At 49.1% G+C, this 65808-nt stretch overlaps 1 protein-coding gene across 1 annotated transcript; it reads right to left on the bottom strand.

The window, feature by feature from the left end:
* Window positions 1-9997: 9997 nt before the first annotated feature.
* Window positions 9998-61998, bottom strand: LOC132381664 (zinc finger protein 585A-like). Its single transcript, XM_059951268.1, has 3 exons — window positions 61244-61998; window positions 23627-23641; window positions 9998-10955 (listed from the first exon to the last, which is right to left on the bottom strand). The coding sequence occupies exons 1-3, from the start codon at window positions 61987-61989 to the stop codon at window positions 10166-10168; spliced, it is 1551 nt and encodes a 516-aa protein (XP_059807251.1). The 5' UTR covers window positions 61990-61998; the 3' UTR covers window positions 9998-10165.
* Window positions 61999-65808: the final 3810 nt, after the last annotated feature.

The following is a 65808-nucleotide window of genomic DNA, read 5'->3' as shown; positions in this document are numbered from 1 at the left end:
AGGCTGGAGTGCCTCAGGGATCTGTTCTGGATCCCCTACTGTTTGTGATTTTTTATAAATGACCTGGATTTGGAGGTGGAGGGATGGGTTAGTAAATTTGCTGATGACACAAAGGTTGGAGGTATTGTGGATAGTGTGGAGGGCTGTCAGAGGTTACAACAGGACATTAATAGGATGCAAAACTGGGCTGAGAAGTGGCAGGTGGAGTTTAACCCAGATAAGTGTGAGGTGGTTCATTTTGGCAGGTCAAATATGATGGCAGAATATAGTATTAATGGTAAGACTCTTGGCAGTGCGGAGGATCAGAGGGAACTTGGGGTCCAAGTCCATAGGACACTCAAAGCTGCTGCGCAGGTTGACTCTGTGGTTAGGAAGGCATACGGTACATTGGCCTTCATCAATCATGGGATTGAGTTTAGGAGCCGAGAGGTAATGTGGCAGCTATATAGGATCCTGGTCAGACCCCACTTGGAGTACTGTGCTCAGTTCTGGTCGCCTCACTACAGGAAGGATGTGGAAACCATAGAAAGGGTGCAGAGGAGATTTACAAGGATGCTGCCTGGATTGGGGAGCATGCCTTATGAGAATAGGTTGAGTGAACTCAGCCTTTTCTTCTTGGAGCGACGGAGGATGAGAGGTGACCTGATAGAGGTATATAAGATGATGAGAGGCATTGATCATGTGGATAGTCAGAGGCTTTTCCCCAGGGCTGAAATGACTAGCATGAGAGGACACAGTTTTAAGGTGCTTGGAAGTAAGTACATGGGAGATGTCAGGGGTAAGTTTTTTACGCAGAGTAGTGAGTGTATGGAATGGACTGCCGGTTACAGTGGTGGAAGCGGAAACGATAGGGTCTTTTAAGAGACTGCTGGATGGCTACATGGAGCTTAGAAAAATAGAGGGCTATGGGTAAAGCCTAGTTAGTTCTGAGGTAGGGACATGTTCAGCATGGCTTTGTGGGCTGAAGGGCCTGTATCATGCTGTAGGTTTTCTATGTTTCTATGTGGCATGAATTAATGAATCCAGGTCCACACACAGCGAGTGGACGACCTCTCACTGCTGAATTTTATGATGTGTCTTCGGTTGGAAGACAAAATCAATCACTTCCGTCAGTCAGAACAGGTGAACTGTCTCACTGTGGTGTTAACTTGCTGAAGTACCTTCAGGCTGGATGGGTGAGTACATCCCCTCCCACACAGAGCAGCTGAATGGCCTCTCCCTGGTATGTCTCCTGGTTGGGCTGAGTGAGAGAGTTCCTTCCCACACTGAGAGCAGGTGAATGATATCTCCCCGCTATCAATTGTCTGACAATTCACCAAGTCCGATGTTAGTCAGAGTGAATCCCGTGTCAAATCAATGCAGATGAAGAACTGATCTCTGGTGAACAAATGCTGGTGTGTTCTCAGCACCCCAGTCCCAGTGGATTTCACCGAGTTAAAACAGAATGTTTCCTTTCAGACACAAAACACAGGTCCAGCTGGGATGAGACACATCTTCATCTCTGAGGGTTGACAACTGATCGATCGGTGCTACAAAGGAAATATCTGGTCTCTCCTTCAATAATTTGAAAAAAATATACAAAGTTGATTTCCAGATGGGTTCACCCAAATCTCACCCCGACACTGAACAGGTGTTCGGATTCTCCTTGCTGTGACTGCTGTGCTGTCTTCTCAAGCATCTCCTCCTCTACAGTCAGAAAACGACGACATTCAAGTGCCGGTGAACTGACAGACATCAGAACTGATGTGATGTTGTTTTCAAGATCCTGTACTGAAATTCTTTGCTGTTTCTAACCTGTAAAAAGATTTATAAAATACATAAATGGCTGAAGGTCAGCATTTCAGATTAACTAGTCAAACTCTCTATGGTGAGATCTGACATCACACCGTTACAGGGTGGTTCAACACGCGTTTGGGGGACAACGCCTGATCTTCAAACTTGGCTCAGTTCAGGCATCCGGACTGACCATTAAATTCCCTGCCTTTCTGTCAGTGTGAAGACGGCCCAGTTCTGCCTGCCATCCATCAGCGACTTGGCTCAGTTTGTCTCTGTCCATCAATATAATCTCATGTTCTGGTCATGTCCCAAAGAGCACAAGGCTGCTCCAGGAGACATTCTAATTACTGTAACACCTCTCCGCACCAATATGAATCCTACAGGCCACTTGCTACCGCAGACAAATATGCCTGACATCATTTTGCTCCCAGAGAGAATGGGAGAAGACATGCTCTCAGGAGTAGAAAGGTCTAAAAGTATAGTATGTGATTTTTGAAAGACACATATCTAATTCAGGTATTCTTTGTCTATGCAGCAACAGTGGAGGTTTTAAGGCTGCTTGGTAGACCCAAAAGCTTCTTTTAAGCCTCAGTCTCAACTGCGTACGTTATCTAGAAACATAGAAAATGGGTGCAGGAGTAGGCCATTCGGCCCCTCGCGCCTGCTCCGCCATTCAGTATGATCATGGCTGATCATCCAACTCAGAACCCTGTACCTGCTTTCTCTCCATACCCCCGATCCCTTTAGTCACAAGGGCCATATCTAACTTCCAAGAAGGTGCCCTGGAAGCTTGTCATCCCAGATTAACTCGAAACTATAATTTTGTTTCCGAGCTTCAAATCCTGGATTTAGACAGGTGAATCTCTGAGAGATCCACATCTGCTCCATTCCGTCTGCCTGCGCTTCCAAACAAAGTCTGTGGACTGCGAGTCAGCTCTGCCCATGCCGACTCCGGAACCTTTTGTCCAATGAGCGCATGCCCGGGTTTCGGAACAACCTGCGACTGTCTACGCACGCGCAAGCGATCGGCGGTCACCAACAGTGGCTTCTGCTGCGCGAAGATTTCTGGGTGACTAGCCTCCCATTCGTAGTGTCTGCAGGCACCGGTTACCTGTCACATGCCTCAATTCTTTCCAGTATTTTTACGTTGGTAATTTCAGCAGTAACTTTAACGCAGCAAGATCCTACAGGCGATATACTCACTATTCGCGTATCAAAACTCACTTAAAAATGCAGATGTAAAACTAAAACACAAGAGATTCGTGATGCTGAAGATAAAGAGCAACAAACACAAAATGCTAGAGAAACTCAACAGGTCAGGTAGCATCTATACAAAGGAATAAACTGTTGTAATTTCCGGCTGAAACCCTTCACTTGTCCTGAAATATCGACTATATATTCTGCTCCATGGATGCAGCCTGACCTGGTATATTCCTCCAGCACTTTGCAGGAATAAAGAACAAACCTTGCTGATCTTTTACTTGCACCACTTTCTACACCTTTTTTTCAAAAGGTGAAAATTTAAAGGCTCTGCGACTTTGGTTTCCGAACCTGGTCCATTGGAGAGTTATTTATCACTTTTCTCTCATACTTTGGAGGAGAGTGGTGAATTGCAACAACCCAGTTGTATGAGGCACGGCACTTTGAAAACAGTGGAAAGTATCCATAACGTTGATAAAAGCGGGGAAGTGGGAGTTTAAGAATCTATGATATTCTTCCACGGCCCAGAGTCCAGAGGAACAAGAAATATTTGAGCACACATTGCTCCATCTTGGGTACTAGTCTCTGTTGTATCCAAGACACCTTCAAGAGCGGTGCCTCAGAAAGGCAGTGTCCATTATTAAGGACCCCCATCCTCAGAATATGCCCTCTTCTCATTGTTACCATCAGGAAGGAGGCGCAGAAGCCTGAAGACACACACTCAGTGATTCAGGAACAGCTTCTTCCCCTCTGCCATCAGGAAGGAGGTACAGAAGCCTGAAGGCACACACTCAGTGATTCAGGAACAGCTTCTTCCCCTCTGACATCCAGTTCCTGAATGGATGTTGAACCCATGAACGCTACCTCACTTTTTTATATTATTTCTGTTTTGCACCATTTTAAATTTATTTAATATACATATATATATTCTTACTGTAATCAATTTACTTAATTATTTTTCCTGCTATATCATCGTGTATCGCATTGAACTGCTGCTGCTAAGTTAACAAATTTCACAACACATGCCAGTGATAATTAGTTTCGATATAATTATCGAGAAGGATAGGACTGGACCCCGGGTTGAGATTTTTGATTGGAGAAAGGCTAACTTTGAGGAGATGTGAAAGGATTTAGAAGGAGTGGATTGAGACAATTTGTTTTATGGGAAGGATGTAATAGAGAAATGGAGCTTATTTAAAGGTGAAATTTTGAGGGTACAGAATCTTTATGTTCCTGTTAGGTTGAAAGGAAAGGTTAAAAGTTTGAGAGAGCCATGGTTTTCAAGAGATATTGGAAACTTGGTTCGGAAAAAGAGAGAGATCCACAATAAATGTAGGTAGCATGGAGTAAATGAGGTGCTTGAGGAATATAAAGAATGTAAAAAGAATCTTAAGAAAGAAATTAGAAAAGCTAAAAGAAGATATGAGGTTGCTTTGGCGAGTGAGATGAAAATAAATCCAAAGGGTTTCTGCAGTTATATTAATAGCAAAATGATAGTGAAGGATAAAATTGGTCCCTTAGAGAATCGGAGTGGACAGCTACGTGTGGAGCCAAAAGAGATGGGGGAGATTTTGAACAATTTCTTTTCTTCGGTATTCACTAAGGAGAAGGATGTTGAATTGTGTAAGGTAAGGGAAACAAGTAGGGTAGTTATGGAAACTATGATGATTAAAGAAGAGGAAGTACTGGCACTTTTAAAGAATATAAAAGTGGATAAGTCTCCAGATCCTGACAGGATCATCCCTAGGACCTTGAAAGAAGTTAGTGTAGAAATAACAGGGGCTCTGACAAAAATATTTCAAATGTCATTAGAAACGGGGATGGTGCCAGAGCATTGGCATATTGCTCATGTGGTTCCATTGTTTAAAAAGGGTTCTAGGAGCAAACCTAGCAATTATCGGCCTGTACGTTTGATGTCAGTGCTGGGTAAATTTATGGAAAGTATTCTTAGAGATGGTATAATTATCTGGATAGACAGGGTCTGATTAGGAACAGTCAACATGGATTTGTGTGTGGAAGGTCATGTTTGACAAATCTTATTGAAGTTTTTGAAGAGGTTACTAGGAAAGTAGATGAGGGTAAAACAGTGGATGTTGTCTATATGGACTTCAGTAACGCTTTTGACAAGGTTCCACGCGGAAAGTTAGTTAGGAAGGTTAAATCGTTACGTATTAATATTGAAGTAGTAAAATGGATTCAACAGTGGCTGGATGGGAGATGCCAGAGAGTAGTGGTGGATAACTGTTTGTCAGGTTGGAGGGCAGTAACTAATGGTGTGCCCCAGGGATCTGTACTGGGTCCAATGTTGTTTGTCATATACATTAATGATCTGGATGATGGGGTGGTAAATTGGATTAGTAAGTATGCAGATGATACTAAGATAGGTGGCGTTGTGGATAATGAAGTAGGTTTCCAAAGCTTGCAGAGGTATTCAGGCCAATTAGAAGAGTGGGCTGAAAGATGGCAGATGGAGTTTAATGCTGATAAGTGTGAGGTGCTACATTTTGGTAGGACTAATCAAAATAGGACATACATGGTAAATGGTAGGGCATTGAGGAAAGCAGTAGAACAGAGTGATCTAGGAATAATGGTACATATTTCCCTGAAAGTGGAATCTCATGTGAATAGGGTGGTGAAGAAAGCTTTTGGTATGCTGGCCCTTATAAATCAGAGCATTGAGTATCAAAGTTGGGATGTAATGCTTAAATTGTACAAGGTATTGGTGAGGCCAAATTTGGAGTATTGTGTACAGTTCTAGTCACCGAATTATAGGAAAGATGTCAACAAAATAGAGAGAGTACAGAGGAGATTTACTAGAATGTTACCTGGGTTTCAACACCTAAGTTATAGAGAAAGGTTGAACAAGTTAGGTTTTTATTCTTTGGAGCGTAGAAGGTTGAGTGGGGACTTGATAGAGGTATTTAAAATTATGAGGGGGATAGACAGAGTTGACGTGGATTGGCTTTTTCCATTGAGAGTAGGGGAGATTCAAACAACAGGGTATGAGTTGAGAGTTAACGGGCAAAAGTTTAGGGGTAACACGAAGGTAAACTTCTTTACTCAGAGAGTGGTAGCTGTGCGGAATGAGCTTCCAGTAGAAGTGGTAGAGGCAGGTTCGATATTGCCATTTAAAGGAAAATTGGATAGGTATATGGACAGGAAAGGAATGGATGGTTATGGGCTGAGTGCAGGTCAGTGGGACTAGGTGAGATTAAGCGTTCGGCATGGACTAGAAGGGCTGAGTTGGCCTGTTTCTGTGTTGTAATTGTTATATGGTTATATAATAAACCTGATTCTGACATATTTTATAACTGCAGTTTGGATGACCGAGTGAATTCTCCCACAGTTGAAATAAATGAACTCCAGCATGAATATTCTGACGTATTCTCAGGCTGGACAACTGAATGAATCCTTTCCATAATCGGTAGAGGCGAACGGGTTATGTGCAGTGTGAATTTGCTGACGTACCTTCAGGCAAGTATATAACCTTCCACATACGGAGCAGGTGAACAGCCTCCCTCGGTGTGAACTTGTGGGTGTATTGCAGGTGCGATGACCGAGTGAATCCCTTCAAAAGCTGGTGAATGATATCTCACTGCTATCAACTCTCTGGCCATTTATCAGGTCAGATCACAGATGTAGTTAATACTAACCACAAGTAAAGCAGTTGAGCGTCTGATCTTTAGCAAAGATATGCTATAGTATTCTCAAGCCCTGGTCCAGCGGGGTTTCAATGACAGGCAAATGTTCAGGGGATATTTGCATGGGGTTCTGCATAGGTACATTTTAATGAGACAGGGAAAGGATGATAGGGTACAGGAACCGTGATGTACAAAGGCTGTTGTAAATCTGATCAAGAAGAAGAGCTTATGAAAGGTTCAAAAAACTAGGTAATGATAGAGATCTAGAAGATTATAAGGCTAGCAGAAAGAACCTTAAGAAAAAATTAGGAGAGCCCGAAGGGGCCAGGAGAAGGCTTTGGCAGACAGGATTAAGGAAAACCCCAAGGCATTCTACAAGTATGTGAAGAGCAAGAGGATAAAACATGAGAGAATAGGACCAATCAAGTGTGACAGTGGAAAAGTGTGTATGGAACTGGAGGAGTTAGCAGAGGTACTTAATGAGTACTTTGCTTCAGTATTCACTACGGAAAAGGACCTTGGCAATCGTAGGGATAACTTACAGGGGATGAAAAGCTTGTGCATGTAGATATTAATGAAGAGGATGTGCTTGAGCTTTTGGAAAGCATCGAGTTGGATAAGCCGCCGGGACCGGATGAGATGTACTCCAGGCTACTGTGGGAGGCGAGGGTGGGGATTGCTAAGCCTCTGGTGATGATCTTTGCATCATCAATGGGGCAGGAGACATTCCGGAGGATTGGATTTATTCAAGAAAAGGAGTAGAGATAGCCCAGGAAATTATAGACCAGTAAGTCTTACTTGAATGGTTGGTAAGTTGATGAAGAAGATCCTGAGAGACAGGATTTATGAACATTTGGAGAGGTGTAATATGATTAGGGATAGTCAGCATAGGTTTGTCAAAGGCAGGTCGTGCCTGACAAGCCTGATTGAATTTTTGAGGATGTTAAGGTAGAGCAGTAGATGTAGTGTATATGGATTTCAGCAAGGCGTTTTATAAGGTACCCCATGCAAGGCTTATTGAGAAAGTAAGGAGGCATGGGATCCAAGGGAAATTGCTCTGTGGATCCAGAACTTACTTGCTCACAGAAGGCAAGGAGTGGTTGTCGACAGTTCCTATTCTGCATGGAGGTCGGTGACCAGTGGGGTGCCTCAGGGATCTGTTCTGGGACCCCTACTCTTCGTGATTTTTATAAATGACCTGGATGAGGAAGTGGAGGGATGGGTTAGGAATTTTGCTGATGACATAAAGGTTGGAGGTATTGTGGATAGTATACAGGGCTGTCAGAGGTTACAGAGGGACATTGATAGGATGCAAAACTGGGCTAAGAAGTGGCAGATGGAGTCCAACCCAGATAAGTGTGTGGTGGTTCATTTTGGTAGGTCAAATATGATGGCAGAATATAGTATTAATGGTAAGACTCTTGGCAGTGTGGAGGATCAGAGGGATCTTGGGGTCTGAGTCCATAGGACACACAAAGCTGCTGCGCAGGTTGACTGTGTGGTTAAGAAGGCGTATGGTGTATTGGCCTTCATGAATCATGGGATTGAGTTTAGGAGCCAAGAGGTAATGTTACAGCTATATAGGATCCTGGTCAGACCCCACTTGGAGTACTGTGCTCAGTTCTGGTCACCTCATTACAGGAAGGATGTGGAAACCACAGAAAGGGTGCAGAGGAGATTTACAAGGATGTTGCCTGGATTGGGGAGCATGCCTTATGAGAATAGGTTGAGTGAACTCAGCCTTTTCTCCTTGGAGTGACGGAGGATGAGAGGTGACCTGATAAAGGTGTATAAGATGATGAGAGGCATTGATTGTGTGGATAGTCAGAGGCTTTTCCCCAGGGCTGTAATGACTAGCATGAGAGGGCACAGGTTTAAGGTGCTGGTGAGTAGGTACAGAGGAGATGTCAGGGGTAAGTTTTTTTACTCAGAGAGTGGCGAGTGTGTGGAATGGGCTGCCGGCAACAGTGGTGGAGGCGGATACGATAGGGTCTTTTAAGAGACTCCTGGATAGGTACATGGAGCTTAGAAAAATAGAGGGCTATGGGTAACCCTGGGTAATTTCTATGTTAAGGACATGTTCGATACAGCTTTGTGGGCTGAAGGGCCTGTATTGTGCTGTAGGTTTTCTGTTTCTATCACTGTCCCAGGGATAAGCAAGTGCCTGTGTAATTGACCCAGCACCATAGCTTACCATGGCCCTGCGCGAACCATCACCAGGGCTCGGGGCAATTGTCCCATTCAGGACGCGACTGCCAGTGAAGATGTACTCCCGCCTCACTTCCTGCCAACAGTCCGGAGCCTTTCGTCCACTGCGCAGGCTCACCTTTCCACTCCATCTTGTATCCGCTGAATCTTGATCTACTGGCGTCTGCGCACTCAATCCGCGGATCACCAAAGCTGAATTCTGAACCGCAGAGATCCCTACAGGTAAGAACGGCGCAACTGGAAGTTTTACAAGAACTGCTCCCTCTGCCAAAAGGCACCAAACAAGACAATATTTTTATGAGAAAACAGTATCCAGTTTAACATTGCAAGCTCCTCCCAGCAAAGTGGCCAATGTGAGCGGGCATTGTGTGCGTCTGCAGTCAAAGTGGATCTCAACGTCTCTTTGATCTTATTTAGAGATACAGGTCCTTCTACCCCACCAAGCCCAACGACAGGACAATTTACTCTGACCAATTAGCCAACTAAATGTATGGCTTTGGATTGTCGGAGGAAACACACACGCACACAGGAAGGATGTAGATCCTTCCTTACAGAGGACAACGGAACTGAATGAAGCTGTGAACTGTATTGCCGCCCCGCCCTAAGCCTGAAGTTTCCTGATGAACCTGACACAGTTTCTTTCTGTCAATGAGCTTCCAACTTCTGCTGGTCCGTCGCTCACTGCCTCACCCCCCCCTCCCCTCCCCTCCTACCCCCTACCACAGCCCAGAGCCCCACACCTGACCCCTCTCTCGTCTCTGGACCCGCTCCACTAATGGTCCCCCACCCTGCTATCGAGTTTGGAGGGCAGCGGTGTGTTGTAACAACCCTGTGAGAGACAGCCCTTCAGCAGTGAAAAAGACCCACAACATTGAAAAGAGCAGGGAATGCGCCAGTGCCACTCTTCCTCCGCCCAGAGATTTGAGGGATGAAGAACACGTCAGACATAACTGCAGTGAGCTTGTCTTCAGTCTACAGAAAATTCAAGAGAAACTTCTTCACCGACAGACTATTTGGAAGCCGTCACCACAGGGAGAGTGAGAGGTGAACAGCAGGAATGGATTTAAAATGACTACCCTGGAACAGAAACATTGGCAGAGACCAGGTCGGCTGAATTGATTCCCTGAGACAGAGCTTAAAATAGATCTGATTTATTTGTCATAGATCCAGAATGTTAAAACTCCAGTCAGAGGAAGAAACCCCCCCACCAGGCCCAGTGACCAGGGTACAGACTGGGTGTGATGAGCAGCAGGAACCATTGCAGAGTTCGACAACAGTCACTTTTGAACTTGCCTCTGGGTTCAGCAAATGTGAGGGTTAAATATCCAGCATGCAGCTATTTAAGCTTTATCCCCAGTGTGAACTCGGTAGTGCTTCACAAGGTGGGATGAGTGAGTGAATCCCTTCCCACACACGGAACAGGTGAATGGCCTCTCCCCTGTGTGGAGTCGCTGGTGGGTCTGCAGGCTGGACGACTGAGTGAATCCCTTCCCACAGTCTGAGCAGGTGAATGGCCTCTCCCCAGTGTGAACTCGCTGGTGTACCTTCAGTTGAGATGACTGAGTGAATCCCTTCCCACAGTCCGAGCAGGTGAACGGTCTCTCCCCAGTGTGAACTCGCTGGTGTGTCAGCAGATCTGACGACCGAGTGAATCCCTTCCCACACTCAGAGCAAGCGTACGGCCTCTCCCCGGTGTGAAATCGCTCGTGCGTCAACAGATCCGATGACCGAGTGAACCTCTTCCCACAAACGGAGCAGATAAACGGCCTCTCCCCAGTGTGAACTCGCTGGTGTGTCTGCAGGTGAGATGGGTGGGTAAATGCCTTCCCACACTCTGGGCAGGTGAACGGCCTCTCCCCAGTGTGAACTGACTGGTGTGTCTGTAGGTGGGACGACTGAGTGAATCCCTTCCCACATTCACAGCAGACGTACGGCCTCTCCCCAGTGTGAACTCTCTGATGTATCTTCAATTGAGGTGACCGAGTAAATCCCTTCCCACAATCTAAGCACGTGAAAAGCCTCACCCCAGTGTGAACTGACCGGTGTGTCTGCAAGTGGGATGACTGAGTGAATCCCTTCCCACATTCACAGCAGATGTACGGCCTCTCCCCGGTGTGAACTCGCTGGTGCCTCCGCAGTTCAGATGCCCGAATGAATGCCTTGCCACAGTCTGAGCAGGTGAACGGCCTCTCCTCGGGGTGAACTCGCTGGTGTCCCATCAGGTGGGATGAATTAGTGAATCCTTCCCACACTGAACAGTTGAACGGTGTCTCCCTTGTCCACTGTGTGTCTGCAGGAGGGCTGAGTGAGTGAATCCCTTCCCTGACAGAGCAGGTGAATGATATCTCTCTGCTATCAATTGTCTGGCAATTCACCAAGTCCGATGTTAGTCAGAGTGAATCCCGTGTCAAATCAATGCAGATGAAGAACTGATCTCTGGGGAACAAATGCTGGTGTGTTCTCAGCACCCTGGTTCCAGGGGATTTCACTGAGTTAAAACAGAATGTTTCCTTTCAGACACAAAACACAGGTCCAGCGGGGATGAGATACATCTTCATCTCCAAGGATCAACAACTGATCGATCGGTGCTACAAAGGAAATATCTGCAGAGTGGTTCTGTTCCAAATCATTTGCTGTTTCCAACCTGTAAAAAGATTTAGAAAAGACATCAGTGGGTGAAGGACAGCGTTCGAGATGAGATAATTTCAGTGTCTGTGGAGAGATCTGACATCACACTGCCACAGTGAGGTTCATCACAAGTTGGATGAACAACTCGTCGTCTGACTGGGCACGGACTAGGCGGCCAGACTGACCATCAAATTCTCTGTTTCTTATTGAAATCAGAATGGGCCACATCTGTCCGTGAGCGATCTGTGACTTGGCTCAGTTTGTCTCTCCCAGTCAGTATTATTTCAGGTTCTGGGCACGTAACACAGAGCTACAAAGAGCACATGATATAACAAGGCTGATCCGGGAGACTTTCAAGTACTGTGATACCTCCCGCTGTGGTGGTGAACTCATCGAAGGTAATGCCAGTGGACATGATCAGACTGCTTAACGTCTTTTCCTGCACACAAGTATGAAGGAGACGGAATCACTGTCCCTCTGGATCTGACGCAGCACAAAGAAAACCCGAATAAGGTGAAGAACACAACAGTAAGTAAACAATACACAGCTTACACACAGATTGATTGCTTGTCCATAAAGTGATACTAGACACAGGAGTGTCTCTACATTTGGTGATTCTGGCAGGAAGCGATGAACTAGTGGTAGTGGGGGAGTGGAGGGGCGGTATTGATCAATCTTACTGCCTGGAGAAAGTAACACACACAAAATGCTGGAGGAACTCAGCAGGCCAGGCAGCATCTATGGAAAAGAGTAAACAGTCAACATATTGGGCTGAAACCCTTCAGCAGGCCTAGAGAGAAAAAAAAGATGAGGGGTCAGAGTAAGAAGGTGTGCTGCCTGCCAGTAACCAGCAGTGTTCCACAGGGGTTGCTGTTGAGACTTACAACATTATATGGCAGTGATTGAAATGAAGGAATTGATGGCTGAAGTTGCAGATGATATGAATATAGGTGGAGGGGCAGGTAGTGTTGAGAAAGCAGGGAGTCTGCAAGAGGACTGAAACAGATTGAGAGAATGGGCTAAGAAGTAGCAGATGAGAGATATTGTAGCAAAGAGTATGGCCATGGACTTTGGTGGAAGGAATAAAAGCATATTTTCCAAATGGAGAGAAAATTTTAAAAATCTGAGGTGCAAAGGGACTTGGGAGTCCTCATGCAGGATTCCCTAAAGGTTAACTTGCAATTCGAGTCAGTGGTGAGGAAGGCGAATGTAATGTTGGTATTCATTTCAAGAGGACTAGAATGTAGAAGCAAGGATGGAATGCCGAGGCTTTATAAGACAATGGTCAGACTGCACTTGAAACACTGTGTGCAGTTTTAGGCTCCTTATCCTTAAAAGATGTGCTGGCATTGGAGAGGGTCCAGAGGAGGGTCACAGGAATCATTCTGGGAATGAAAGGGTTACCATACAATGAGTATTTGATGGCTTCAGGCCTGTACTCACTTAAGTTTGGGGGGGGAGGGAATCTCTTTGGAACTTATTAAATATTGGAAGGCCTAGAGAGAGTGGATGTTTCCTGTAGTGGGGGAGTCTTGGACCAGAGGGCACAGCCTCAGAAGAGAGGAACCCCGTGTATTTCAAACCAGAGTGGAGGAGGAATTTCTTTGTCTAGAGTTCAGTGATTCTGTGTAATCCATTGCCACACCTGGCTCTGGAAGCCAGGCCGTTGGGTATAGACAACGGTCAGAGGTATAACAGAGGTTGCTAGGTTTGATCAAAGGCAGAAAACTGGTGTTGAGAGGGATAATAAATCAGCCAATGGAATGACAAAGCGAGCCGATGGGTCTTATTCTGCTCCAGTGGCATATGGTCTTATGGGTAAGTGTAGATGGTTTTCTAAAGAACTAAAGTTGATGCAAGGAATTAGCTTTTTTCTACGCAGCATTCTTTGATTGACTGAAATGGAGTCTTCATTCGAGATTAACTCGGACAATATGTTCCTAAATGCTTGGATTTCGATAGCCGGAGCTCGGCAGTGTCTGGGAGATCCAACTGCTCCCATTCCCTGCGCTGGGGCTTCCAGACCCGCCCCGGGACCGGCGGGGAAAGCTCGGGAAGTGTCACCCATGGGCGCTTCTCTACCCAGAAAACGCCAAGAACAAGGCGCCCGTCTGTCGGCCACCGTCCCAGCGGCGCGCATGCGCCTCAAAATGGCGCTGCACCCTCAGCCTTCGGGAGAAAGCTCCCCGGGGCTTTCGTGAGGCTGGAAGTGGGGAAGGATGGGCACTGTGCCTGTGTCCCGGGGCACGGTGTGTTCGGAGCTCGCCGCAATTGTCCCTCGGTGAGGTTGCGGACGCCCGTGCTGGTAAAACCTTCACCCGGAGCCCCACTCCTACCTACCGCTGATCTTCCCAGCCTTTTGTCCGCTGAGCGCATGCGCGATATTCCGGAAATCGCTGTATTCTTCACGCCTGCGCATTTGATCCGTGGGTCACCAACGGCGAATGCTGAGGAGCGGAGACCTCTGGGTAAGCAAGGAGCCATTCAAGATTCAAGATGTTCGCTGTCAGTGTTTAAACTAAAATTTATTATCAAAGTACCTACGTACAACCCTGAGATCCCAGTAACTGTAAACATTTCCTGTACAAGTGAAGTGAAATAACTTACTCCAGATCCGATGCAGCACAAAAATTACAATAAAATAGAGAATACAACAAAATAGCAATAATTAAAAAACACACACAATAAATATAAATACATAACATAGATAGATACATATAAAACATACATAGATTGACTGTACATCTGTAAAGTGACACTAGGCTGTATGCAAGGTGACTGATGGGAAATAAGGAGGTAGTGGTGGAGTTATGGGGGAGAGGTATCAATCAGTCTTACTGCTTTGGAAAGTAACTTATTTTGAGTCTGGTGTTACTGGCATGGATGCTATGAAGCCTCCTCCCTGATGGGAGTGGGACAAGCAGTCCATGAGCAGGGTCTTGGGGGGATCTTTCAAGGTGTTACTGTCCTCTATAGAGAGGACGAGTTCACTCTGGCTTTGTCCAAAATGTTCCTCATTCCTCGGGACACACTTTCAAGGATTCTACAACTCATGTTCTTGATATTATTTATTATTTATTTATTTGTTTATTATTATTATTATTACTTGATTACAGCTCGTCTTTCCAACGTTGGTTGTCCGCCTTGTGATTCCATTGTGTTTTGTGTATCTACTGTGAATGCCCGCAAGAAAATGTATGTGCCGATATTATAATTAGTATAAGTACTTTTCAGAATAAATTAACTTTGAACATTGAACTGGTTGTATGGCTGATGCCCTGTGTGAACTCACTGGTGTTTCAATAGCTCAGGTGACTTGGAACAGATCGATGGCCTCTCTCCGGTGTAAGCTCTCTGGGATTCAGCAGACTGAGTGAAACCCTTCCCACACAGAGAGGAGATGTATGGCCTCTCTCCACTGAACTCATTTGGGATTGCATTTGGGATGACTGAGTGAATCCCTTCCCTCAGCCAGATCAGATGAACGCCCGCCCCACAGCGTCCTCAGATCAGGCAGGGGAGTGAATCATTTCCCACAGTCGGACAAGTGAACAGCTTCTCTGTGGCATGAACTTGCAGATCTATCTTCAGGCCTATATATCCACTCCCACAAATGAGTGGCCTCACCCCAGTGTTTCTGCAGAGTGAATGCTTGGGTGAATCCCTTCCCAAACACGGAGCAGGCGAAAGGCCTCCCCCAGTGTGAACTCGCTGGTCCAGTTGCAGGTACAATGGCCTATTGAATCCCTTCCAGAATGACAGCCAGTGAAAGACACCTCACTGCTATCAAGTCTATGGTCAGATTACGGGCATAGCAAACCCTACCTCCACCATCGACAAGTAAACCAGTTGAGCGTCTGGTCTATAGTGACGATATGTTAGTGTGTTCTTAGGGCCCTGGTCCAACTGGGTTTCAATGAGAAGGTGAAACAGAAAACTTCATTTCACACACAAAGCGGATGCACGATTGAAGCTGGGGTGAGATGTGACTTCCTCTCCCAGGATTGACAACGATTCTGTTGTCGCTATAAAGGTAATCTGCTCACTCCTCCAATGAATGGAAGACAATCTACAAGGTTTATCAGCAGGATGGTTCGTGGAAATCTCACCCCTACGCTGAACACGTTCAGATTCCCCTTGCTACGACTGGTGTGCTCCCTTCTCAAGCATCTCCTTCGGTGGCTGATGAACCGACCAACACTACAGAACTGACCTGCTGTTGTGTTTGAGACTCGCAGTCACAAATCCTCCACCTTTCCCAACACAGAACTGACCTGCTGTTGTGTTTGAGACTCACAGTCACAAATCCTTCACCTTTTCCACTGGGTAAAAGGTTTACAAAAGACGTCAGTGGCCGGAGGACAACATTTCAGCTGAGATAATTTTCCCCTTTATGGCGACTCTGATATCACAGTACTGCAGCGAGGCTCAATGCAATTTGAAGGAACATCTGGAGAACACTGCAGACTGTATCAGAAAGTGTCATTTCTGCCCTTCATCAGTCTGTAACTTTGCATGGTTTGTCACTCTCTATTAGTATAGCTTCACGTTCTGGGCTTGTCACACAGACCTGCGAAGAGCACGTGGTATTTACATGGCGGCTTCTGGAGATGTTCTGATTACTGCGACCCTCCTGGTGTTTGTTGACGGTGGTAAATGGTGTCTGCAATGCTACTGAGCATCAGGAGTAGGTGATCGGGCTTTTCTCATTGGAGACTGACACTGTTGTGAGTAGTACTGGTCACTGTTACCCAGTACATTACAAAGAGAACAAAAGACCATGGTCTCAGCGGCAGAAAGTCGGAACCAGAGGACAGTGAGCAAAGGAGAAAATCTGCAGCTGCTGGAAATCCGAGCAACACACACACACACACACACACAATGCGGGAGGATCTCATCTGTGGAAAACAGTACAGCCGTTTCAGACCGAGACTCTTCACCACGACTGGAGAAATAAAAGATGAGCAGGTTTAAAAGGTGGGGGAACTGGAGGGTGGGTCTCAGAGTGAGAGGTGAAACCAGGAGGGGGAGGGATGAAGTAAGGAGCTGGGAAGTTAATTGGTGAGAGAGCTACAGGGCTGAAGAAGGGAGAGTCTAATAGGAGAGGAGAGAAGGCCATGGAAGAAAGAAAAGGGCAAGGGGCACCCGAGGGCGGAGATAAGGTGAGAGAGGGAAAAGTGGATAGAAAATGGTGAAGGTGGCAGGGGGGTGGGGAAATTACCCGAAGTTCAAGAAATCAATGATCATGCCACCAGGTTGGAGGCTACCCAGACAGAATATAAGGTGTTGTTCCTCCAACCTGACTGTAGCCTCATCGCAACAGTAGAGGAGGCCACGGATAGACATGTTGGAATGGGAAGTGGAATTAATATGGGTGGCCAGTGGGAGATCCCGCTCGTTCTGGCGAATAGAGGGTAGGTGATGCACCATCAATAACTCACTCTGAGACGTAAAGGCGAGATATCGGCTTTTATTGACTGGAAGAAGGAACAAGCAGTGGGTGACCATCATACTACATCCTGGAGACTGAGAGGCCGGGCTCAGGCCTCAATCGCCTTTATACAGGGGTCTGTGGGAGGAGCCACAGGAGCAGTCAGCAGGGGGCGTGTCCAGACAGGTATATGTAGTTCACCACAGGGAGACAGTGGGAGGAGCCACGGTCTGTGGGCGGGGCCACAGGAGCAGTCAGTAGGGGGCGTGTCCAGACAGGTATATGTAGTTCACCACAGGGAGACAGTGTGGGAGGAGCCACAGGGGCAGTCAGCAGGGGGCGTGTCCAGACAGGTATATGTAGTTCACCACAGTAGGTGCTCGGCGAAGTGGTCTCCCAGTCTGTGTCAGGTCTCACTGATATACAGGAGGCCACACCGGGAGCACCGGACACAGTACATCACCCCAGGAGACTCACAGGTGAGGAGTCGCCTCATGGGGAAGGACTGTTTAGGACCCTGAATGGTAGTGAGGAGAGAGGTGTAGGGGCAGGTGTAGCACTTGTTATGCTTTCTGGGATCAGTGCCAGGAGGGAGATCGGTGGGGAGGGACGAATGGACACAGGAATCGGGTAGGGAGTGATCCCTGTGGAAAGCAGACGGTGTGGGGGGGGGGTGGGAGAGGAGAAGATGAGCTCCTCCAGCATTTTGTGTGAATGATGAACAAAAGGTGATTTGCTAAATGAACAGTCCTGATGCAAGGATTTTCTGTTTTACTTCTAACTTCTGTCTCAGTGATATCCATAATCAATCAAAGTTTGGATGTCTGATCGTTCGTGAGATCTCGCCATAACTCAATTTTCACACTGCAGTTCAATAAGCAGAAAATAGATACTTTGCTTCAGTATCAGAACCAGGTTTAATATCACTTTCTTTCATGTCCTAAGATTTGATGCTGTGAGGCAGCCGTACAGTGCACAGACATAAAATGACAACAAATTACAACAGAAATTAACAGTGAGTCTCTTACATGATATTTTAAATTTGAAACCTCTTTTTGACGGATCAATCTCTAATATATATAATGAACTGCTTATGTTTAAGCAGCTTTCTTTACATAATATTAGGCAAGCTTGGGAGCATGATCTGAATATGCAAATCTCCGATGAAGATTGGAATACCATTTTGAAATGAGTGAATAAGTCATCTTTTTGCGCTCGCCACAATTTAAAGTGGTACATATTATCTAAAGAGAAATTATCCCGTTTTTACTCTGATATTTCTCCAACTTGTGACGAATTTAATTCAGCCAATGCTTCGTTAATTCATATGTTCCAGTTTTTTGGAAAGAAAAACTTTGGAAAGATGTATTTTCTACTTTTTCTCAACTTTTTAACACTAACTTTGAACCTAATCCTCTTACTGCTCTCTTTGGTATTCTTGGAACTCAAGATATAACTTTAACTCCCTCAGACTTGTATGTTCTAGCTTTTATCTCACTTATGGCGAGAAGACGGATTTTGCTTAAATGGAAAAAAGCAGCCTCCCCTACTCGTATGCAGTGGTTAGAAGACATTACGACTCATCTTAGTTTGGAGAAGATTCGGCGTTCTATTTCTAATTCAGTACAGTACTTTTACACGACATGGGGTCCTTTTATGAACTACTACTCTAACTTGTGAGGTTTTTTTTCTATGTAGCTGTTATTAATTATGTTATTCCTTGCTAACAACTTGGCGACACTTTTTAAAAAAATATTCTTTTCCTTGTTCTTACCCATTGGCTTTCTTGGTAAGGGCTAGATTTTTTTTATATATACATAAAATTCCTAATGTATACTCTTTATAAATTTGCAGTATTAGTAATCATTACCAGAGTACTGTATACATGTATGTCACTCAGTCCTATAGAGTTCAATTTTTCTATTGTCTGTATTCTGTTAGTAATTTTTTATATATATACTCTGTATTTGTTGTATATTCTTGTATACATTAATAAACATATTGAAAGAGAAATAAACAGTGAGAGAAGAAACAACAAAGAAGTGATATACACCGATGTTTGAAATATCTGACGGCAGAGGATAAGAAACTGTCCATAAATTGTTGAGCGGGTCTTCAGGTTCCTACCTGAATGGGGACGGTGCTTAGTAAATGTTTGAAATATGCTTTGGAAGTTCTCCAGGCGAAATTAATTCCATATATTTACAGAGACAGAGAGGAGGGAGAGGAGAGATAAAGGAGTAAGAGAGCAGAAAGAGAGGGGACGGACAGAGAAAGGCAGGAGGGATAAAGCGAAAGGAAGAGAGAGAAGAGAGGTGTGTGTGCGGAGGGAAAGGAGGGATAGAAAGTGAAAAAAAGACTGAAAGGGCAGAGAGAAGAAATGTGAGAAATGTCAGGAGAGTTAGAAAAAGTGAAGAAAATGAGAGGTGGTATCGGAAAGGGGATTAAAAGAACAGAGAGAACAAAAGGGAGGGAGAAAGGAGAAATGTATTCAGACGGACGATATAGGACAAACACTGAACGGTAACACAAGGCAAGTAAACAGTAGATCAGCCTTTATCACAAGAGGTGTGGAGTACAATATCTTGCTCCAGCTCTGAGGCCGTTCCTGGAGTACTGTGAACAGGTCTGGTCTCACTACCCAATGAATGGCACACTTGCCAAACTGCTGCAGTCCAACTGGGTTTGAAAACTGTCGGTATCATTCACTGGGCCATTTCAGGGAAGAGTAATGCATGTTATTCATAAGGGCACAAGAAAAGAGTAGGCCACTCAGCCCCTCAAGTCCGCCCTGCTCTTTAACATAATCGTGGCTGATCCGTGCTCCTCAACACTTCTTCTCTGCCAGTTCCCCTTGACCCTCAATTCCCAGAAAGAAATGTATCTGTGTCCTCTTTAAAGACCTGGCCCCCACAGCCCCCCAGAATGACTCACCACCCACGCCAAGAAGATGTTCCATTGCCCCTCAGTTTTAATCGAATGTATGCTGATCTTGTAATTACGTGGCCTGCCTACTGATCCAAGACCCATCACTAAAATTGATGAAAGTCTGCTGTCGATGCATTGTGGGGAGTACCCTGATTAGTGACATCACTGCCTGGTATGATGAGTCCAAAGCCCAGGATTGGCTGTGGCGGATACAGCCCAGTCCAAGATGGGCAAAACCCTCCCCGGCTGTGAGTGTACTGCGTGTACCCGGAGCGCTGGCACGAGAAAACTGCATCCGTCATCAGAAACCCACACCATTCAGACCATTGACTTTTCTGCTATTACCAATGTGCAGGAGGTCTCACGTCACCAGGGTCTGCAACAGTTATTGCCATCAGGCTCCTGAACCAATATGGATAACCTCATTCGCCATGTTTGAACTAATTGAACAGCTTACAGACTCAGTCTCAAGGACTCTTTACGCTACTATTCCCAGTGTCATTTTCATTTGCATAGTTTATCTTCACCTGCACATTGGTAATTTTTGTCTGTTTATGATGCTCAAATTCTATTGCATTCCCCCCCACCCCCACACCGTTAATGGCTGCAAGGAAGTTAATGTCTCCTGGTAGAGTGGATATGATAACATACAGGTACTTTGGTAACAAATTTAATTTGAACTTCGAGGGTCTCCTTTCAGTCTTCTAAACTCCAAGGAAATTAGGTTCATGGAGTAGTCTGTGAAATACATCAGCAGCTTAAAATGAAGATACCCCTGTCCAGCTCCTGTACGTTAGAGCTTGTCAAAACGAGCCTGGACTGAATTACTGACCTCTCGCTGGGAGGCTGATGAAGATCTTTTCCTGGTAAACGGCGCTGACCGCAAAAGTTCAGAGTTTACACTACATCCTCACAGAGGCTGTGGGAACTTGGTTCACCTGGCAGACCTGTCGTTGTCTAGTTGGGGGAGGGGGTGCTGGTCGTATCCGGACGCCACATGGTATGGCAACAGCTCCGCCCAAGACCGCTAAACGCTGCAGTGAATGGTGCTCAGCATGTTTTGGAAATCACACTTCCCTCCACTTCTCAGTGCCTCGGTAAAGCAGCCAACATATGCAAAGGCCCATCCCACCCCGGACATTCCTACTTAATCAAAACCCCCTTCCCATTGTTACGTACCCCGTAACTGGGTCACTTACCAGCAAAGATAGAGAGGTCCGTTGAAGTCTGATGGTACTATTTTGAACAGTATTTATTGATAAAATACACAAAAATAATATCAATGCAAACATACAGATAATATACGTCGTCAATACTAAATCTAAAAGCGCAGGTATAATAATAATCAATAAGAAATAGCTCTATCGTTGTCTAGGGGATAATGTATTGTCCGATGGAAATATAAAAGTCACTCAAGTTCATTCAGGCTGCAGCTTTTAGGTTGGAGAGAAAGATGGAGGTTTAACTTGCCCATTCCTTTTTTTGATGTCAATTCTTCGAGAGTCGTTGGGGGCTGATTTCCCCTTTGTGGTTAGCTGAAGCCGTTCTTCCGTGGCAAGACCCACCAATTCCGAGGCAAATGGAAAAGGACGCACGTGGGCTTTTCCACCGGCTTTCGCTATTCCGCTGTTACAGGAGTTCTAGCGTTTCTTCTGGTGCATCTGAGGGGCTGTTCCCCAGACCCTCTTTTATCCCCACTCACGGGGTCTCAGATGTCAATCAGGTTGGGATGATGCAATCCTTCCACCAACCCCCCTCGGTTCATTGCCTGGGGGGCTTCGCTGAATCGTACAGCATTCAATACACAATTCCATCTCCAAGAGACAATGGCCGTTATCAATGGTTCCGCCTTTCGGAGGCCAGGACACATTCCAAACTCTTTGTGGATTCTGCATGTCTTTCTCTCATTTCTGGGGTCTCCTGACCTGACTTAATAGTAATCTTGCGATTCTCAAAAAGGAGGGGGGCCACGGGCAGAAGACTCGGACCATCAGGTTCAAGGGCTTTGGAACGGTGTTTGAAATGAGGAAGAAGCTGGAGCACCGGGAGGGACTCCGCATCCTCACGAGGAGAACATACTTACTCCGTACAGGGAGCACAGAAGTGGGAGGGTGAGAAGTGGAGGGTGTAGGAGGAGAGGATGAAGGGGGTTGGAGGAGGTGGAGGGGAGATGAAGAAGTCAGGATGGGAAGACTGGGCGGGTGATGGGAGTGGGATGATGGGGAGGGCGGAAGCTGATGGGATGGGGGAAGGAGAGGGGGAGTGAGTGTGGTGGAAGGTGGAGTGGGACTCCGTCTACGGAAGGAGGAACCACATGAAGGTTTCCAGTTAAGGAACCGTCATCAGAACTGGTAAAACAAGGCAGCGGGGTAGTCTTCGTTTGCAGGGAGGGTGGGTGCTAGTGGAAGGATGGATTGGGACAAAGGGAAAGTCTCTGGAGGGGGCATCAGCCTGGCCAGCTGGGAAGTCTGTGCATGAGAGCAGATAGAGAGAGTGGGGGGGGGGGTAAACTAAAGGAGATGTTAAAGTGCAGCACAGGGCTGTAGTCAAAACCCAAAGCCCTGAGGTCACCCACTGTTCGACCATAAGAGACAAGAGTAGAATTAGGCCATGAGGCCCATCAAGTCTGAACCGACTTTCCATTGTGCCTGATTTATAGACAATAGACAATAGGTGTAGAAGTAGACCATTCGGCCCTTCGAGCCTGCACCGCCATTCTGAGATCATGGCTGATCAATTCCTATCAATACCCAGTTCCTGCCTTGTCCCCATATCCCTTGATTCCCCTATCCATAAGATACCTATCTAGCTCCTTCTTGAAAGCATCCAGAGAATTGGCCTCCACTACCTTCCGAGGCAGTGTATTCCAGACCCCCACAACTCTCTGGGAGAAGTTTTTCCTTAACTCTGTCCTAAATGACCAACCCCTTATTCTCAAACCATGCCCTCTGGTACTGGACTCTACCAGCATCTGGAACATATTTCCTGCCTCTATCTTGTCCAATCCCTTAATAATCTTATATGTTTCAATCAGAACCCCTCTCAATCTCCTTAATTCCAGCGTGTACAAGCCCAGTCTCTCTAACCTCTCTGCGTAAGACAGTCCAGACATCCCAGGAATTAACCTCGTGAATCTACGCTGCAGTTCCTCTACAGCCAGGATGTCCTTCCTTAACCCTGGAGACCAAAACTGTACACAATACTCCAGGTGTGGTCTCACCAGGGCCCTGTACAAATGCAAGAGGATTTCCTTGCTCTTGTACTCAATTCCCTTTGTAATAAAGGCCAACATTCCATTAGTCTTCTTCACTGCCTGTTGCACTTGCTCGTTCACCTTCAGTGACTGATGAACAAGGACTCCTAGATCTCTTTGTATTTCTCCCTTACCTAACTCTACACCGTTCAGATAATAATCTGCCTTCCTGTTCTTACTCCCAAAGTGGATAACCTCACACTTATTCACATTAAACGTCATCTGCCAAGTATCTGCCCACTCACCCAGCCTATCCAAGTCACCCTGAATTCTCCTAACATCCTCATCACATGTCACACTGCCACCCAGCTTAGTATCATCAGCAAATTTGCTGATGTTATTTTCTATGCCTTCATCCAAACCGTTGGCGTAAATGGTAAACAGCTGTGGTCCCAACACCGAGCCCTGTGGCATCCCACTAGTCACCACCTGCCATTCCGAGAAACACTCATACACCACTACCCTTTGCTTTCTATCTGCCAACCAGCTTTCTATCCATGTCAATGCCTTCTCCCCGATGCCCTGAGCTTTGATTTTACCCACCAATCTTCTATGTGGGACCTTATCAAATGCCTTCTGAAAATCTCCCCCATCTAACTTCCTGGTTACTTCCTGGTTACTCCCTCTGAACCCCATTCTCCTGCCTTCTCCAGCTAACATTTGACACTCTTGATAATCAAGTTCTTATCAACTTCGGCTTTAAATGCACCCACAGCCATCTGCGGCAATGAGTTTCACGGATTCGCCGCCCTCTGGCTAAAGAAGGACTCTGAGGGGAAGGCCCCTGCTGGATGTGAAAAGGTTGAGTTGGCCGGGGAAGCCGGTCAAACGTTAAAGGGTGCACCGCCCTGGGGGCCACAGGAGTGGCAATCGGCGACACGGTGGTGTATCCACTTTGAAACTCCAGCTTTACGATGGTGGTTGCCCTCTGTAAGAAGTCGGTATGTTCTCCCGTGACTGCATGGCTTCCCTCCTGGTGCTCCGGTTTCCTCCCACATTCCAAAGACGTACAGCTGAGGTCAGGGGTAGGGAGTTGTGGGCACGCGCTACGTACGTGGTGAAAGTGTGGCGACATTTGCGGGGCGCAGAGTCTAATCGTCTTTGATTTTATTTGATGCAAAAATGCCCCCTTTCAGTGTTCCATGTGACAAATAAAGCTAATCTTGAATGTTTAATGGTGCTGTGTTTAACAGAAGAATATATTGATTATATCATTAGGAATAGTCAGCATGGCTTTGTCAAAGGCAGATCATGCCTTACGAACCTGATTGAATGTTTTGAGACATGACTAAACACATTGATGAAGGTAGAGCAGTAGATGTAGTGTATATGGATTTCAGCAAGGCATTTGATAAGGTACCCTGTGCAAGGCTTATTGAGAAAGTAAAGAGGCACGGGACCCAAGGGGACATTGCTTTGTGGATCCAGAACTGGCTTGCCCACAGAGGCAAAGAGTGTTGTAGACGGGTCATATTCTGCATGGAGGTCAGTCACCGGTGGTGTGCCTCAGGGATCTGTTCTGAGACCCCTACACTTCATGATTTTAAATGACCTGAATGAAGAATTGGAGGGATGGGTTAGTAAATTTGCTGATGATACAAAGGTTGGGGGTGTTGTGGATAGTGTGGAGGGCTGTCAGAGGTTACAGCGGGACATTGATGGGATGCAAAACTGGGCTGAGAAGTGGCAGATGGAATTCAACCCAGATAAGTGTGAGGTGGTTCATTTTGGTAGGTCAAATATGATGGTAGAATTTAGTATTAATGGTAAGACTCTCGGCAGTGTGGAGGATCGGAGGGATCTTGGGGTCTGAGTCCATAGGACACTCAAAGCTGCTGTGAAGGTTGACTCTGTGGTTAAGAAGGCATACGGTGCATTGGCTTTCATTAATCGTGGGATTGAGTTCAAGAGCCGAGAGGTTATGTTACAGCTATATAGGACCCTGGTTAGACCTCACTTGGAGTACTGTGCTCAGTTCTAGTCACCTCACTACAGGAAGGATGTGGAAACTATAGAAAGGGCGCAGAGGAGATTTTCAAGGATGATGCCTGGATTGGGGAGCATGCCTTATGAGAATAGGTTGAGTGAACTCGGCCTTTTCTCCTTGGAGCGATGGAGGATGAGAGGTGACCTGATAGAGGTGTACAAGATGATGAGAGGCATTGATTGTGTGGATAGTCAGAGGCTTTTCCCCAGGGCTGTAATGACTAGCATGAGAGGGCACAGGTTTAAGGTGCTGGGGAGTAGGTACAGAGGAGATGTCAGGGGTAAGTTTTTCACTCAGAGAGTGGTGAGTGTGTGGAATGGGCTGCCAGTGACGGTAGTGGAGGCGGATACGATAGGGTCTTTTAAGAGACTCCTGAACAGGTATATGGAGCTCAGAAGAATAGAGGGCTATGGGTCACTCCAGGTAATTTCTCAGGTAAGGACATGCTCGGCACAGCTTTGTGGGCCGAAGGGCCTGTATTGTGCTGTAGGTTTTCTATGTTCCTCTATAACACTAAGAACATATTTTACACTTAGAAATTTTTGAGGAGTCAAGGAGTGGTGCCACAAAAAGGCAGCATCCATCATTAAAGACCCCCCCCCCCCCACTGTCATCCAGGTCATGCCTTGTTCTCATTGATACCATCAGTAGGGAGGTACAGGAGCCAAACTCAATGATTCAGGAACAGCTTCTTCCCCTCTGGCATTCAATTTCTGAATTGACTTCAAACCCATGAACACTAGCTCATACTTTTTATTTATAGTTTTGCACTACTTGTTTAATTTAACTATTAAATATATATATATATATATATATACATACACACACTTTCTGCTTTTTTACGTACTGCATTGTGCTGCTGCAGTCAACAAATTTCACAACAAATGCCGGTGATATTATACTTGATTTCAGATTCTGATAAACATTTGAAGTTATTCTTTTGTGTACAACTAACTTTCTTCCTCATATATACGTGTGTGTAGTTAAGTGACAGTGCACTTCACTTGACTGCAGTCAAATCAAGTCACTTTTATTGTCATTTCGACCATAACTGCTGGTACAGTACACAGTAAAAATGAGACAATGTTTTTCAGGACCACGGTGTTACATGAAACAGTACAAAAACTAGACTGAACTAGGTAATAAAAACAACACAGAGAAAACTACACTAGACTACAGACCTACACAGGACTACATAAAGTGCACAAAAACAGTGCATGCATTACAATAAATAATAAACAGGACAGTGGGGCAAGGTGTCAGTCCAGGCTCTGGGTATTGAGGAGTCTGATAGCTTGGGGGAAGAAACTGTTACATAGTCTGGTCGTGAGAGCCCGAATGCTTCGGAGCCTTTTCCCAGACGGCAGGAGGGCAAAGAGATTGTATGAGGGGTGCTTGGGGTCCTTCATAATGCTGTTTCCTTTGCGGATGCAGCGTGTATTGTAAATGTCCATGATGGCAGGAAAAAAGACCCCAATGATCTTCTGAGCTGACCTCACTATCCGCTGCAGGGTCTTGCGATCAGAGACGGTACAATTTCTGAACCAGGCAGTGATGCAGCTGCTCAGGAAGCTCTCAATACAACCCCTGTAGAATGTGATGAGGATGGGGGTGGGAGATGAACTTTCCTCAGCCTTTGCAGAAAGTAGAGACGCTGCTGGGCTTTCTTTGCTATGGAGCTGGCGTTGAGGGACCAGGTGAGATTCTCCGCCAGGTGAACACCAAGAAATTTGGTGCTCTTAACGATCTCTACCGAGGAGCCGTCGATGTTCAGCGGGGAGTGGTCGCTCCGTGCCCTCCTGAAGTCAACAACCATCTCTTTTGTTTTGTTCCCATTCAGAGACATTTTTTATATTTTGAATGAATGAGTGAAATTTAGTTTTGAATTCTTAATATATCAAAATATACTTTATTCCTAATGAAATATTTATTTAAAATTCTAAAACATCCCCCCCACCTTCACAGTTGCTACTTGACCCACTGGGTTCCTCCAGCAATTTGTGTTCCAGGCTGCTACATCTGCAGTTTCTATTGATTTTGTATCAGCTTGAAACTGGTCAGACTGCGGACGCGACTTGTTCACGGGATATTCCACACAGAGGCTCCAGGGAGCTTGGTGGTGGGTTTCAAACTCCCCAGGTTGGGGCTTTGGGTCTAAGATGTAAAAGTTATGGCCGGCAGCAGAGCCAGACACATGTACCGGCTCTGTCACCACCTCTCCCACCGCCCGGGGTTCTCACGTAAACGGATAATGTTGAACCAGTTAGGTGTTGACGGTAAGGTTCAGTCTGAGTGCTGGGGACAACGAGACTGTCTCTGATGGGGGAGGCCAGCATTACCATGTGGTAGGGTGTTAAATCTGCCAGCAGGAAGGGGATTTCATTGTAAAGGGGGCTCTATGTGCAGCTCAGATCAATAGCTGAAACCCCGAATGTCAGCGTGGCCTGGTGTCCAAACAACATTTTCCATCTCCTCTGGTTTTGGGGCTCTTCTAACAAAGTGCTCTCATTTATAAAGTCCCGAATCACCACAGCACAGAGCAACACACACGAAATGCTGGAGGAACTCAACAGGCCAGGCAGCGTCTGTGGAGGAGACATTTTGTGTTGAGACCTTTCATCAGAACTGGAGAAAAAAAGATGAGAGGTCAGAGTAAGAAGATGGGGGTGGGGGGAACAGGAGGATGAAGTACAGGGTGGTAGATGATAGGTGAAACTGTGGGGGGGGGGAAGGATGAGGTAAGCAGCTGGGAAGTTGAATGGTAAACGAGATAAAGGGCTGGAGAGCTGGAAGTCTGATAGGAGAGGGCAAAAGGACATGGAAGAAAGGGAAGAGGGAGGATCACCGGGGGAGGTGGTGGGTAGGTAGGGAGATAAGGTGAGAGATGGAAACGGGAATGGGGGAATGGTGAAAGGGAGGGGCCAATTACTGGAAGCTTGGGAAATCGATGTTCATGCCGTCAGGTTGGAGGCTACCCAGATGGAATGTAAGGTGCTGGTCCTCCACCCTGAGTGTGAACACTTCACGATGGTAGGGGAGGCAGTGGACTGGAACGTCAGAGTGGGAGGTAGAATTGAAATGGTTCTCACCAGGAGATCCTGCTTTCTCTGGCGGAGACAGAGGAATTGAGAGAAGGGGATGACATTTTTACAAGTGACAGGGTGGGAAGGGGTGTAGTCCAGAAAGAATTTTCACAGCCACTTGGGTTATACCCCATCCCACTCCATCACTTGTAAAATGCCATCCCCTCTTCTCACTTTCTCTGTCTCTGCCACATCTGCTCTCACAGTGAGTCTTTTTATTCCAGAACTAATGAGATGTCCCCCTTCAAAGAAAGGGGCTTTCCTTCCTCCGTCATCAGTGCTGCCCTCAATCACCTCTCTTCCATTTGGCACAGGTCTGCCCTCACCCCTTCCTCCCTCCACCCCAACAGGGATTGGTTCCTTCTTCTCCTCACCTACCACCCCCCCCAGCCTCTGTGCCCAGCACATAATTCTCCATAATTTCTGACACCACCAAGCACAACTTCCCCCCCCCCACCCCCAACTTTTCGCTTTCTGCAGGTATCGCTCCCTGTGCGACTCCCTTGTCCATTCGTCCCTTCCCACTGATCGCCCTCCTGGTACTAATCCTTGCGAGTGGAGCAAGTGCTGCACCCGCCTCGACACCTCGTCCCTCACTACCATTCAGGGCCCCAAACTGTCCTTCCTGGTGAGGCGACACTTCACCTGTGAGTCTGTCGGGGTCACCTACTGTATCCGGTGCTCCCAGTGTGGCCTCCTGTATATCGGTGAGACCCGACCCAGACAGGGAGACAGCTTCACCGGGCACCTACGCTCTGTCCACCAGAATATCCCGGCTTCCCATTCCCAGTCCGATATGTCGGCCCATGGCCCTCTCTACTGTTGCCACGGAGGAGCTATGCTGTATATTCCATCTGGGTAGCCTCCAAGCTGATGGCATGAACATCAATTTCTCAAACTTCCAGTAATTGCCCCCCCTCACCATTCCACTATTCCCATTTCCCTCTCCCACATAATCTCCTTACCTGTCCATCTCCTTCCCCTTTCCCTTCTTCCACCCTCTCCACTCAGATTCCCCCTTCTTCAACCCTTCATCTCTTTTCACCAATCGACTTCCCAGCTCTTTACTTCACCCCTGCCCCTCTCCCGGACCACCCCTCACCTACCACTTCATATCTCTTCCTCCCCTCCCCCCATTTTATTACTCTGAGTCCTCACCTTTTTCCTCCACCCCAGTCCCGACGAAGGGTCTCGGCCCAAAACGATGACTCTTCTCCACGGATGCTGCCCGACTGGCCAAGTTCCTCCAGTGTGCTGCTCGGATCTCCAGCGTCTGCAGATTTTGGTGGGTTTGTACCACAACACAGGAAAAGACCTCTCAGCTCATCGAATCCCCACCGAACTCTCCTGACTGGTCCCATCGACCTGGACCATCACTGTCCAAAACACTCCCATCCATGTATTTATCTGTGTTCCTCTTTAATGTTGATATGGAATTCCCATCCACCGTCTCCACTGACAGCTCATTCCGCCCTCTCATTCTCGCTGAGTGAGGAAGTTCCTCCTCATGTTCCCCTTAAACAGTTCATTTTCCCCCTAGTCCTGGTCTCATCCAATCTCAGTGGAAAAAGCCTGCTTACATTCATCCGATCTACACCCCTCCTAATTCTGTACACTTCTATCAAAACTCCCTTCATTCTCCTATGCTCCCGAGAAAAGAGTCCTAACCCATTCAGACTTTCCCTGTCTCACTGTAGTTGCTGATTAACTGGACTCTGAAAACCACACCCGTTCCTCGATTGTACTTTATCTAACTTGTGCACGAGGACCCCTTTCAACACTCTGTTCTGAAAGTTAGAACAGAGGAATGCCATTTTTGTACAAAATTGCCTAGGAGATAGAACAGGACAATACAGGAACTGTATATACACACTGTTGTGCCGACCCAATTAAATTAGTACTGAAATGGCCAACTATACTAATCCCTTCAACCTCCACGATGTCTGTATCCTTCCATTTTCATCGTATTCATGAGCCGATCTCAAACATCCCAAAGGTATCTGCCTCTCCCACCATGTTCGAGACACCCACCACTCTGTGTGTGAAAAAAAACAACTTGCCCTGATATCTCCTTTGAACCTACCCCCGCTCACCTTAAATGCATGTCCTCTGGTATTAGACATTTCAACCCCGGGATAAAGATACTGTCCACTCTATCTGCGCCTCTGATAATCTTATAAACCTCTGTTTGATACTCCATCAGCCTCCGCTGCTCCAGAGGAAGAAATAAACACGTTTGTCCAACCTTTCAGGACAGCACACTCTCTCTAATCCAGGCAGCTTCCTGGGAAACCTCTTCTGAGCCTTCTCCGAAGCTTCGACATCCTTCCTATAATGGTGCGACCAGAACTGTATGCAATACTCCTGATGGAACCTAACTGGTTTTCTAAAGCTGCAACATAATTTCCTGACTCTTTAACTCAATGCCTCGGTTAGGGAAAGCAAGCATGCCCTGTTCTTCACCACCCAATATTCTGTGTAGCCACTTTCAGGGAGCAATGAACTTGATCCTCCCCCACCCCCCACCAAAGATCCCTCTGCATATTTACATTGTTAAGGGTCTTGCCTCTAACAATGAACTACCTCTAGATTTGACCCCTCAAGGTGTAACATTTCACATTTGGCCAGGTTAAACTCCATCTGCCATTTCTCTGCCCATGTCTGCAACGTCGTGCTGAACTCTTTGCCAGTCTTCTCCATTATCCAGAAGTCCACCCTTCTCCATAACTTCTGCAAACTTGCTAACCCCACCCATCTCCGTTTTCACCCAGGTCATTGGTCTACGCCACAAACAGCGGATGACCCAGTACTGATCCCCATGGGACACCACCAATCACAGACCTCCAGACAGAATAAGTCCCTTTGACCACCACCTACTGCCTTCAGTGGGCAGGCCAGTCCTGAATCCAAATGGCCAATTTGCCATTGATCCCATGCAGTAACTTCCATAGCATTGACATGAGAGTCACCAGTCTGTAGTTTCCAAGATCATCCCTAGTTCCCTTTATGAATAATGGAACAACACTAGCTACTCACCAGTCATCCAGGACCTTGCCCGGTAGAGAAGACATGAAGATATTGGTCAAGACCCCAGCAATCTCATCTCTTGCCTCTCTTAATAACCTAGGAGCATTCCATCAGACCATGGAGACTTGTCCACTTAATGTTCCTCAAGAGACTCAGCACTGCCGCCTCCTCTACTTTGAAGTAGAGTACTCCAGCATAGTAATATGCTTGGCACTGATCTCCCTATCCTCCACATTCTTCACCTGGGTAAATACTCATTTATGACTCCCCACCCCTGTGTCCTTTGCATCCAAGTAATTGTTCCCCACTTTATCCTACTGTCACTGTGACCGGGTTACCGAACCAGCAGAAATGGCATACACGTTGGAGTCTGGTATTACTGTAACTAATAGTGTTTATTAATAAACTAAGTAATACAGTCTATCAAATGCAAAATGTATGAAACAGGTTAGCAATGATATATACAGAAGTGTGGAAATAGAAATCAAAACCAGGCTCTTTCAGAGCTAGGGGTAAATGGATAGTCTTGCAATGGTGAAAAGTTCAGTTCAGCTTGAGGTAATTGCTGGTGTAACGTTGGAGAGAGAGAGAGGTGATGCCATTGACGCCAATCTTCCCGTTGTCTTCCTGTTGCAGTCACCGACTGTGACCGTACCAGACACGGCCGTTCTTCAGTGGTGGACCTGTCACCCAGGCGAGGGTGGACACCCACACAAGCCCCCACCGGCCGCATCTTCACACACTGTGAGCCTCTGATCGATCCCCCCCCCCCCCGAATCGATCCTCCAAACCCCCTCCTTCACGTGGGTGCACAATGCTCTCTCAGTGTCCCGTGGCGTGTCTGTCTGTGTCTCAGCAGACCTGCCTTTTATCTCCCCTTGCGGGGCACCGGCCGTTCATCACCTGCCCCCGCCTTGCTGTCTCAGCAAGAATCCTCACAAGCAGGCAAAGAAAGTGTCCTTAAGCAACGGTAAACAATCAGCTAAAGGCATAATATTAAATCATGTCTCTCTCTCTCTCCCTCTCTCTCCCCCTCCCCCTCTCGCTCTCTCTCTCTCTCTCCCCCTTCGCTCTCCCCCCTCTCCCCCCCACTCTCACTCTCTTCCTCTCTCCCCTTCCCTCTCTCTCTCTATCCCTCTCTCCCTCTCTCTACCCCTCTCTCTCCGTCTCTCTCCCCCTCTCCCTCCCCCCTCTCCCCCCCTCTCTCTCTTCCTCTCTCATCTGCAGCAGGAGGCCTCCCCCCCCCTCATCTGCAGCATAGTTCACGGGGGGGGGGTCAACTCTGGACCCCATCTCCGCTTGGTTTGCTCATCACAATACCCACACCCTCGCAATCTTCTTGCTCCTGGTGTACAGGATGTTCTTGGGATTCTTTAAATTTGACTTGCCAATGACTCTTCATGGCTTCTCCTGGATTCTTGGGTTCTTTTCTGGCTTCTTTATAATCCTCAGGGGCTCTGTTCGATCCTAACTTGCCAAGCATGACACACTTCTTTTCTTTCTTGACTAAATTCATCACCTCCCTCAACATTCAGGTTCTCTTACCTTGCCATCTTTTCCTTCTGACTGGAACGTACCCATCCTGTTCTCAGTGCAGTTGGTCTTTAAACAGCCGCCGCATGTCAAATGTGGGCTTGTCCAAAAATAGCCGTTCCCAGTGAACTTCCCCTACTTTCTTCTGGATACTTTAGCTTTGCCCCTGCAAGGTCCACACATATCCTTAGCTATACCTACCTCAAAACTTCAGGAGTGTTAATCACTGACCCCTAACTGTTCAGCCACTGAAAGGCCGGTCACCTGGTCAGGCTCATTACCCAACACCAGGCCTAGAATGGCCTCTCCTCTTGTGGACAATCTATTTTTAAGAAGCCCCCCTTGGACGCACCTACCAAATTCTGTCCCATCAAAACCTCTTGCATTCAGAAGCTCTCAGTTTATATTCAGGAAGTTGAAGTCACCCATGACAACAACCCTAATGTTTTTACAGCTTCCTTTAATTTGCCTACATATCTGTTCCTCGATGTCCTGGTGGTTGTTGGGTGGTCTGTAGTACAGTCCCATCACAGTGATTACATCCGACTGATTTTTGAGTTCTGCTCATCTAGACTCAGTGGACAAGCCCTCCATTATGTTCCCTCTTAAGTGGAGCTGTGTGGTGAACTACGTATACCTGTCTGGACACGCCCCCCGCTGACTCCTCCCACTGACCGTGGCCCCGCCCACACTCTCCCTGTGGTGAACTACTTATACCTGTCTGGACACCACCCCCCCACCCCCGCTGACTCCTCCCACTGACCGTGGGCCGCCCACACTCTCCCTGTGGTGAACTACATATACCTGTCTGGACACCCCCCCCGCTGACTCCTCCCACTGACCGTGGCCCCGCCCACACTGTCTCCCTGTGGTGAACTACATATACCTGTCTGGACACGCCCCCCGCTGACTCCTCCCACTGACAGTGGCCCCGCCCACACTCTCCCTGTGGTGAACTACTTATACCTGTCTGGACAACCCCCCCCCCCGCTGACTCCTCCCACTGACCGTGGCCCCGCCCACAGACCCCGGTATAAAGGCGATTGGAGCCACCGACCCTTCCTCAGTATCCAGCATGTCGTGTGATGGTCACTTGCTGCTTGTGCTTTCTTCCAGCCAATAAAAGCCTACCTTAACCCACGTCTCAGAGTTATTGATGGTGTACTAGCTGTACTATTTCCCTGATTAGAATTACAACTCTCCTCTCCCACCCCTTTCCCATCCTCTATCTTTTCTTAAAACTGTGGGACTTTAATCACTCATTCCTGCCCCTCTCTCAACCAAGTTTCAGTAATGGCTATAACATCATAGTTCCATGTATTGATCCATGCTCTAAGCTCATCAGCTTTACCCATAATTTCTCATCACATGAAAATACACACACCTCAAACTATCCATCCCGTCATACGATCCTTTGACGTCATGTAAAGGATCCCGTCATGTAAAACTTTGATCCTGCCTGTTTTCACGGGCCTTGCCACCTACCCTTCTCTCCATCTGATCCTCCGGACCTTCCTGACCCGGTGCTTTGTTTCCCATCCTCCCTGCCAAACATTCCCGAGCAACACCAGCGAACCTCCGGCCAGGCTGTTGGTTGCCCTCCAGTTTAGGTGCAGTCCACCCCAGGTCAACCTCGCCCCAGAAGGGACTCCAGTGATCCAGGAGACCCTGCTCCAATTCTTTAGACACTTGTCCATCTGGAGTAGCATCCCATTCCTGCCCTGTCCGGCACACTGCACCGGGAGTATTCCGGAGATTGTTACCAAGGAGGTCCTGCTCTTCGGCCTCCTTCCCAACTCCCCGTCCTCACTGCGCAGGACCTCTTTGCCCTTTCTACCTATGTCATCGGTGCCACCTCTGGCTGCTCGTCTTTCCCCTTGATAATCTTCTGCAGCCGCCCGGAGACGTCCTGGGTCCCGGCGCACGGGAGGTGTGTCCCGTTCATCGCCCCTGTCGAGCCTCATGTCCCTCTGCCCGATTTTACCCTTCCCCGCTGAGCCCCAGTGCCACTGGCCTGGCCGCTGCCGCTGCTAGTTCTTCCTGCCCCCTCCTCCCAAAGGGGCATACTCGATGACGAGGGGAATGGCTGCATTCCCCTGCGATGACTGCTTACTCCCCTTACCTCTCCCAGAGCTAACCGGGGTACGAGATCCCACATCTTACAGGAGGAGCGTTCCAACACCTTAACTATCGTGCTGTTGTACAGCCTGAAGGGACACCAGCGCAGGGGCTACCGCGGAGAGGCCATTCATCTGCTCCGAGTGCAAGCGTTGATACACCGGCTATCTCACAGCGGAGGGAGGCCTTTCACCTGCTCGGAATGCGGGGAGAGATTCGTTCGCTCGTCCCGACTGCTGACACGTCAGCGGATTCACAGCGGGGAGGGGCCGTTCACCAGCCGTGTGGGAAGGGGTTTATGTGGTCGTCCTGTCTGCCGAGGCTCCAGGGGGTGCACACCGGGGAGGGGCCGTTCACCTGCCGTGTGGGAAGGGGCTCATTCGCTCACACTCCCTGCAGATACACCAATGTGTTCTCACCGGGGAGGGGTCGTCCTGTCTGCCGAGGCTCCGGGGAGAGGCCGTTCACCTGCCGTGTGGGAACGGGTTTATGTGGTCGTCCTGTCTGCCGAGGCTCCAGGGGGTGCACACCGGGGAGGGGCCGTTCACCTGCCGTGTGGGAAGGGGCTCATTCGCTCACACTCCCTGCAGATACACCAATGTGTTCTCACCGGGGAGGGGCCGTTCACCTGCCGTGTGGGAAGGGGCTCATTCGCTCACACTCCCTGCAGATACACCAATGTGTTCTCACCGGGGAGGGGCCGTTCACCTGCCGTGTGGGAAGGGGCTCATTCGCTCACACTCCCTGCAGATACACCAATGTGTTCTCACCGGGGAGGGGCCGTTCACCTGCCGTGTGGGAAGGGGTTTATGTGGTCGTCCTGTCTGCCGAGGCTCCGGGGGGTGCACACCGGGGAGGGGCCGTTCACCTGCCGTGTGGGAAGGGGATCATTCGCTCACACTCCCTGCAGATACACCAATGTGTTCTCACCGGGGAGGGGCCGTTCACCTGCCGTGTGGGAAGGGGCTCATTCGCTCACACTCCCTGCAGATACACCAATGTGTTCTCACCGGGGAGGGGCCGTTCACCTGCCGTGTGGGAAGGGGCTCATTCGCTCACACTCCCTGCAGATACACCAATGTGTTCTCACCGGGGAGGGGCCGTTCACCTGCCGTGTGGGAAGGGGTTTATGTGGTCGTCCTGTCTGCCGAGGCGATTCGAGACTGGAGACAATTTCTGGAACTGGGGCTACAAATTCATCCGTGGCTCCGCTTTGCCTTGCATTTAGCTATCGCAACTACTGTCGTGTCATCAGAATACCACGCCATTCTGGCAGGCAGAATTGCCAGTCGGAAGAGAAAATTGACCTGACCATGGATCAGGCCTAGGAGCTGTTTGGCCCGTCGGATCTGCTCTGCTGACAGATGAGGCGACTGTTACGTTCCACAAGCAAACATCCTAGTGCCCCAACTAGAGACCATCTCTCTGGACACAGCAAAAACAACGGATCATGGACACGGTCCACGGATGGAATTCACCTTTGCGAAGAGGAGAGAATCCTAGACTCGGAGAGCCCAGCAAATACGTCCGTGACTGTAACAAGTGTAACAGGAAGTGTTTGGGGAGGGGGACATAGAGTTAGAGGCTGTTAAACATTGTGGGGGGAGGGGGCTGTATTGTGCGTGTGTGTGTGTGTGTGTGTGTGTGTGTGTGAGTGTGTGTGTGTGTGTGTGTGTGTGTGTCTGTGTGAGTGTGTGTGTGTGTGTCTGTGTGTGTGTGTGTCTGTGTGAGTGTGTGTGTGTGTGTGTGTGTGTCTGTGTGTGTGAGTGTCTGTGTGAGTGTGTGTGTGTGTGTGTGTGTGTGTCTGTGTGAGTGTGTGTGTGTCTGTCTGTGTCTGTGTGTGTGTGTGTCTGTGTGAGTGTGTGTGTGTGTGTGTGTGTGTCTGTGTGTGTGTGTGTCTGTGTGTGTGAGTGTCTGTGTGAGTGTGTGTGTGTGTGTGTCTGTGTCTGTGTGTGTGTGTGTCTGTGTGAGTGTGTGTGTGTGTGTGTGTGTCTGTGTGTGTGTGTGTCTGTGTGTGTGAGTGTCTGTGTGAGTGTGTGTGTGTGTGTGTCTGTGTCTGTGTGTGTGTGTGTGTGTGTGTGTGTGTCTGTGTGAGTGTGTCTGTGTGAGTGTGTGTGTGTGTCTGTGTGTGTGAGTGTCTGTGTGAGTGTGTCTGTGTGATTAAACTGCCTCTACTCTCAGGAGTTTGCACAGATTTGAATGTCATCTGGAACCTGGACAGACTTCTAATGATACACAGAGAGTATCCAAAGCATTGATTCACAGCCTAGTATGGAAACACCAAATCCCAGTCCAGTCTATCACGGGCAAAGCCCTCCCCACCATTGAGCACATTTACAAGGAGCGCTGTCACAGGAGAGCAGCGTCCATCATCAAGGACTCCCATCATTCTGGCCGTGTTCTCTTCTCGCCACTACTATCGGGCAGGACGTACAGGAGCCTTAAGTCCCACACCACCAGGTTCAGGAACAGTTATAATCTACAACCATCAGGATCATGAACCGGTGTGGATAACATCACTCACCCCAACACTGAACTGATTCCACACATCAGACTCCTGAACCAGTGTGGATAACTTCACTCACCCCAACACTGAACTGATTCCACACATCAGGCTCCTGAACCAGTGTGGATAACTTCACTCACGCCAACACTGAACTGATTCAACACATCAGGCTCCTGAACCAGTGTGGATAACTTCACTCACCCCAACACTGAACTGATTCCAAACATCAGGCTCCTGAACCAGTGTGGATAATTTCACTCACCTCAACTCTGAACTGATTCCACAACCTCCAGACCCACTTTGAATGACTCTACAACCCCTTCTCTCAGTATTTCTTTATTTGCACAGTCTGTCTTCTTTTGCACATTGATTGTTTTGTCTTTGTTTATGTATAGTTTTTCATAAATTCTGTTGCATTTCTTTATTTTCCTGTAAATGCATCCAAGAAAATGAATCTCAAGTTAGCATATGGTGACAATCAATACTTTGTTAATCAATTGACCTTGACTTTGCCCCCAGGAGTGGACTGGTGTCATTCGGTTTGCCTCAGAACTATGAAGTGAAACACACAGAAAGGGAAGCATAGGGGCTACAGTTTTTACCTCCCACCCACCTACCCATCCCTGACCTCCACCTTTCCTCTCCCAGCTCCACCTACCGGTTACCTCCCACCTCCCAGACCCTGCCTCTCCCTTCCCCCTCACCCGTTGGCACTGCCTGTCTTCCCTCGAGAGGCTCAGTCCGGAGGCAGGGCCTTGACCCAAGAACAGAGACCAACCCCTTCGCCTGATTCCCTGAGCTCCCCCGGCTGAAAGCAAGTTGCTAGAGGGGACTCAGCTAGGCAGCCATCGCTCTTTCTCCACCACACCAGCGACTGCATTGCCTCTGCCTCATTAACCTTATCACTTCCTTCCCCTCCTTAAATAGGCACGGACCGTTCCTCGCTCCCTCTCTCTTTCCTGGATAGACGTCCCCTTCCCAGCAGCCGAATAACTGACATTCCTTTCTCACCATGCCTCCATCCCCACCACATCTGCTCTCAAGATGGGACTTCCCATCGCAGGCTATGAGAAGCGTGCTTGGCTTTCAGGAAACAGGATTTCCACTACACTAGGGGCTCCAAGCTTTTTTTCTCCCATGGACCCCTACCATTAACCATGGACTTCATGAACCAAGTTTGGGGATCCCTGAGCGATGCTGTGACTGACACAAATCTCACTCAGGTTTCGAAACATCGAAAACCTACAGCACAACACAGGCCCTTTGGCCCACAAAGTTGTGCCGAAAATGTACGTACCTTAGAAATTACCCAGGGTTACCCATAGCCCTCTATTTTTCTAAGGTCCACGTACCCATCCAGGAGTCTCTTAAAAGACCCTATCGTATCCACCTCCACCACCATTGGCGGCAGCCCATTCCACACACTCGCCACTCTCTGCGTAAAAAAACTTACCCCTGACATCTCCTCTGTACCTGCTTCCAAGCACCTGAAAACTGTGCCCTCTCATGCTAGCCATTTCAGCCCTGGGGAAAAGCCTCTGACTATCCACACGACCAATGCCTCTCATCATCTTGTACACCTCTATCAGGTCACCTCTCATCCTCCGTCGCTCCAAGGAGAAAAGGCTGAGTTCACTCAACCTATTCTCATAAGGCATGCTCCCTAATCCAGGCAACATCCTTGTAAATCTCCTCTGCACCCCTTTCTGTAGTCTCCACATCCTTCCTGTAGTGAGGTGACCAAAACTGAGCACAGTACTCCAAGTGGGGTCTGACCAGGATCCTATATAGCTGCCACAGTACCTCTCGGCTCCTAAACTCAATCCCATGATTGATGAAGGCCAATGCACTGTATGCCTTCTTAACCACAGAGTCAACCTGTGTAGCAGCTTTGAGCGTCCTACGGACTCGGACCCCAAGATCCCTCTGATCCTCCACACTGCCAAGAGTCTTACCATTAATACTATATTCTGCCATCATATTTGACCTACCAAAATGAACCACCTCACACTTATCTGGGTTGAACTCCATCTGCCACTTCTTCTGGTTCAAGGTTCTGATCTCACCCCTTCTTTTCCAAATTCAACTCCCCCCCCAGCTCCCTTCTCATCCAGTTCCACCCCCCCCCCACAGGTTTCATTTTCCCACCACGATTATTATGAGGCTCCAGCCCTGTATGGCCCAGCACTACATTTATAATTATTTATTATTGAAATACAGAACAGAACAGGCCCTTGCAGCCCACCAACCCCCGATTTAACACTAGGCTAATCACAGGACAATTTACAATGACAAATTAACCTACAAAGTGGTACCTCTTTGGACTGGTGGGACGAAACCGGCCACTCGGAGGGAAATCACGCTGTCACAGGGAAAAGGAACAGAACCCTGTAACCCTGGAGCTCGATAGATATCTGATGGATAGGGGAATCAAGGGATATGGGGACAAGGCAGGGACTGGGTATTGATAGTGAATGATCAGCCATGATCTCAGAAAGGCGGTGCAGACTCGAGGGGCCGAATGGTCTACTTCTGCACCTATTGTCTATTGTCTATTAACTGTAGTACTGTACTACACTCTGTGCTCTGTTCCTGCCTACCCGTACGGTACCTTGCTACTGACGTGGGGAAACGGTCTGTATGGATGGCATGCAAGGCGTTCCACTGCACCTCTGTGCACGAGGCAAGAATAAGACAAAGGAGCAGAATCTGGTCATTCGGTCCATCAAGTGTGTTCCGTCATTCCATCACGGCTGACTTGTTATCCCTCTCAACCCATATTCTCCTGCCTTCTCCCCGTAACCTTTAACAACCCTACTAATCAAGAAACTATCAATCTCTGCTTCAAATATACTCAATGGCTTGGCGTCCACACCCATCTGTGGCAATCAGTTCCACAGATTCACCACTTCCTGGCTGAAGAAATTCCTCCTCATCTCCGTACTAAAGGGATGTCCCTCTATTCTGAGGCTGTGCCCTCTGGTCCTGGACTGCCCCACTACTAGAAAAATCCTCTCCACATCCGCACTATCTGCAACTTCCAATATTCAATAATAAAACAATTTTCTAAATTTACCTTTTGTGTCTTGAATTATGACCTTCCATCCTCTGTCTCTCTTTCCACCCTCCAGCTGGTTCCATCCTCTCCTTTTATTTTCTATTTCTCTCCCCTGACCTGTTCCTACCTATAGCACCCACTGGCCACTTCAACACCACTCCATATTCCCCACACCTCCCTCCTCAACCTGGTTCCACCAATCACCTGCTTGTTCACTGCATCAACCCTCCCTCTCTACTAGCTCGATGATGAAGTTGTATAAGACATTGGTGAGGCCTAATTTGGAGTATTGTGTGCAGTTTTTTTTTTTGAAAACTTTTTTTATTGCGTTTTTAAGTGATTACAGAGTAAAGTATGAAAAAAAATGTATATAACCCTTCCCCCCTCCCCTTAACCCCTCCCCCCTAACTTCCCTAGAGAAAAAAAAAGAGAAAAGAAGAAAGAAAAAAAAAGAAAGAGTGCCTGGTTGTTGGAAGATCCCCACATGCTCCATGGAGTTCGTAATAACTTTAGTATATATATTTATTTCTTTCCCCAAGTAACCAATTGTTTCATCTTCAGAGCACCTATTGTGTGCAGTTTTGGTCACCTGCCTATAGTAGAAGACTGATCGGAGATTGGACAGAGGAATAGAAAATTATGAGGGGCATAGATAGGGTAAATGCAAGCAGGTTCTTTTTCCACTGAGTTTGGGTGGGATGACAACCGGAGGTCATGGGTTCAGGGTGAAAGGTGAGAGGTGAAAGGGGAACATGAGGGGGAACTTCCTCATTCGGAGGGTCATCAGAGTGTGGAGTGATCTGCCGGCACACGTGGTGCATGCGAGCTTGATTTCAACGTTTAAGAGAAGTTTGGATAGGTACGTGGATGAGAGGGGTGCAGAAGGCAATGGTCCCGGTCCAGGTGAATGGGAGCAGGCAGTTTGAATGGTTTCAGCATGGACTAGATGGGCCAAAGGGCCTGTTTCTGTGTTGTACTTCTCTATGACAATCCTTCCTCTATGCCTTTAGCCCTGAGCTGTGAAGGGGAATGAACAGTCACTGTTTTGGGCCAAGACTCTTCATCGGGACTGGAAAGGAAGCTGGCAGAACCCAGAATTTGGGAAGAGATGGTGGTGTAGCTGCTGGCGTAATGACGCTGCAGTGCCAGTAACCCTAGTTTGGGACTGCCAGAGTCTGTAAGGGGTCAGTAAGTTCTCTCCCAACTGCATGGGTTCTCTCCTGGTGCTCCAGTTGCCTCCCACATTCCAAAGGCATATGGGCTGGTGAGTTAATTGGTTACATGGGTGCAACAGGCTCTAAATAAGAACGAGAAGATGGGAGAGGGGAAGAAGCACTTGCTAACAGGTGATAGGTGAAGTCAGGTGAGTGGGTAGGTTTTGACCCAGCATCAGGAGCTGTAAGTCCTAACACCGAGTCGCGATCATTAGTATCGACCATCCCTCACCCCGCACTCCACGGATGCTGAGTTTTTTTAGGAATTCTTTTTCTCCAGGTTCCACACCTGTCATCTCCAGCATCTCCAAGTGCCTTCTGTGGTCTTAAACCATCCACAGGATTCCAGTCTGAAGTAACCCTACCCCTTGGTGGTTTGCAAGTTCAGGTTTATTGTTTCCATTGCTGTACATACACAAGAAATAAATGCCATGAAAACCAGCTTCTCGCAGCAGCAACCGGACACAATCAAAGTCAAAAGTAAATTTCTTATCAAAGTACGCATATGTTATCTAGAGATTCAATTTCTTGCAAACCCCTTTGTACAGCCGTTTCTGTTCAAGCCCGAGAACCAAGCACAGCAAGATGCAAATGATTCTAGGAAAACACCCACATCAGACAAACAAGAGAAATTCTGCAGGTGCTGGAAATCCAAAGCAGCACACACAAAATGCTGGAGGAAGTCAGCAGGGCTGGCGGCATCTATGGGAAAGGAGTAAACGGTTGTTGTTTCGAGCCGAGACTCTTCTTCAGGTCTGGAAAGGTAGGGGAGAAGCTGAGGAGAGGGGAATATTGGACAGTTACACTTGACAACTCACACTGGATAGTTATTTCCAAATATCAAGGTGCAAGATCATCGGGGTCTCTCTTCCCGCCATCACGGACATTTACACTACACGCTGCATCCGCAAAGGAAACAACATTATGAACGACCCCACGCACCCCTCATACAATCTCTTCTCCCTCCTGCCGTCTGGGAAAAGGCTCCGAAGCATTCGGGCTCTCATGACCAGACTATGTAACAGTTTCTTCCCCCAAGCCATCAGACTCCTCAAAACCCAGAGCCTGGACTGACACCAACTTACTGCCCTATTGTCCTGTTTATTGGTTATTGTAATGCCTGCACTGTTTTTGTGCACTTTATGCAGTCCTGTGTAGGTCTAGTCTAGTGTAGCTTTCTCTCTGTTTTTTTTTATTGCGTGGTTCAGTGTAGTTTTTGTACTGTGTCATGTAACACCATGGGCCTGAAAAACATTGTCTCATTTTTACTATGCACTGTACCAGCAGTTATGGTCGAAATGACAATACAAGTTGACTTGACTTGACTTGAAAGTATATTTATGATCAAAAAATGAAGATGTCACCACTAACTACCTTCAGATTCACTTTGCTTGATTTACAGAAACAGTAGATTCTATGAAAAACTACACCGACTGACAACCAAAGTGCAAAAGGAAATAAAATATATTAATAGTACTGAGAACGTGAGTTGTACAGTCCTCGAGAGTGAGTCTGTAGGTTGTGGAATCACTTGAGGTAGGTGAGGTTATCCACACTGATTCAGGAGCCTGAAGGTTGGGGGTGGGGGGGGGGGGGGTAATAACTGTTCCTTAACCTGGTGGTGTGGGACCTGAGGCTCCTGCACCTGCAGTGAGAAGGGCGTTTGGTGGGTGGTGGGAAGTTCTCGATGATGGACGCTGTCTTCTTGTGGCAGCGCTCCTTGTAAATGTGCGCAGCGGTGGGGAGGGCTTTGCCTGTGTTGGACTGGGCTGCGCCCACCAGTTTCTGTCGATTTTTCCAATGCTGGGCATTGGCGAGGACAAGCTGAGGACAAACGAAAGCTGACATAAACATAAATTACTCCTTACGTAACATCGTGCCCAACGATGACAGGAAAACTGTGCGGTGCGGAGTTTTAAAGTGGAAAAGCCGTTGCATTGGGATAGCGCCGCTCTCTCGGCCTCAGAAGTCCAGGCCATGTGGTACTAACAAGTATCAGAAACTGGGGTTTTCCTCGGCTGTCGTGGATGGCCATGATGTCCTCTGTGCCCTGTCGTGCCACAGTACCCTCTTCCGAGCCATTGGATTTCATCCACGCAGTCCGCCGCAGCAGGCGTCCCTCTCTCACCGGGGTAAGAGGCCCGGCCGGCTGCCCGCACCCGGTTTAGCCTGCACGTCGGAGCGGTGCCCCTGGGGTGCGGCCACTGTCCCGGTGGGGACCAGAGGTGAGTGAGCTGCCCCGGAACGGACACGGTGAGCCCCTTCACCAGAGGTGCTGCCCCTCCCGGGGGGAGGGGGGGGGGGAAGGGGTGTTACATAACATACTCGAAATAAACAACAAAGTCAAGATAATGTCAGTAATGCAAGACTGAGAGGGAAAATAGAAATATAGTCTGACGGACCGCTCAGGTTTTCCCCATCTCTCCTGATCGTTATTCAATCTTAGTCTTTTTGTCCATCCATAACTCCCCTTTCTCCCACCACCCATCTTGGTACCACCCCCCCCCCCCCCCAAATGCCTCCCGATTCCATTCACCCGCGGCGCACACACACCACACGGTTCACCCACAGGCTCCCTCCCTCTCGGGTATGGGTCCGGTTACATTAGGGCGCTCTTACAGTCAACCCCTCAAAACTAACTAGTGGTGACTAGTGGTGTTCCGCAGGGGTCGGTGTTGGGACCCCAACTCTTTACAATCTATATTAATGATTTGGAGAAAGGGACTAAGTGCAACGTATTGGAGTTTGCTGATGACACAAAGATGGGAGGGAGTGTAATGAGTGCGGAGGACATTGAAACCCTGCAGGGGGACATAGATAGGCTGAGTGATTGGGCAGACATTTGGCAGATGAAATATAATACTGACAAGTGTGAGGTCTTGCACTTTGGCAGGAAAATAATAGAGCAAGTTATTATCTAAATGGAGAGAAACTGGAAAGTGCTTCTGTGCAAAGGGATCTGGGGGTCCTGGTGCAGGAAACACAAAAAGTTAGTATGCAAGAGCAGCAGGTGGTCAAGAAGGCCAATGGAATGCTGGCTTTTATTGCTAGGGGGATGGAGTATAAGAACAGGGAGGTCTTACTGCAGTTGTACCGGGTATTGGTGAGACCACACCTGGAGTACTGTGTGCAGTTCTGGTGTCCATATTTAAGAAAGGACATACTGGCTCTCGAGGCAGTGCAGAGAAGGTTCACTAGGTTAATTCCGGGGATGGGTGGGTTGTTGTATGATGAGAGGTTGAGTAGATTGGGACTCTACTCATTGGAGTTCCGAAGAATGAGAGGCGATCTTATTGAAACATATAAGATTGTGAAGGGGCTTGAACGGGTGGATGCGGGGAGAATGTTCCTAATGATGGGTGAAACTAGGACTAGGGGGCATAATCTTAAAATAAGGGGATGCCGTTCCAGGACTGAGATGAGGAGAAATTTCTTCACTCAGAGGGTAGTGGGGCTGTGGAATTTACTGCCCCAGAGAGCTGTGGAAGCTACTACACTCAATAAATTCAAAACGGAGATAGACATTTTCCTGGATAAAAATGGCATTAGGGGATACGGTGAGCGAGCAGGTAAGTGGACATGAGGCTAGGTTTAGATCAGCCATGTGATCTCCTGGACCAGTTTTCGATAGCCTGGATGGGTCGGAGAAGAATTTTCCAGATTTCTTCTCCTCAATTGGCAGATCGTTTTTTTTCCCCCGGGTGATCACATGGGTTTGGGCGGGATGAATATTAAAATAAAATGGGCGGCATGGTGCCCTGTTGGTTGGCACTGTTGCCTTGTGGGATTCGGTGATAACTAGAGTTAAGATTGGATCAGCCATGATCTTGTTGAATGGCGGAGCAGGCTTGAGGGGCCGATTGGCCTACTCCTGCTCCTGTCTCTTATGTTTTCATGTTTTAAGCAAAAAGCTTCCAGACCTCGATCTTGTGCAGATGGATCCCGGATTTCCTCACTCGCAGACCGCAGTCAGTTCGGATTGGCGGAACATCACGCCCACAGTCTCCATCAGCACAGGTACCGCACAGCGCTGTGCGCTTGGCCCCCTGCTCTACTCGCCTTACTGAGGCTGAGCACAGCTCCAGTGCCATACTCAAGTTTGCTGACGACACCGCCGTCCAAGGTGGTGACGAATCGCATATGGAGGGAGATTGGAAAATCTGTCCGGGCGGTGCCACAACAACAACAACCTCTCTCTCAATCTCAGCAAGACCAGGGAGCTGATCAGAGGAGGAGACCCGAAGCCCCTGAGCCGGTTCTCATCGGAGGATCAGAGGTGGAGAGGGCTGCAACTTTACATTCCAGCACACAGGTGCAATTACGAAGAAAGCTCGGCAGCGCCTCCACTTCCTCAGAAGTTTGCAAAAACTTGGAATGATATCTAAAACTTTGACAAACTTCTATACGTGTGTAGTGGGGGGTATATGTCATAGCCTGGTAGAGAAGCACCAATGCCCTTGAATGCAAAATCCTATAAACAGTATTGGATAAGGCCCAGTCCATCACGGGTAAAGCCCTCCCCACCTCTGAGAACATCTACATGATGTCACAGGAAAGCAGCATCAGGGACCCCCACCACCCCAGGCCAGGCTCTCGTCTCGCTGCTGCCATCAGGGAAAAAGTACAGGAGCCTCAGGACTCACATCACCAGACTCAGGAACAGTTATTTCCCCTCAACCACCAGGCTCCTGCACCAGTGGTGGGGTCACTCACCCCACCACTGAACTGTTCCCACAACCTGCAGACTCGCCTTCAGCTCATATTCTCAATGTTTATTGTTTATTTATTATTTATTCCCTTTGTATTGGCAATTTGTTGCCTTCTGCACATTGGTTGTTTGTCTTCTTTGGTGACTCTATTATGGGTTTAGGGTTTATTGAGAATGCCCGCAAGAAAACAAACCTCAGGGTTGCATATGGTGAACTATATGTATTTTGATAATAAATTTACTTTGAATTTTCCCATCTGCTTTTCACCCCTTCCCTGATCACAAACAAGAGAAAATCTGCAGAGGCTGGAAATGCGAGTAACAGACAGACATACAGACACACAGACACACAGACACACCACAAACACACACACCCCACACACACAGACACACCACAAACACACACCACATACACACACACACACACACACACACACCCTACACACACAGACACACCACAAACACACACACCCCACACACACAGACCACACACCACAAACACACACACACCCCACACACACAGACACACCACAAACACACACACCCCACACACACAGACACACCACAAACACACACATACACACACAGACAGACACACCACCAACACACACACAGACAGACACACAGACCACACACCACCCCCCCCCCCCCACACACACACACACACACGGAACTCAGCAAGGCCAGAAAACATTTAGGAAAAGATTTCCTGCTGAATTCTGTGTGCGTTACCCCTTCACTAATGATCCCTTTGTCATTTCCTTATCAGAATCCAGCCCTCTGGGTATCTCCCTGCAGCAGCTGTTCCGCCCTTTCCCCCTCCCTCCCTCGCATATCTGCCTCTCATTCTCGCTCTCTCTCTGTTTGTACCCATCGGCCATCAATTTGCAGGCTTTGGTCTGCCAACCCCACTTCCCCAACCTAGCTCGATCGGCCCATCACCGCTCGTCAGTCCGCCAAACGCCTCGGGCTCCACCCCCCAGCCCTGACCCGAACTGTCGACAGTTCCTTCTATCCCAGTTCAGCCCTGCGTTGCGGTAGACTCCGGCATCTCCCGTCTCCCGGCTTCTCAGCGTCGGGTAAGAGCGGCTGGATTGAGACTCGACCTCCAGGTTCTGCCTTGTGTTGCGATGAGAGTTAAACATGCAAAAACATGGCACGCCATACTGGGGCAATATCGACTCCCCCTCCTCCTCCCCTTATCCACCTCCAAACCTGTGCCCCAGGGATTGACCAGAGCCGGGGCACGAAACATCGATTACCCCTCAGCTGTCTGACCCGCTGCTGTCCCCTCTTTCCCCGGGTTGTGGGTCAATGAAAGCAGTAGGACGCGTTACGGAGGGAGGAGCCGGTAACAGACTGCAAAACCAGGCACCTTATTGACAAATGGGTGGATGGAAGTTTCAGCCGCTGCGAGCGCGGGTTGGGGACAAAGGGCGGATCTCTGACGGGGAAAGGTCAGCGGGGCTGCCTGAGGGAAGGAGTTTAATCTGCCTGAGGGAAGGTATCGGAGTGAGACCGAGTGGAGGGGCAGAAAGCGAACAAAGGAGTTTGAGAGACAGCAAAGGATGGGTTTAGTGGGCTGAGGAGAGGAATGAGGGAATTAGTGGGTTGAGGAGAGGAATAAGATGACAGGCAGGTTGGGCCAGGTAGGGGAGGGGAGGGTGAAGATGGGATACACTGACAGTAACATGAACAGTGGACCAACTCGCAAAAAAAACGTTGCAACTGTATGCTGCTCCAGATTCCAGCATCTGCAGACTCTCTGTCTCCAGTCTGAGAGATGGAAGGGGGGATCTCCAGTCTGAGAGATGGAAGGGGGGGTCTCCAGTCTGAGAGATGGAGGGGGGGGGCTTCCAGTCTGTGAGATGGAAGGGGGGGGGTCTCCAGTCTGAGAGATGGAAAGGGGGATCTCCAGTCTGAGAGATGGAAGGGGGGTCTCCAGTCTGAGAGATGGAAGGGGGGGGGTCTCCGGTCTGAAAGATGGAAGGGGGGGGGTCTCCAGTCTGAGAGATGGAAGGGGGGGGGGTCTCCAGTCTGAGAGATGGAAGGGGGGATCTCCAATCTGAGAGATGGAAGGGGGGATCTCCGGTCTGAGAGATGGAAGGGGGGTCTCCGGACTGAGAGATGGTAGTGGGGGTGGGGTTTCCAGTCTGATAGATGGAAGGGGGGGGGGAATCTCCTGTCTGAGAGATGCAAGCGGTGGGGTCTCCAGTCTGATAGATGGAAGGGGGGTCTCCAGTCTGAGGGATGGAAGGGGGGGGTCTCCAGTCTGAGAGATGGAAGGGGGGTCTCCAGTCTGATAGATGGAAGGGGGTGGTCTCCAGTCTGAGGGATGGATGGGGGGGGTCTCCAGTCTGATAGATGGAAGGGGGTGGTCTCCGGTCTGAGAGATGGAAGGGGGTGGTCTCCGGTCTGAGAGATGGAAGGGGGGGGACCTCCTGTCTGAGAGATGCAAGCAGTGGGGTCTCCAGTCTGATAGATGAAAGGGGGGGGGGGTCTCCAGTCTGATAGATGGAAGGGGGGGGACCTCCTGTCTGAGAGATGCAAGCGGTGGGGTCTCCAGTCTGATAGATGAAAGGGGGGGGGGATCTCCAGTCTGATAGATGGAAGGGGGGTCTCCAGTCTGAGGGATGGAAGGGGGGGGGTCTCCAGTCTGAGAGATGGAAGGGGGGTCTCCAGTCTGATAGATGGAAGGGGGGGGTCTCCAGTCTGAGGGATGGATGGGGGGGGGGTCTCCAGTCTGAGAGATGGAAGGGGGGAAAATCCAGTCTGAGAGATGGAAGGGGGGGTCTCCAGTCTGAGAGATGGAGGGGGGGGGTCTCCAGGCTGATACATGGAAGGGGGTGACTCCAGTCTGATAGATGGAAGGGGGTTCTCCGGACTAAGAGATGGTAGTGGGGGTGGGGTTTCCAGTCTGATAGATGGAAGGGGGGGGGGGTGTCCGGTCTGAGAGATGAAAGGGGGGGTGTCCGGTCCGAGAGATGGAAGGGGGGTCTCCGGACTGAGAGATGGTAGTGGGGGTGGGGTTTCCAGTCTGATAGATGGAAGGGGGGGGATCTCCTGTCTGAGAGATGCAAGCGGTGGGGTCTCCAGTCTGATGGATGGAAGGGGGGTCTCCAGTCTGAGGGATGGAAGGGGGGGGGTCTCCAGTCTGATAGATGAAAGGGGGGGGTCTCCAGTCTGAGGGATGGAAGGGGGGAGTCTCCAGTCTGAGAGATGGAAGGGGGGTCTCCTGTCTGAGAGATGGAAGGGGGAGGGTCTCCAGTCTGATAGATGAAAGGGGGGGGTCTCCAGTCTGAGGGATGGAAGGGGGGAGTCTCCAGTCTGAGAGATGGAAGGGGGGTCTCCTGTCTGAGAGATGGAAGGGGGGAGTCTCCAGTCTGAGAGATGGAAGGGGGGGGGTCTCCAGTCTGAGAGATGGAGGGGGGGGGGCTTCCAGTCTGTGAGATGGAAGGGGGGGGGTCTCCAGTCTGAGAGATGGAAAGGGGGATCTCCAGTCTGAGAGATGGAAGGGGGGTCTCCAGTCTGAGAGATGGAAGGGGGGGGGTCTCCGGTCTGAAAGATGGAAGGGGGGGGGTCTCCAGTCTGAGAGATGGAAGGGGGGGGTCTCCAGTCTGAGAGATGGAAGGGGGGATCTCCAATCTGAGAGATGGAAGGGGGGATCTCCGGTCTGAGAGATGGAAGGGGGGTCTCCGGACTGAGAGATGGTAGTGGGGGTGGGGTTTCCAGTCTGATAGATGGAAGGGGGGGGGGAATCTCCTGTCTGAGAGATGCAAGCGGTGGGGTCTCCAGTCTGATAGATGGAAGGGGGGTCTCCAGTCTGAGGGATGGAAGGGGGGGGTCTCCAGTCTGAGAGATGGAAGGGGGGTCTCCAGTCTGATAGATGGAAGGGGGTGGTCTCCAGTCTGAGGGATGGATGGGGGGGGTCTCCAGTCTGATAGATGGAAGGGGGTGGTCTCCGGTCTGAGAGATGGAAGGGGGTGGTCTCCGGTCTGAGAGATGGAAGGGGGGGGACCTCCTGTCTGAGAGATGCAAGCAGTGGGGTCTCCAGTCTGATAGATGAAAGGGGGGGGGGGTCTCCAGTCTGATAGATGGAAGGGGGGGGACCTCCTGTCTGAGAGATGCAAGCGGTGGGGTCTCCAGTCTGATAGATGAAAGGGGGGGGGATCTCCAGTCTGATAGATGGAAGGGGGGTCTCCAGTCTGAGGGATGGAAGGGGGGGGGGTCTCCAGTCTGAGAGATGGAAGGGGGGTCTCCAGTCTGATAGATGGAAGGGGGGGGTCTCCAGTCTGAGGGATGGATGGGGTGGGGGTCTCCAGTCTGAGAGATGGAAGGGGGGAAAATCCAGTCTGAGAGATGGAAGGGGGGGTCTCCAGTCTGAGAGATGGAGGGGGGGGGTCTCCAGGCTGATACATGGAAGGGGGTGACTCCAGTCTGATAGATGGAAGGGGGTTCTCCGGACTAAGAGATGGTAGTGGGGGTGGGGTTTCCAGTCTGATAGATGGAAGGGGGGGGGGGTGTCCGGTCTGAGAGATGAAAGGGGGGGTGTCCGGTCCGAGAGATGGAAGGGGGGTCTCCGGACTGAGAGATGGTAGTGGGGGTGGGGTTTCCAGTCTGATAGATGGAAGGGGGGGGATCTCCTGTCTGAGAGATGCAAGCGGTGGGGTCTCCAGTCTGATGGATGGAAGGGGGGTCTCCAGTCTGAGGGATGGAAGGGGGGGGGTCTCCAGTCTGATAGATGAAAGGGGGGGGTCTCCAGTCTGAGGGATGGAAGGGGGGAGTCTCCAGTCTGAGAGATGGAAGGGGGGTCTCCTGTCTGAGAGATGGAAGGGGGAGGGTCTCCAGTCTGATAGATGAAAGGGGGGGGTCTCCAGTCTGAGGGATGGAAGGGGGGAGTCTCCAGTCTGAGAGATGGAAGGGGGGTCTCCTGTCTGAGAGATGGAAGGGGGGAGTCTCCAGTCTGAGTGATGGAAGGGGGGGGGGTCTCCAGTCTGAGAGATGGAGGGAGGGTCTCCAGTCTGATAGATGGAAGGGGGGAAAATCCAGTCTGAGAGATGGAAGGGGGGGTCTCCAGTCTGAGAGATGGAAGGGGGGGGGGGTCTCCAGGCTGATACATGGAAGGGGGTGACTCCAGTCTGATAGATGGAAGGGGAGGGTCTCCAGTCGGATAGATGGAAGGGGGGTCTCCGGACTGAGAGATGGTAGTGGGGGTGGGGTTTCCAGTCTGATAGATGGAAGGGGGGGGATCTCCTGTCTGAGAGATGCAAGCGGTGGGGTCTCCAGTCTGATGGATGGAAGGGGGGGACCTCCTGTCTGAGAGATGCAAGCGGTGGGGTCTCCAGTCTGATAGATGAAAGGGGGGGGGTCTCCAGTCTGAGGGATGGAAGGGGGAGGGTCTCCAGTCTGATAGATGAAAGGGGGGGGGTCTCCAGTCTGAGGGATGGAAGGGGGGAGTCTCCAGTCTGAGAGATGGAAGGGGGGTCTCCAGTCTGAGGGATGGAAGGGGGTGGGTCTCCAGTCTGATAGATGAAAGGGGGGGGTCTCCAGTCTGAGAGATGGAAGGGGGTCTCCTGTCTGAGAGATGGGAGTCTCCAGTCTGAGAGATGGAAGGGGGGTCACCAGTCTGAGGGATGGAAGGGGGGGGGTCTCCAGTCTGAGGGATGGAAGGGGGGAGTCTCCAGTCTGAGGGATGGAAGGGGGGGGTCTCCAGTCTGAGGGATGGAAGGGGGGGTCTCCGGTCAGAGAGATGGAAGGGGGTCTCCAGTCTGATAGATGGAGGGAGGGGTCTCCATCCTGATAGATGGAAGCGGGGGGGTCTCCAGTCTGATAGATGGAAGGGGGGGTCTCCAGTCTGATAGATGGAAGGGGGGTCTCCAGTCTGATACATGGAAGGGGGGGTCTCCAGTCTGATAGATGGAAGGGGGGGGGGGTCTCCAGTCTGATAGATGGAAGGGGGGAGTCTCCAGTCTGAGGGATGGAAGGGGGGGGGGGTCTCCAGTCTGAGGGATGGAAGGGGGGGTCTCCGGTCAGAGAGATGGAAGGGGGTCTCCAGTCTGATAGATGGAGGGAGGGGTCTCCATCCTGATAGATGGAAGCGGGGGGGTCTCCAGTCTGATAGATGGAAGGGGGGGGTCTCCAGTCTGAGGGATGGAAGGGGGGAGTCTCCAGTCTGAGAGATGGAAGGGGGGTCTCCTGTCTGAGAGATGGAAGGGGGGAGTCTCCAGTCTGAGAGATGGAAGGGGGGTCTCCAGTCTGAGGGATGGAAGGGGGGGGGGGGTCTCCAGTCTGAGGGATGGAAGGGGGGAGTCTCCAGTCTGAGGGATGGAAGGGGGGGGGGTCTCCAGTCTGAGGGATGGAAGGGGGGGTCTCCGGTCAGAGAGATGGAAGGGGGTCTCCAGTCTGATAGATGGAGGGAGGGGTCTCCATCCTGATAGATGGAAGCGGGGGGGTCTCCAGTCTGATAGATGGAAGGGGGGGTCTCCAGTCTGATAGATGGAAGGGGGGGTCTCCAGTCTGATAGATGGAAGGGGGGGTCTCCAGTCTGATAGATGGAAGGGGGGGGGTCTCCAGTCTGATAGATGGAAGGGGGGAGTCTCCAGTCTGAGGGATGGAAGGGGGGGGGTCTCCAGTCTGAGGGATGGAAGGGGGGGTCTCCGGTCAGAGAGATGGAAGGGGGTCTCCAGTCTGATAGATGGAGGGAGGGGTCTCCATCCTGATAGATGGAAGCGGGGGGGTCTCCAGTCTGATAGATGGAAGGGGGGGTCTCCAGTCTGAGGGATGGAAGGGGGGGGGTCTCCAGTCTGATAGATGGAAGGGGGAGGGTCTCCAGTCTGATAGATGGAAGGGGGGGTCTCCAGTCTGAGGGATGGAAGGGGGGGGGTCTCCAGTCTGATAGATGGAAGGGGGAGGGTCTCCAGTCTGAGAGATGGAAGGGGGGGGGGTCTCCAGTCTGAGAGATGGAAGGGGGGGGGGTCTCCATTCTGAGAGATGGAGGGAGGGTCTCCAGTCTGATAGATGGAAGGGGGGAAAATCCAGTCTGAGAGATGGAAGGGGGGGTCTCCAGTCTGAGAGATGGAAGGGGGGGGGGTCTCCAGGCTGATACATGGAAGGGGGTGACTCCAGTCTGATAGATGGAAGGGGAGGGTCTCCAGTCGGATAGATGGAAGGGGGGTCTCCGGACTGAGAGATGGTAGTGGGGGTGGGGTTTCCAGTCTGATAGATGGAAGGGGGGGGGGATCTCCTGTCTGAGAGATGCAAGCGGTGGGGTCTCCAGTCTGATGGATGGAAGGGGGGGACCTCCTGTCTGAGAGATGCAAGCGGTGGGGTCTCCAGTCTGATAGATGAAAGGGGGGGGTCTCCAGTCTGAGGGATGGAAGGGGGAGGGTCTCCAGTCTGATAGATGAAAGGGGGGGGGGTCTCCAGTCTGAGGGATGGAAGGGGGGAGTCTCCAGTCTGAGAGATGGAAGGGGGGTCTCCAGTCTGAGGGATGGAAGGGGGAGGGTCTCCAGTCTGATAGATGAAAGGGGGTGGTCTCCAGTCTGAGGGATGGAAGGGGGGAGTCTCCAGTCTGAGAGATGGAAGGGGGGTCTCCTGTCTGAGAGATGGAAGGGGGGAGTCTCCAGTCTGAGAGATGGAAGGGGGGTCTCCAGTCTGAGGGATGGAAGGGGGGGGTCTCCAGTCTGAGGGATGGAAGGGGGGAGTCTCCAGTCTGAGGGATGGAAGGGGGGGGGTCTCCAGTCTGAGGGATGGAAGGGGGGGTCTCCGGTCAGAGAGATGGAAGGGGGTCTCCAGTCTGATAGATGGAGGGAGGGGTCTCCATCCTGATAGATGGAAGCGGGGGGGTCTCCAGTCTGATAGATGGAAGGGGGGGTCTCCAGTCTGATAGATGGAAGGGGGGGTCTCCAGTCTGATACATGGAAGGGGGGGGGTCTCCAGTCTGATAGATGGAAGGGGGGGGGGTCTCCAGTCTGATAGATGGAAGGGGGGATCTCCAGTATGAGAGATGGAAGGGGGGGTGTCTCCAGTCTGATAGATGGAAGGGGGGGTCTCCGGTCTGAGATGGAAGGGGGGGGGGTCTCCAGTCTGAGAGATGGAATGGAGGGTCTCCAGTCTGCGAGATGGAAGGGGGGGTCTCCAGTCTGAGAGATAGAAGGGGGGGGGGGGTCTCCAGTCTGATAGATGGAAGGGGGGGGTCTCCAGTCTGATAGATGGAAGGGGGGGGTCTCCAGTCTGATAGATGGAAGGGGGGGGTCTCCAGTCTGAGAGATGGAAGGGGGGGGGGAGTCTCCAGTCTGAGGGATGGAATGGGGTGTCTCCAGTCTGATAGATGGGAGGGGGGGTCTCCAGTCTGTGAGATGGGGGGGTCTCCAGTCTGCGAGATGGAAGGGGGGGGGGGTCTCCAGTCTGAGAGATAGAATGGGGTGGTCTCCCGTCTGATAGATGGAAGGGGGCGTCTCCCGTCTGAGAGATGGAAGTGGGGGGTCTCCAGTTTGAGAGATGGATTGGGGGGACTCCAGTCCGATAGATGGAAGGGGGCGGGAGTCTCCTGTCTGATAGTTGGAAGGTGGTCGTCTCCCGTCTGATAGATGTAAGGGGGGGCGTCTCCAGTCTGATAGATGGAATGGGGTGTGTCCTGTCTGATAGATGGAAAGGCGGGTGTCCAGTCTGAGAGACGGAAGGGGGGGAATCCAGTCTGATAGATGGAAGGGGGGGCGTCTCCAGTCTGATAGACAGAAGGGGGGGTGTCTCCAGTCTGATAGATGGAAGGGGGAGTCTCCAGTCTGATAGATGGAAGGGGGGGGGGGTGTCTATAGTCTGATAGATGGAAAGGCGGGTGTCCAGTCTGAAAGACGGAAGGGGGGGTCTCCAGTCTGTGAGATGGAAGGGCGGGGTCTCCAAAGTCTGCAATATTGTCAACGTAGAATACTGGGATAAAGGACAATGGAAAAATGGCAAATTAGGGAAGAAACATTGATGAGAGAAGTGTTCAGACTACAATGCATAGCTGGCAGGATCATGGATATTGCAAACGTTTCTAGAGTTTTACAGGGCACTTTAGTAAAACTTTTAAAAAATTCCGGATGCACGGCAACAAAAGCTATGAACATCTGTTACTGTGCAGCCGTGCACCTGTACAGCTGAGTGTATTGTACCTGTGCATACTGACTAAATGTACAGAGGGATAAGCAGAGCAGCCAGTGGTGAGAGTAAAAGCAACAGGCTTTCACTCGAAAGAGGCTTCGGTCCGGAAGAGGGGTCGCCTCTGTGTAAAGCATTTGTTAAGGTTTCCTTTTTACCTTGTTGGCCTCTCTTACTGTTCTATTTAAATGATTGTGGTGTGCTCTTCGTGCCGGATGTTGGAGAACTGGGAGACTACATCTCCGTGAAGCGCATCGGACTGCAGCTCCTCGAAGACCGTGTTAGGGATCTGGAGCAGGAAATAGATTAACTTCAGCTTGTATGGGAGAGCAAGGATATAATTGATCAAAGTTACAGGGAAGTAGTAACCCTGAAAGTTGCAGGTGGCGAGTAACTGGGTGAATGTCAGTAGAAATGGAAATAGGCAGTTAGAGCAGAGCACCCCTGTGGCCATTCCCCTCAAAAATAAATATCCTGCTTTGCATACTTATGTGGGGGAATATCCCGGGAGAACGCCACGGCGGCCAGGTTACAGGCACTGGGCATGGGTCCATGGTGCAGAAAGAAAAGAGACAGAAGAAGGAAGTGGTCGTGATAGAGGACTCGATAGTGAAGGGGACTGAAATACAATGATTTTATACATTTTTTTTTATCCTTTGTTTTTGAAATATACATGTTCCTCTCATGTTGACTCTCTCTCTCATTTTAAACAACCTTTGGATACTTTGTGGTAACTGTCCATTTTTAACTTTATACATAATTTGTATTATTTTAAAATCTACAAAATCTCTGAAGTTTAAAGTGTTTAATTGAATAAATAATGGATTGGTTGGCCAAGAACACTCAAGGTCATGAGTTTATGAGTGCCTACATCAAACGACATGGCACATAATGATGAATGAAATCCTCTTCATTCTAAATTGCAGCAAGTCCAGGCCCAGAGCCATCAAACACTCCTCTTACATTAACCCTTTCAATCCCAGGATCATTATGTTAAACATCATTTGGATCCTGTTCAATGCTAGCACATCCTTTCTCAGATATCGGGCCCAAACCCCAAACGGCTGATCAAATCCGGCGATACATTCAATTTCTCATTTCTGGTTTTAGCCCTCGCTCCAGCCATTATTAAAAACATAGGGATTTTGCCAGGTCTGAAAACATATCCGGCTCCTCAGCCACCCACACACGTTTATAGGGACGGGCAGCTCCAGTGGCAAAGGACTGAAGGCAGTGGCCATACCAGTTAAGATGGTGCAACCAAACATGGTTCCTTCCTGGTAGTCAATAAAACATTCAAATAAAAACATCACTAAATGTACCCTGTCTGAGGTAAATTGTGTTAAATTATCACCGCAAACAGTGGCAAGGCTAGTTCCAGGTATGAGCCATGATGGTGTGGTGCCGAATCGTTGTAGATGCAGTTCCAATGCCCAAACAGCTAGCCCGGGAGTGAGGTTGGATCACTCTGGACCTGCCGAAAGGAGAGTCAGGGTCTGGGTAGAGAAGTTACAGAGCTCTTTCAAATGGCCCACGAGTGAGGTTGGGCGCCAAGCTGATCTGAGAGCAGTTTGGGGCTGGGTGGTGAAACCTGGGCCTTGACCAAGGCTGGGTGGCTTGGTCTAGGCCCGCACCCCTTCACAGTAGCTAGGTCCTGGTTCAAGGTACAATTGGCTTTTCAGACAATTTCAACTCCACCCAGCTGGTAGGTGAGAACCGAGTTTGCTTGCTCTCCATGATGTTCACTCCCCTCTCCAGGGTGCTGAAGCCTTTTGCTGTTCCATTGTTTGGTCAATTTAAACAGTAGCCGAGATAGACTGAAAAGACAGGGTGCCGGCAGGGATGGGAGCCAATTTAACTCATTCTCCATGATGGTCATCTCCATGGTACTGAGGCTACGAAGATTGCCCCGACTGCCATGCTCTGTGCCTGCTAATATGATGAACTGGTAGTAAGGCTTTGGGCCTACTCCTGAGATCAGATCTGACTCAACTTTTGGTGCTGACTGCTGTTGTTTGCATGGTTATTTATTTATTTTTTCTCCTGCATTTCAGGTGTTGGTCTTTTATTTTTATTCTTTTTTACCATTAAACTCCCCCCCCCCCCCCCGGTTTCTTGCTTTGTGGCTACCTGTGAACAAGCAAATCTCAAGATTGTGTAATTTATACATTCTTTGATAATAAATCTTGAAAACCCATAATCCCCAGTTCCTGAGTAGACATTCCAGTTGGGTCCTGGCAGAACGCGCATGTGCAGTCACCTGAGTCAGGACAGCAGGGAAGGAATGAAAATTCCCCATGCTTTCGTGCTGGATAGGGGCTGCAACCATGGTGCCTCTGGAAATTACTTCAATGCTCCCTTACCAGGAGACTGCACCCAAGACCCGACCATTCTTCTTCTTCTTGCAGACCAACATAAGATCACAAAAGAGAAGTAGCCCATTTGGCCCATCAAGTCTGCTCCATCACTCCACCATGAGCTAAACTATTCTCCCATCTAGTTCCAATTTCCAGCTTTTTTCCCACATCCCTTGATACCCTGACTAATTAGATACCAGTCAATCTCCTCCTTAAAAACCCTCAATGATTTGGCTTCCACAGCTGTATGTGGCAACGAATTCCATAAATCCACAACCCTCTGGCTAAAAAACTTTCTTCTCATCTCTGTTTTAAATGGTTACCCTCTAATTCTAAGATTGTGACCTCTTGTCCTGGACTCACCCACCAAGGGAAACAGCCTTTCCACATCTACTCTGTCCAACCCTTTCAACATTCGAAATGTTTCTATGAGATCCCCTCTCATTCTTCTATAATGAATACAGTCCAAGAGCCGACAAACGCTCCTCATATGTTAGCCCCTGCATTCCAGGAATCATCCTCGTAAATCTTCTCTGAACTCACTCCAACATCAGCACATCCCTTCTAAGATTGGGGGCCCAAAACTGCACACAGTATTTATTCCAAATGGGGTCTTACCAGTGCCCCATAGAGCCTCATCAACACCTCCTTACTCTTATACACGATTCCTCTTGAAATGAATGCCAACACAGCATTCGCTTTCCTTACTGCTGATCCAACCTGGTGGCTAACCTTTAGGCTATCCTGCACGAGGGCCCCCAAGTCCCCTTGCACTTCCGATTTTTGAATTTTCTCCCCATCTGAAAAATAATCTGCCCGATTGTTTCTGCTTCCAAAATGTACAACCGCACATTTCTCAACATTGTATCTCATCTGCCATTTCTTTGCCCTCTGACCACGTCTCTCTGCAACCTTTCCGTTTCTTCAACACTTCCTGCTCCTCCACCTATCTTGGTGTCATCCGCAAACTTAGCCACAAAACCATTTACTCCATAATCTAAATCGTCGATATATAGTGTAAAAAGAAGAGGCCCCAACAACCGACACCTGCGGAACACCACTAGTAACCGGTGACCAACCAGAATAGGATCCCTTCGTTCCCACTCTTTGCTTTCTGCCCATCAGCCAATGCTCCACCCATTCCAATATCCTTCCTGTAATTCCATGGGCCCTCATCTTATTAAGCAGCCTCTTATGTGGCACCTTATCAAAGGCCTTTGGAAATTCCAAATACACAACATCCACAGCCTCTCCCTTGTCAATCTTCTTTGAGATTATCTCAAAAAATTCCAATAGGTTGGTGAGGCAGGATCTTCCCTTCATGAAACCATGCTGGTTTTTTTACACTAATAAAGTGCATTACCGCCACAAATTGAGTTGGAGTGTGGAGTGGAGAGACAGTAAGTATACCCACACAATTTCCCCTCCCAAAAAAAACCTCAAATATCAAAAAGATTAATGCTTTTCAGAAAGTTTTTGTGTTCTTGGTGTTGCATCAGGAGTAACAATTATTTCATTCTCCTTACCTTTGTGTACGAGGAATGACATTAAACAATTTTGAATCTTGAAATCGGTATCCATCAAGGAATCCATCCAGCCAGGCTCTCTTCTCACTGTTGCCAGTGGGAAGGAGGTACAGAAGCCTTGGGCCCCACACCACCTGGTTCAGGAAGAGTTAATCCCCTATAACCATCAGGCTCCTGAACCAGCTTCACTCACCTCAACACAGAATTGATTCCAGCTTGGCATTTAACACCATTATTCCCTCAAAACTAATCAGTAAACTCCAAGATCCCCCTTGTGTAAATGGATCCTGGATTTCAAAGGTTAAATTTAATGCCAGAGAAATGTGTATATTATACATCCTGAAATGCATTTTCGTCACTTGTAGACCCCAGTCAGTTCGGATTGGCAAAAACATCTCCTCCACAAACCCCATCCATCGGCACAGGAACACCACAGGGATGTGTGTTTAGCCCCCTGCTCTACTCACTTTACACCAATGGTTAAGCACAGCTCCAACCCCATGTACAGGTTTGCTGAAGACACCACTGTCATGAGCTGTTTCAAAGGTGGTGATGAATCAGCATACCAGAGGGAGACTGAAAACTTGGCTGAATGGTGTAATAACAACCACCTCTCACTCAATGTCAACAAGACCCGAGGATCTGATTGAAGACTTCAGGAGAGGGAAACTAAAGGTCCATTTGCCAGTAACCATAGGAGGATCAGAAATGGAGAGGGTCAATAACTTTAAGATCCTGTTAGTCCTGCTGCTCAGAACTATCCAGGGTATTAGATGTGGGTGTCATTCAAAGTCTCTTTCCAAAAGGACACTGGAAGCAGAGCAGTATTTTTTTAAGGCAGTGGTAGATTCTTGATAAGCGAGGGGGCAGTGGCGGAGAGTCACCAGAAAGTTACAATCAGACCTGTGGTCGATGTGGTACAACGGCAGAGTTGGAGCGGATGGGGTGCCAGCTGCCGCTCCTGCACAAGTGCCTGGAAGGGGAAGCTCAATGGAGAGGAGAGAAAAACAGGAGGACGTCTCAGTAAGCTGGAGAACTCCACCAAGGATGGTGCCAAGGCCGGCCGCAAAGATGGGCATGGGGTTGGCAATGCCATCCGGTAAAAACCCAGAGCTACAGAAACAGCAAACGCCTCATCCCTGGGAGAGGAAGGATCTTCGACAGGCTACGCCTGGGGACAATTTGAAAGGCTGGCCCATCAAGGAGGAGGTTCAGGAGCCTGAGGACACACACTCAGCATTTCTGGAACAACTTCTTCCCCTCTGTCCTCAGATTTCTGAATGGACATGAACACTGTTCTTTTCCTCTCCTTCTGCATTACTAATTTTTATTATACATTATACACTTACTGTAATTTATAGTTTGTATTATGTGTTGTAACACACTGCTGCTGCAAAACAACAAATTTTGCAAAGTATGCCAGTGACATTAAACCTGACTCTTAATGCAGGAAAGCTGCTCTCGGCAGCCGACGCCACAGTCGAGGTGACAGGCTCAGGAAGCAGAGGAGTTGGGAAGAGGCTGGTGTGGAGCAACTAGACTGAGGGGCCTCTCGATTTGTAAAAGACCCAAGACACAGGGTTTTAAACAAAACAGGTTTATTTGTTACAGACACAGAATGCTGAACTGCAGCCTGGTTATAGTAGTTACTGACTTGAGAAGAAACAGACCCGAGCTGTGGCCAGCGATCAGGCTTCAATCCTGAAAGCCCTGAGCAGCAGCAGTAAGAGCCGTCCTCTGCATGGACTAAGCAGCAGTAATGGTTCAATGATGAATGTACGCAGCACGCCTGATCGGTCTCCTCAGTGTGAGTTTGACGGCTCTTCGCTTGGCGGCAGAACTAAGTTAACATCGTCCCACACCGAGCAGGCGAACGAGCCCTCCGCGGTGTGAATCAGCCGGTGCGTCAGCAGCTGGGACGAGCGGGCGAACGCCTTCCCGCACAAGGAGCAGGCAAACGGCTTCGCCCCGGTGTGAATGCGCCGATGCTTCAGGAGCTGGGACGACTGAACAAACCCCCGTCCGCACTCGGCGCAGGTGAACGGCCTCTCGCCGGTGTGAATGCGCTGGTGTATCAGCAGGTTAGACGAGCGGGCGAATCGCTTCCCGCAAATGGAGCAGGGGAACGGCTTCTCCCCGGTGTGGACTTGCTGGTGGATCAGCAGCTCCGAGGAGCGGCTGTACCCCTTCCCGCACTCGGAGCAGGTGAACGGCCTCTCCCCGGTGTGGATTTGCTGGTGGATCAGCAGGCTGGACGACCGAGCGAATCTCTTCCCGCACTCAGGGCAGCTGAACGGCCGCTCCCCAGTGTGGACACGCTGGTGCGTCATCAGGCTGGACGATTGGGTAAATCTCTCACCACACTCAGTGCAGGCGAACGGCCTTTCACCGGTGTGAACCCGCTGGTGTCTCACCAGGTGGGAAGACTGCGTGAAGCCCCTCCCGCACTCAGTGCAGGTGAACAGCCTCTCCCCGGTGTGGAACTGCTGGTGCCGCATCAAGCTCGATGACCGGGTGAACTTCTTCCCACAGTCAGGGCAGGCGAACAGCCTCTCCCCAGTGTGCACTGTCTGGTGCGTCAGCAGGTGGGACGACCGTGCGAATCCCTTCCCGCATTCTGAGCAGGCAAACAGCTTCCCCCCGGCATGGCCTCGCTGGGGCATCATCTTACTTGGCGAGCCCCCTCCCGCTCTCAGTGAGGCTGGACGGTCTCTCGGCGGAGTGGACGACTGAGTGAATCCCCTTCCCACACCGGAGGCAGTTGGGTGTCCGATCTCCAGTGAGGACCTGCTGGTGTCTCCTCAGGGTTTGGCATCAATGGATTTCCAACAGGCGCACGAGACACTGACCTTCATTTCTGGCAAAAAGCAATGACACGAGATTCCAGATGGACAGGAAATCTTCACAACAATCCACACCAATGTCATGGAAATACTTGCTCCCCTTTCAAATTCGTGAAGAAAAGCCACATAGCTTCCCGCCAGGGTGGTTCATCAAAAAGGAACGTACATGTTTGTGTTTTCCATGGAGAGATGGTGGCGCTCCCTCCTCAGGCTGAGGTTCCTGCCACAGTCGGGGCACTTGAACGCTCTCACGGCCACAAGGACCACCCCGTGGATTGTGACCTTTTCTCAGAAATGAAACAGAAGAGCATCTTCCCTTCAGTATCAAAGGTCAACGACAGTCAGGTGGGGATGAACCCACAGTGCAGCTCCGACGTGATGTGTTCGAGAGCTGTCCATTCACAAATCCTCTGCGTGTTCTACCCTGTTAAAGGAGTTTACAGAAAACTTCAGTAAGTATGTGATAGTGTCTCAGATCAGATAACTTTAGTCTCTGAGGTGAGGCTCAACCCAAACTGCCAGAATAGTTCCTCACCTTCTAACTGAGCACATTTCAGACATCTGGACTGATATCCTTAACCTCTCTAACTTTCTTCTGACTGACAGGGCCACTGCTACCATTTGTCCCTGCAAGGAAAGAGTAAAACTTGATTCCTCCTTGGGATATGCTAAAACATGTAACACCAGACGGAAGCTTGTAAGGAGCTTGTTAGTCTGGGACGTGGAACTGTTCAGAGACAGTGCACAGGAATGTTTTGAGAACAGTGTGAGCAGCAGTCGACAGTCTTGAGAGTAAAGAATGGCAAGAACATGTTTGCCTACAAAAGAACGGGGTAAATGTTATGAGAGGGATGATGAAGGGTTGGAAAAGGGGCAATTTCTTCATGCAGGTGGCAATCTTCTGTTAGGGTGCGACCAACACACAGAGTTGGAGATGGAGACAAGGGGAGAGAGAGAGACACACACACACAGAGACAAACAAGGGGAGAGGCAGGGTTGGAAAGACGGGGGGTGTATGAAAGACAAGGGGGATGGGGGAGGAAGGGACACAGGTGGGGTACACGGATGGGAGGAATAACGGGTGGAGGGACAGAGATACAATGGGATACAATCGCTGCTGCCATCAGGATGAGATGTTAAGGAGTTAGCATCTCATAAGCCTCCTGTGACCCTGGCTATTTTGTAAGGGTCACAGCGGCTAAGACTTTGCAAATAGTATAGAAGCACAAGTGTTTCTTACACGATAAGCTGAGCAGGTGATATTATGTGACCTGTGTTTAACTTCAGTTCCTGTTTAGAAGCAACTTGTATTATTGCTTGATTAACTGCTGTAGGGAGACATACCCTTCTTTGTACTTACTGTAGCGCTTGCAAGATAAGCATTAAAAGGAATGCCTGTTTCAAGGGTAGGAGGCTCTGAGTTATAAGCTTGTGTCTGGCCGTATCCCGATATAGGGGCAGTTAAGTTGTTACACGAACAAGTTATGGCTAACAATCATCATCTGTACAGAAAACCGAGGGGGTTGAACCCACATGTATCGGGTGTACGTGACTGCATTTGTGTTAAAGAGCTGTATTTGCTTTAAAAGCCAGAGAGACCTCCGATGCAGCATCCAAGAGAGTCTCTGGTCACTTAAAGAGTTAAAGTTCCATTCACCGTAGTACCTGGAGTCCTTGCATCTGGTAGATCGACAGAAGTTTACAAGAAGGAAGGTGGTACAGGAGCCTCAGGACCCACACCACCAGGCTCAGGGACGGTTACCCCTCAACCATCAGGGTCCTGAACCAGTGTGGATAACTTTACTAACCCCAACACTGAACTGATTCCAAATATCAGGCTCCTGAACCAGTGTGGATAACTTCACTCACCCCAACACTGAACTGATTCCACAACCTATGGGCTCACTCAGCTCATGTTCCCAATATTTAAGGCTTATTTATTGTTAGTTTCTTTTGTATTTGCACAGTTTGTTAACATTTGTGTTGGTTGGTTATCCATCTTTGTCACGTGTGGTATTTCAATCAGTCTGTGTTTCTTTGCGTTTGCTGTGAATGCCCGCAAGCAAACAAATCCCAGGGTTGTATACGGTGACAATCGAATTACTTTGAACTTTTAATTATATTTTCTGTATTTTATTCTGTACATAACTGTAATAATTTCTTGTAACCTTTATCGAGTGTACAGTGCCTCCTTTGTTGGCAGACGCCTCTTGCTGCTGAGTCAGAAAGGAACAATGAACAGACTGTAAAATAGTGTTATTAATCTCTCTGTGCCGTGGCCTAGTTTTTCTCTCTCAGTTGACACACTTCATCTGTTGCTGACATAACACAGTCAAAGTCTCTGCCTCTCACTGCCACAGGAACCCATTAGGTTTCAGCGAATAAAACCGATTCCGTTAGCTCTACCCTTCTGTCTCTGGCACTGACATTTCATTTGTTTTCCATCTCTCCCAATTTAATAGGTTTCAATGAGGTCACCCCTCATTCTTCTGATTTCCATGAGTAGAGACCCCATAAGCCATCAAATGCTCTTTGTATGACAAGCCTTTCAATCCCAGAATCATTTTCGTGAACCTCCTTTGAACCCTCTCCAGTTCCAGCACATCTTTTCTTCGATAAGGGGTCAAAATCTGCCCACAATACTCCAAGTGCTTTATAAAGCCTCAACATTACATCCTTGCTCTTATATTCACATCCTCACACCAACTCAACCTGCAAACTAACTTTTAGGGAAACATCACTGCCCAGGAGTGGAAAAACCTACAAAGTGTGGCGGGAACAGCCCGGTCTATCACAGGCAAAGCCCTCCCCATTGAACAGATTTAAAGGAGTGCTGTAGTAGGACATCATCGAGGACCACCAACATCCAGGCCATTCTCTCTTCTCACTGCTGCCATCGGGAAGAAGGTACAGGAGCCTCAGGTCCCACGCCCCTAGGATCAGGAATATTTATTGCCCTGCAACCATCAGGCTCCTGAACCGGTTTGGATAACTCAGACTTTAGATACCACACTGAGTCATGTCATCTGCAGAAATGTTCTGATGACTCAGCAATAGTCGGGTGTATGAAGGGAGGACGGGAGGATGAACACAGGACCCTGGAGGAGGACTTTGTCAAACGGTGCAAGTTGAATCATCTGCAGCTCAAAATCAGTAAGACAAAGGAGTTGGTGATAGATTTTAGGAAGACACATCCTGCACTGCTCCCTGTTACTATTGATGGTGAGGACCTGGGGGTGCACCTGGATGACAGACTTGAGTGGAACACCAACACAGAGGCTTTGTACAAGAAGGGCCAGAGTTGCCTCTACTTCCTGAGGAGACTGAGATACTTTTGAGTGTGCAGGCCTCTCCTTCACGTGTTCTACCAGTCTGTTGTCACCAGTACAATCTTCTATGTGGTGGTGTGCTGGGGCAATGGTATTAACACGGGTGATGGCAGCAGGCGCAAGAAACTGATTAGAAAGGCCGGCTCTGTTATAGGAGTCAAACTGGACACACTGGAGGCTGTGGTAGAACAAAGGACCCGATGGAAAATCCTGGCAATTCTGGACAATGTTTCTCACCCTCTGCATGCCACCTTGGCTGAACCGAGGAGCATGTTTAATGATAGACTAAGACAACTACGCTGCTTCAAAGAGT

The sequence above is a fragment of the Hypanus sabinus genome, chromosome 26 (genome assembly GCF_030144855.1).
Source record: "Hypanus sabinus isolate sHypSab1 chromosome 26, sHypSab1.hap1, whole genome shotgun sequence".
In the NCBI taxonomy this organism is placed as follows: domain Eukaryota; kingdom Metazoa; phylum Chordata; class Chondrichthyes; order Myliobatiformes; family Dasyatidae; genus Hypanus; species Hypanus sabinus.
This window is presented reverse-complemented; position numbering and strand designations above follow the sequence as displayed.

Coding starts and splice junctions, on each gene's coding strand:
- LOC132381664 (XM_059951268.1), bottom strand. CDS start 61,989: ATGATGCCCCAGCGAGGCCATGCCGGGGGGAAGCTGTTTGCCTGCTCA.